Consider the following 70,537-nt stretch of genomic DNA (forward strand, 5'->3'; position numbering starts at 1 on the left):
CCCGGCGCCGCCTCTGATTGGACAGTTCAAAAGACTCGCCCTCTTGTGTCTGAGTGACAGCCCCCTGAGTTTAGGTGTCTGAGCAGAATGCCAGCCAGAACTCGTCCCCTGCAGGGATATTTGCCTTGAAAGGTAGTGCTGGGAGGCGACTCCTAGAATTGTGATCCTTCTTTACAAACACACACAAATGAAAGTCGCCTCACCATAGGCAATGATTACTCTCTCCATTTTGATCTTTGTTGACAAGTGGAGTCTGACATAGTTTTGCAAAATAGGTACACAGTCCTTCCCCACCCTACTTTCATTTGCACCTGTGGGAATTGTACATTTCCACTAGCGGCCCCATCTGGGCAGAAAATGGGGAAGTGCTTCCTGCACTGATGAGTAGATAAATGAATTGTTCTCACAGGTAACACTAGGGACAGACTGGCTCTGTCTTGAAGTCACATCATGGTGCTCTCAAAGGTCCTTTCATCACTGCGGTCAGCAAAATAGACATGATATGTGAAGGTTGTGTTTGGTAAGAGCACGTTGTTCCTGTTTATCTCCATTATGGCAAGCGCATGGGCCAAAACATACTTAGAATGCTCATGCATCCACTTGCACTGAGGAAAGCCCATGAGAACTCAAGAATCTCCTACAAGGTGGTCTTCTAAGCCAAACAAAGAGCTCCCCTTAAGAAGGACAGGGAGTTATTTGTAGGTATAGAGAGAGAGATTTTCCTCATGACCTTGAAAAATGGCCCCAATTGAACGAGTTGTCCAAGATTCAAGTAGCTGCTCTGCTGGAGGAGTCATTGAGAGGATGTGACCACAGGTTAGAGCACTGGTTGTGACCTCCAGCTGCACTTGGGCAATCAGAGGCTTCTTACCCATTTTCCTGTCCTTGGGATATACATTTCTCCCAATGTTCCTAAACTGAGAGCCATTTAAGGATGCGGCCTGGAGAGAATAACATGTTGTGGAGACCATCTGGACTGTAGACATTACTGAACCCCATTAGAGCCTCTATCTAAACTTTTCAGATTCTGCTGGGCAGGTGCGGAGCCCTACCCATCTCGCTCTGCCTAACACAAGCATCATATATAAGTTCCCTTGCTTATTAAAACTGCCACCTATCAATCTGGAGTGACCTGCCTCTTTCTTCAGTCGCTCCTTGCCCTTCATGTATGGGAGCCAGTTTCAAATGTTACCCAGAAAACTCCTGAGGTTGTGAACCAAGATGATCTTAGCTCTGAATGAAAATAAAAGTGCAATTGATCCTTCTTGTGCTGGGAAGCATGAAGTACATTTAAATGACACAACCTCGAGGTATACGTTTGCACCTTCAGAACTATTTTTTCTTCATGTTCTGGCTGAAATATTGACATGGTGTTTGAGGTAGTACTGGGAGGAAGGATTAACCAAATTATTCTATCTAGTGGAGAAGGCATGCATTACCATAACTAGTCATCTTAGCATTTCTTAAGTGAAGATTTCAAAATATGGGAACGTAAGCACACATAAAAGACATCAAAATAGTCAACACAGAACTTTATTAGAAGCACGAGTTCTCAGTAGTCCTACAGGGCAGTTGCAACCTTACATGTCAAGAAACTATTGAGTCTTCTGCAGTGTAGACTGTTGTAGATTCCACTGAGAGAAGTTCTGCTTTCTAAGTTATTATAAAGATGATGACGACAATGAGTGAGAATAGCAACAGGAATGCTGACACTGATAATAAAGGCACTTTAGGGAGGCTTACTAAGTGTCAGGCACTGCACTCAGCACCACAGGTGGGTTGGCTCATGACTTTTCATCTTCACAGACTTCTAACAGGGAAGCACTAATACAATCCCATTTGATAAGAGAGGAATCTGAGACTTAGGGGAGCTAAGTGACTTGTCTAACTTTACACAGGCAGTCAGGAGGGTGCTCAGATTCACCACCAGGCTGCCTGACTCAGACCAAGCTTTGCCACTGAGCACACTTCACCTCTTATTGTGAAATTAGGACAAATGCTTCATTGACTAGGCCTGATTCCTCTGTGTGAATCACAAATAACTCTCTTCTTCCCCACAGGCCTTATTAAAATCCCCACTATGGAAGAGATGCCCTTGCCCTTGGTTGAAATCTGAAGATGGTGCCACAATATTTTTAGTCACCTCTTGGTGCTAAAATCCCCTGGTCACTCTCAGGCACAATGACCGACAGGCCAGCCTAGCACTCAGAGAAGAGTTTTGGGAGCAGAACATGATGAGGAACTGCTATGTGAGAGGCAGCCCATTGAAAGGAGGAGCCAATTCAAACAAAAACCAAAGATGTTTCTTTTCACTCCAAGTATTTATCATTGCTTTCATCTCTAACTTCATGTGAGAAAATGCAATGATCAAACTGACAAATAAGATGAATGAAGCAAATACTGTTATTGGAGATGACAGCATTATTTATTTGAGAAGCTAAAGATAAAATAACTGAAAAATTACTACAACTGATGGAGTCAATTCGCTGAAACTTTTGTAAATACATACCTTACAGATAACAACATATATTATTGAATTAAAATCACATGTCCTTCAACTTACATATGAAATTTGGAGGCTTAGGGCTAATTCCATGTGTGAGATCTATGTGCAAACAAGTCTGAGCGTTTCCCGATGAGGTGACAGAGGCATCAACTCCACGGAAACATAACCAGCTTTGGTGCATGGAAAACTCCTGAAGTCAAAGATGCAGATCTCTACACACAGCCACGTTTTTAAAGACATTTCCCCTCAAATTTGCATCAGGATCTTTTTTCTTTCTCAAAATACAGTAATTCTAAAGTATATCCCTAAAAATAAGTGCAAAGGGTATTCAGGAAATGATTGCAAATAAAGAATGAAGAAGAACAAGTTTTCACCAGATACCTTCATTATAAAAATTAATGAGTTGTGATAATTTAATGGTCTGATGCCATCATAAGAACTGACCAGTTGTCCGTCATAGGGGTGATTTTGCCTCTCAGGGAACATTTGGCACTATCTGGGCGCATTTCTGGCTGTCACGACTGTGGGAGGTGGGGAGCACTGCTACAGACATGTAGGGATCCTCTGATGCACAAAACAGTCCCCTTGACAAATGGTACTATCTTGTCAAAAATGTCAGTAGTGTCAATGTTGAGAAACTGGGGACTAGACAGACGACTCCCTGCCGGTCTATAAACGAACAAAAGGATGTAACAAAATAGGTGATGAATTGTGGCAGTCTATAACTCTCCTGTCTCCTTCATCCAAAAAAATTCTATATGAAGTAACAAGTTAAACAATAAAAAAGATAAAATGAAAATACTGAAAGTAAACATCAGAAAATATTTCTGTATACTTAGGAAGTAGAAGTTATACCATCCCAAGAAAAATTTACATGAAAGTTGAATAGATTCGATAAACTAAAAAATGTAAATGTATCATTGATAATAATAAAAGATATAGAAACACCACTGGGAAAATGTTTTCAATAACAACAGAGAGCGAAAGATCATATCATTAACAGTCTAAATGGCTCTTAATAATCAAAAATGAAATATAAATGTTCCAATAAAAATGGTCAAAGACCACACACAAACCTTATACTAATTAGAAATGCTTAATAAAGTTATGAAAACAGATTAGCTCATTAGGCCCAATATAGAATGAATATAGATGTACTTATTAAGGTGTAAAATACATATGCTGATTTCCTAACACTGTTAGTGAGGCATATTCTGGTGGGAAAGGCCAAGTGGGTGCTTCTTGATCTGTCCCCCAACAAAGACAGTAACCCAGAGAGAACACCTTATCCGCGGAGGAATTGAAGAGATAAGTTCTAGCATCAAAAACTTGAGATATACAGGAGCATTGTTTACCACATTGCTTAATTTGCACGTTTGCTTGCTACAAAACTATGGAGAGTGAGTTTATAATATCATGAACTTAAAGAAGTTGAGATGTTAATTTCACCTGTTTTCCAAATGTGGAATCATTACTGGGGCATATGAACAAGGCTTGTGGCATCTGGTGTGCAACTCCTTACACAACAGAATACATATTCTTCTCAACCACACATGGACCTTTCTCTAGCATAGATCAATCTTCACCATAAAAAACACACCTCATAAATTTTAAATGCTAGGAAATTTAAAATACAAAGTAAGAGGGGCCGGCCCCGTGGCATAGCGCTAGTGTGCACACTCCACTGCTGGCGGCCCAGGTTTGGATCCCGGGCACGCAACTACGCACAACTTGTCAGCCCATGCTGTGGCGGCACCCCACATGAAGTGCAGGAAGATCGGCACGGATGTTAGCTCAGGCCTTATCTTCCTCACACAAAAAAAAATACAAAGTAAGATTTCTGACCACGATGGAATGAAATAAGAAATTAATATCTTGGGGAAACTCACATATATAAGGGAATTAAACAAGACACTCCTAAATAACCAATGGGCTGAAGAAATCAATAAGGAAATTAGAAAATATTTTTAATGAATGGAAAAAAGGACTCAATATAACAACTTTTACAGGCTACATCAAAATTTATACAAAATTTATACAAAATTTATACAAAAAATACAAAAATTATACCCAGAAATGCCTAAACTAACAAAGAAGAAAGATCTCAAATCAATAACCTAACCTTTTACATAACACATTCAAAAGGATGAGAAACCAAATCAAATATATTGAGAAAATGAAATACTAAAAATTAGAGCAGAAATAAGAAAATCGAGAATAGAAAACCTATAAAGAAAATCAATGAACCCAAATGTGGATTTTATGAAAAGATCAACAAGATTGACAATAGAGGATTAATAGACAATTTAACTAGATTGACCTAGAGAAAAAGCAAGAAGACTCGAATTCCCAGAAGCTGAATAAGAGAGAGGAGATCACTACTGAGATTACAGAAATAAAAAAGATTATAAAGGAGTTCAATGAACAATGCATGCAAACAAATTAGATAACTTAGATGAAATGGACAAGTTCCTAGAAATACACAAACTACCAAAAGTCACTCAGGAAGAAACAGAAAACTTGATTTGAATTATAACAAGTGGTTGAATTAGTAAGCAAAAAACTACCCGTAAGGAAAAGCCCAAGCCCAGAGGGTTCGACAGCAGAATTCTCCAAAACATCCAATAAGTTTTAATAGTGTTTCTTCACAAAGTCTCCCCCAAAACAGAATCAACTCAACGCTTCAAACTCGTTTGTGAGGCCAGTGTTATCCTGATAACAAAATCAGACAAAAGAATCACAAAAAACTACAGACCTGTTTCCTTTGTGAATATGAATCCAAAAAACCTCAACTAATAGTAGTACCTAACTCAGCAACAAATTAAAAGAATTCAGACCATGACCAAATGGGATTTATTCCAGGAATGCAGAGTTGGCTTAACCTCTCAAAATCCATTAACATAAAACATCATATTAATAGAGTGAAAAGCAAAAATGGATTGATCATCTCAATAGACTCAGAGGAAGTACTTGACAAAATCCAACATCCTTTCACGATAGAAAGACTCGGGAAACCAGGATTTGAAGGAAATTTCCTGAACCTTGTAATGAGCAAGTGTGGGACACCAACTGCTAATATTATATTTAGTGGTGAAAGGCTGGATATTTTCTCCCAAAAATGAGGAACGAAACAAGAGTGTCTGCTCTGGCCACTTCTATTTGACAAATTTGATTTTAGCCAGAACAGTTTTTCAAGAAAAGGAAATAAATAGCACTCAGACTGGGTACGAAGATGTAAAACTATCTTTACTTGCATATGACTCATCTTGTAAATAGAAAACTCTAAGGAGTCCACTGAAACAATCTATTAGAACGGATAATCAAGTACAGCAAATTTGAATGATACAAGATCAGTATGTAAAAATAAGTTGTATTTTATACAGCGCAATGACCAATCTGATAATAAAATTAACAAATCTATTTATAATAGCATCAAAAAGAATAAAACAGGAATAAATGTGATAAAGTAGTAAATACTCTGAAAACTTCAAAACATCAATACAAAATTAATAAAGATATACAAGTGTGAAATAACAAATGTTGGCAAGGAAGTGAAGAAAAGGGAACACTTCTGTGCTGTCGATGGGAATATAAATTGGTGCAGCCACTATGGAAAACAGCATGGAGGTTCATCAAAATATTAAAATAGACCTACCATATGATTCAGAAATTCTACTTCTGGTTATTTCCCCAAAGAAAACAAAAATCTAACTCAAAAAGATGTATGCACCCGCATGTTCACTGCACCATTATTTACAGTAGCCAAGACATAGAAACAACCGGTGTCTATCAATAAATAAATGGATAAAGAAATTGTGGTATACGTGTACAATGGAATATTTTTCAGCCAAAAAAAAAGGAATGAAATCTTGCCATTTCTCACAACGTGGATTTACCCTGATGGCATTATGCTAAGTGAAATAAGTCAGACTGAGAAAGCGAAATATTATGTGATCCCTCTTATATAGAGAATCTAAAATAAAAACAAAAAACAAACAAACAAAGACACCAAGCCTGTGGATACAGAGAACTGGTGCTTGCCAGAGATGGTGAGTGGGGAATGGGTGAAATCGGTGAAGGGTGTCAAGAGGTAAAATTAAAAAAAAAAACAAAATTAAGGGAGTTGTACTCAAAGTGCATGTTTATGATAATCATATAGTGACAGAAAAATGATTATATACTTTTATATATTTAAAATTTAGAATCTATGCAGTATTGCTATTGGATTGTCATTAACAAATGTAACGGGATATCAGTTTCAGAGCTGCGAGAATTCTGAGTATGTACGGAGAAAAAAACTCTTCTAGCCACATTTTCTCTGAAACTAATTTCTTGTAATAATAACCAGTAACTATTTTTATTGCCAAAAATTTCATTTGCATTTTTGGAAATTAAAAGGAATGGGGTGAGGTTGTCAGGTGATTTGGATATTTAGACATTGCCAATCTTTAATGAAGATGAGCAAAGACCTTAGAGTGATGCCATCTTTTTCCTTGGTCTTTGTTACTCCTTCACCAATAGAGGCCAGAAAAAAGAGAGAACGTGAAAATAAATAAATAAACAAACATATAAAAGAGAAAAAGCTCATATTTATGGATCCTTAGATTTGACAGTGTTAAGATGGCAATACTTCCCAGAATGATCTAGAGTTTCATTGAAATCCCTATCAGAATCTCCAGACTTCTTTATACTGTGGATCTTAATAAAAGAAACCTTAAATAAATTAGAGCAGGCAAGATCTGTAGGGGGAACACCAACGCCCTACCACACATCCTCAATTACACCAAACAGGAAGAGATGATGGCTTTCATCTTTGACAGGAAGTAAAACTACTACTGAAGGAAGATTTCTCTCCTCACCAGGCAATGGCCCAGCCAATGAGAAATGCTGCAGCTCAGCCAATGAGGAGCCGTTGCTGCCCTGAGCTGTTACTTTCCCCCAATGGATTTTCATTTACAACAGCCCCTCCCTACTCCCTTTTTTCTCTATAAAAGCAGCTCCTTTTCTTTGTTTAGTGGATTAGCCTGTGCTTTCCCATAGCATGCACATCACTAATTGCAATTCTATTGGCTATTTGTTTTTTATCTTTGTGAGGAGGACTAGCCCTGATCTAACATCTGATGCTAATCTTCTCCTTTTTTCTTGAGGAAGATTGGCCCTGGGCTAACATGCATGCCCGTCCTCCTCTACTTTACATGGGACGCCGCCACAGCATGGCTTAACAAGCGGTGCGTCGGTGCGTGCCCGGGATCCGAACCTCTGAACCCTGGGCCACCACAGCACAGCGCATGCTCTTAACCGCTGTACCACCGGGCTGGCCCCTCTATTGGCTATACTGGCATAAACTTATTGAAATGAAAGTAGAGAAAAATTTGCTTTTTAAGTTAACAATAGAAATTGGCAAGTAGTTTCATAAGTTATATGGAATTACAGGGGAACCAGAATAGCCAAACCGATCTTCCAAGTAAAACAAAGTAGTAGGATTAACATTTCCTGATTTCAAATCTGACTTCTCAGCACAGTAATCCAGGTACGTGGTAATGACACAAGGACAGAGACACGGATCAGTGGATTCAGTTGAGAGTCTAGATATAAACCCATTCCACTATGGTTAATTGATTTTCAAAAAAGTTGCCAAGAAGGAGGAAAGACTATTCTTTTCAAAAATTGGTGCTGGTACAACTGGATAGAAACACGCAGAAGAATGGAGTTGGACCATTCAATTACACCACATACGATAATTTACCAAAATGGATCAAAGACCTATATCTGAGGTAAAATAATAATACACTTAGAAAAAACTTTGGGGAAAATATGACATTAGATTTGGCAAAGAATTATTACATACGACACTCAAAAACAAAACCTGTAAAAAAAAAAAAAAACCAGGTAATTTGACCTTTGTTGAAATTAATCACTTTTTAGCTTCCAAGGACACCATCAAGAAAGTGAAAGTACCTATGGGAACCCCTGTGCTTTTCTTGTGGGAATGTAAAATCATACCACCATTGTGGAAGACAGTATGGCAGTTTTTCAAAAATTATAGTGTTACCATATGATCCAGCAATTCGAGTATATATCCGAAAGAATTCAAAACATGCACTCAAACAGATATTTGTACACCTGTGTTCTTGAAGCATTGTTTGCAGTAGCCAAAAGGTGGCAGCAACTCAAGTATCCGTCAACAGATGAATGGATCAACAGAATGTGGTACACACATAGAATAGAATATTATTATTCTTTCTCCTGTGTTATCTTTTAGGAGTCTTGCAGTTTTACATTTTACACTATGATCTATGATCCATGTTGAGTTAATTTTTATTAAAAGTATAAAGTCTGTGTCTAGATTCTTTTTGTTTTTCTTTTTTTGGCACGTGCATGCCTAATTTTTCTGGCATTATTTGTTGAAAAGACTGTTTCCCCATTGAATTGCCTTTGCCCCTTTGTCAAAGATGAATTCACTTTATTTCTGTGGATCTATAGGAAAAAATTGCCTTCTGTATAACATTTTTCTATCCTTCAACCTTTCTCTACTTCTTATCAGTTGAAGGGGTTTTCTTTGTTATTGGGAATTCTTTGAGACTTTCTCCATAAACAATCTTGTCATATGCCACAAAGATATTTTTATCTCTTGCTTCCCAATCTGTATTTCCCTTATTTTTGTGTGTGTGTCTAATTGCATTAGCTAAGATTTCATAAAGGGTTGACTAGGAATGGAGAGAGGTGACATCCGTGCCTTCCTCCTGAGGTTACCAGAAAGCATGTAGTTTTTTCAGTATAGTCCACTAACATTAAACAAGAGCCCACTTCATGTTGAGGTAGGTGTGGGCAGAGGGAAGCATTCTCTAGTCCAGTGATGGGTCTCAATCTTTTCACGAGCCTGTGTCCCTGGACTTGACCTTCTGTGATATAATAAGAAAGATATTTGACCTTTGTCCTCAGTTCCTACCAAAAACCAGCTGAAGCCCTTGGAATTACTTGAGTGATAAGGGTGATAGAGTGTCTCGTTTTAATGAGGCAACTCCTGGCCAGCTCCTAGATGGCTTCAGGATAGGGGCTAGATACCAGAAACACCAAGCCTTGATTAGAGCTTTGGAACTTACAGCCCCAGCTCCCAGCCTCTGTGGAGAGGAGACAGGGTGGAGACTGACTTAATCACCAATGGCCAAAGGTTTAATAAATTGTGCCCATGTAATGAAACCTCCATCAGAACCCTTAAATACAGAATTCAGAGTGTCTAGGTTGGTGACCGAGCACACCCAGGTGCTGGAGGGTGGAGTGTCCAGAGAGGATGTGGAATCTCTGTAGCCCCAACCACCTCCACTCCCCTCATCCATACCACCGCCCTACTTTGCCCTGTGCATGTCTGCCTTTTGTCTGTTCCTGAGTGGTATCCTTTATATAAACCAATAATAATAAGTAAAGTGCTTTGCTAAGTTCTCAGAATCTTTTCAGTAAATTACCAAGCCTGATGGGGTGTCAAGGGAATCTGTGAATTTGTAGATGGCTGAGTAGAATGTCAGTAGCCCAGACACCCCATTTTGGATGGCATCTGCAGTAGGGTCAGTGTGTGGGACTGAGCTCTTAACCTGTGGGGCCTGATGCAAACTCTGCATAGTTAGTGTTAGATGTCTAACAGGTCAATTCAATTCTATTTGGTGACATAGAGTTGGAGAAGGGGCATTGGAACAGATACCACATAGTTGGTGTCTGAAGGGGGAAAAAGACCCTTTCATCCTCACAAGTGTCCCACCTTTGAGAGCAGAAAAGACTAGAAGAGACTCAAATTGGCTCTTTCCCTCCCCTAAGTCAGTTAGGCTCTGGGAAAAGCCCCGTCAGTTATGCTCTTGTGAAATGGATTGTTTTGAGGACATGCCTTGTTAAGAACAGAATATTCTGAGCATATTCTAAAATAGCTACTTTTTGGTCTCTCTTTCTAATTTTGGGGACAGCAGTTTACCCCGTGACCTCATTTTTCTGATGGAAGAACTGACTTTAAGTTTCTCGGCTGTTCTCTTCTGAGGACTGGAAGCTGGCTTCTAAGCTCCTCACATGCCCGACCAGAGACCAGAAGTCTGACTCCTTTTTTGATGTTTGATTGCTGACAGCTTTAAACTTTCATCCCCCTTCATTCCCTGTGCCCACATCTGCACATGGTGATGAGAAAGCCTGGGTGCTCGTTCCTTTAGTTCCCACTAATGATTCAATCCACAGAAGGCCCTGCCCCTGTGCCTGAACTCTCAGCCTAGCCCACCCCCTCACCTCAATAAGAACCCAGGCCAGCCTCCTCTCCTTGCTCTCTCAAGGCATTTCCCACCTGCCTGAGAGGCCTGGCCTGCCCTCCCCCGACAGTGTCATTATGGAAGTAATAGACCCTCTCACACCCTCTAGGCATGTGTGTTGTCATCAGCGTAGACACCTGAACCAGGTCTCGGGTGGGGGTCCACCTGCCTCTGCAAGGTGACATAACACTTATAGAATGGGTAACATGCTGCATATTTTGCAGTATTCCTTGCTTTACAGTTCTGTCAATAAATCCTAGAGATCATCCGATATTAGTATACGCCAACGTTGTATGAGTCTCCAAGTGCAAATACACAGTAAATTCTGTCGACATTGTTGAAAATAGCTGGGCTGTGGATAGTCACCAAGTTCAAATTTACAGGAAACAGCAGTGGGGTTTATGACATGACCTTTCCTCCATTCATGCATCATGTATTGACTTATTCACAACGGTCTTCATCGTGGGATTATAGATTAATTGACAAATTTTCATTCTAATCACTGTGAAATGGGATCCACTGAATATTTTATTTTTTGTTGACCTTATTGCCAAGGAGATGGACGTTCCCTCATATACAGTTGGCCCTTCGTATCTGCAGGTTTCACAACCACAGAATCAACCAAGTGCAAATGGAAACCTGCAGATAGACAAGGCCAACTGTATGATCTTCCATCTTCTGTTAAATATGTTTTGCTTTTTCCCCCTTGTTAAACTAGGTGTCTGTTCATTTTTACTCTGGAAACTAACTCTCTCATGTTGCATGTGTTGCTGATATTCTTCTTTCCCTTTAGGTTTATCTTTTAAGAATCTTAATTTTAATATATTTGAATTTGTCAGTCTCTGACTTTATGGTTTACTCTTTTTCTTATATGAGAATATTCTCCCCATTATTGTGTCAAAAATCATTGACCTATGACTTCCAAAGGTGGCCCAGTTTTATCTTTCACATTTAAATCTACAATGAACTGGCTATTGTCCACGGAGTAGAGGGGAATACAGGGCATTTCCCACTTAGATGACAGTTTGTCCCTGCCCCGGGTGTTAGTGTCATGACATTTGCCACTGCTCTACAATGCCCCCTCTGCCCTTGACCACCTTTCCATATTAAATCCCAACCCACAGAAGACGCTTTTCCTTTCCCTTCGTCTGTTTTTCTCTCTGCTACTACTGTGTCATGTGGAACACTATAGCTTAAAAATTCTTGATGGATGTTAGGTAGACCAGGACTTTGTTCTTCAGAAGACTTTGTTCACTTTTTGACATTTGTTCCTTTTATAAGATGTTGAGAAGTAGTTTCTGTTGACTCCTAGAAAGTCTGTTTTGGGGATACATGGAATGTTATAAAGATATCATTTGGGAGAGGTGACATCTGGGTGACTCTGAATTCTACCTAAGAATACTTGCCATCTCTTCACTTCTTACATTCTGCTTTGATAGATCCCAATAAAATTTTACTTTTTTCCCATGAGGATCATTAAATATCCTTTATTAGCCTTGGTTAGTACTGAATGAAATTTGGTCTGGAGGGAACCAGGAGCAAGCTTCCAAATGGTGTCTCACTGTAATCACATAGGCTGGGCTCAGTTCTCCAAGTAACAAGCTGTGAGTACTCATGTGAATTATTGTCCACCAGGGAAACTCAGTAGAGACTCAGTGCCCACAGTGGTTTTTGGGGGCTGGTTATAAAGACATCATCTGCCAAACATGGAAGAAAATTACAGACTCTCAAAAGGAAAACAGGAGTTTCCTATATACCATATTGTTTTCATAAGCACTTTAGGCACACTGAGGCACTCTTATCTATAAAGTTGGCGGGGTCACTTCCAAAATCCCATTTCCCAGATACCACTGAAGGACAAACTTTGTGAGCAAACATTTCTAAGGATAAGGATTCTCCAGCCTGTTAATGTTCACTCTTCTGCACACCAGGTAGTAGGGCTTGTTATGAGCAAGCACTAGAGATCTGATGTAGAAAGAGTAACGAAGGCTGACCCAGGCAGCTCATCCGACTTCCTGGACCCACAACAAGAGAGCTGTTCCTATTTTGCTGTTTCTCTAATGAGTAAGTCAATTGTACCATCAGAATTGCTGGTGGGAGCCTTTTCTCAGTTCCCTGCACATGGGCATCAGTGGGTTACTGATCTCTTTCAGGAACCAGCATTTAGGGGAATTATGCCACTGAGGGATTCCTATCCTGGGATGGGCTGTATGCTGCTGTGCCCCACATGGGAACTCAGAAATGAGAGAAGTTGGGGGTGAGCCTCTAGAGTGGTTGGTAGAGTATCACTTGCTGCTGAAATTAGAGAAAGGGGATTTTGTGGGGTTTTTTTGGAGGAAAGCACCATTGAGCTTTATGTATTTTGTAATCATGTGTAAACTCACCATGACATCATTGTGGATTTTAATGAAGGCCCTTGCAAATTCCAACTGTTAACCTGTTCTTCAAGGTCATTGTGGTCCAGGATACAGTTTTATGATTCTGCCAGAAAGAGCTCTTCCGGGATCTTAGCATTCCAGTATGCATGCCCGTGTGTCCTAAACACTGGTGGGAAGTAACCCTGAGGCTCATGAGTATAGGGATTTGTGGAGGTCTAAGTTGTCATACCGTTTTCCTCAAGCCTGAGCTCTAACTGAATAATTTCCTAGCTCCATGAAATGAGACAGAGAAGAGAAGAGAAAATTGAGTCTGTCATAAATATTATACAAACAAATTATAACTCACTCCTCCACAAGAATATTTTAATTCAGCCAGCTGGATCTGACATGGCCTGGAGTACTTCAGGACAACACGGCCAGTACAATCTTGATACAAGTTGGATTCCATAGGCCTCCTGGACCATCATGTTTGGTGATAGTTACAGTATAAAGAGCTTCCACTCCTTCACAGGAATTTTCATTAAAACTTCATGCAGAGGGGGCTGGCCCGGTGGTGTAGTGGTTAAGTTCAGACACTCTGCTTCAGTGGCCCGGGGTTTGCAGTTTCAGATCCTGCGCACGGACCGATGCACCCCTTGTCAAGCCATGCTGAGGCGGTGTCCCATATAAAGTAGAGGAAGATGGGCATGGATGTTAGCCCAGGGCCAGTCTTCCTCAGCAAAAAGAGGAGGATTGGCATCAGATGTTAGCTCAGGGCTAGTCTTCCTCACACACACACAAAAAACACGCAGATATGATGCTGTGCTTCGTGGGGCGCTGCATCATATGATGGTATTAAAGGAGGAGATGAAAGAGTCTTCTCATAAGGAATTGATCTGCTAATATAGAAGTATTTCTTTCATTTGTACAGCATTTCTCTGAGGTGTTCTGTACCCTGACATTAGAGAGCAATGAAAACTTGAAGGGATCACAATGAAAACGTACCAATAGATTCCATGTTTTCATGATGATGCTAAATTTATGAGGAAGTGAGTGTGGCCAGAGGAACACTTCTGATGACCGAGTCATAGAACAAATGTTGGGAGACCGTGGAGTCATGTGTGAACTTCTTATGAACTGAATATAAATCCCTGGTGCTTGCCCATCTTACCCGTCCTCCTATATACATATGTGTCATGTTTTAGGACTCAGTGGGCTTTGAGGATGGGACTGTGAAGTTCACCATGGAGGAGTGGGCTCTGCTGGATCCATCCCAGAAGAAACTCTACAGGGATGTGAAAAATATCCCCAAGTTAATTGAATTCCTATTTTCACTGATACAAGAAAAACAATAAATCATTGTGTAAAGTAGGGATGCATTTGTGAACAATTTCCCACCAGTTTTATTGAATTGACTAATAAAATTTATTTTAAAATTAGAACATGATCATTTATTATACATATATTGTATAATTGCAATTTGTTAAGAGAGTAGATCTTAAGCATTCTCACCACACACACACACACACACACACACGCTCATGATAACATTGTGAGGTGATGGATGTATTGATTAATCTGCAAACTCATAAGCTTAAAAGGCTGGAGTGCAAAAATCTTTTGCATTACAAAACTCTTAAGGCATTTCTTTATTTGAATAGCTTTATTGAGATGTAATTCACATACTCTACAGTGCACCTCATTAAACTGTAGATTTCAATGGTTTTTTTTTTATTTTATTTATTTATTTTATTTCCCCCCAAAGCCCCAGTACATAGTTGTATGTCATAGCTGCACATCCTTCTAGTTACTGTATGTGGAACGCGGCCTCAGCATGGCCTGAGAAGCCGTGCGTCGGTGCGCGCCCTGGATCCGAACCTGGGCCGCCAGTATCGGAGCGCGCGCACTTAACCACTAAGCCATGGGGCCGGCCCTCAATGGTTTTCAATGTATTTGTAAAAATGTGAAATCATCACTGCAGTCCATTTTTTTTTCTGCTGGGAAGGAGTCACCCTTAGCCAACATCTGTTGCCCATCTTCCTCTCTTTTTTTCTTGCCAAAGCCCCAGTACACACCTGTATATACTAGTTGTAAGTCCTTCTAGTTATTCTATGTGAACCACCACCACAGCATGGCTACTGGCAGACGAGTGGTGTGGTTCTGTGCCCAGAAACTGAACTCAGGCCACCAAAGCAGAGTGTGCCAAACTTTAACCACTAAGCCATCAAGGCTGGCTCATCACAGTCATTTTTTCTACATTTTTGTCATCTCAAAAGGAAACTCTTCTGCCCTTTAGCTATCACTCCCAATCTTCTCATCTTCCTCCTCCAATTCCCAGGCGTAGACAACCACAAATCTACTTTCTGTTTCCATAGATCTCCCTATTTGGGCCTTTCCAATGAATGGAATAATTAAATACAAGGTCTTTGGGATTGACCTCAGTAACTTAGCATAACACTTTTCAAGGTACATCCATGTTGGACCATGTATCAATACTTCATTCATTATTATGGCCAAATAATATTCCATTGGATGGATAAAACATGAGTTTATCTATTCATCCATTCATGGATATTTGGATTGTTTCCACCAATCGGCACCTAGAAATATCATTACTATAAAATTCATGTACTAGTTTAGTTGCAACACGTGTTTTCATTTTTCTTGGGCAGATACTTAGGAAGGAAATAATGGATCATGTGGTAATTCTAGGTTTAATTTTTGAAGAACTCCCAGACTGTTTTCCAGAGTGGATGCACCATTCTATATTCATACCACCCATGTCTGAGGGTTGAAATTTCTCCATGTATCCTCAACAAGATTTGACATTATCTCATTTTTTGATTCTAGCCATCCTAGTGATTGTGAAGTGGTATCTCACTGAGGTCTTGATTTGCATTTCGTTTATGACTAATGGTGTCCAGCATATTTTCCTATGCTCTTGGCCAATTGTCTATCTGTCTTGGAAAAATATGTATGCGTGTCTTTTGCCATTTTTAAATTGAGTTATTTAACTTTTTATTATTAGGTTATAACAGGTCTTTATATATTTTTAATACAATTATGCAAATACCACCAGGTATGGATACTAGCTGGGGAATTCAAATCCTCTAAAATGGGACCAATGGCACAAATGCTTAAAGGCCACCAACCCTGCACGAGTGGTCAACAATATCCTGACCTCTGGGCACTGGCCATTACATATGCAAATTTTAACCCTAATAGCTGATAGGATTATGGAGTTCAACCAATATATACCTTCTCTGGTAACAAAGGTCCAAACAATAAATTGTTGGGAGCATTTAACTAAATTTTCCTTAAACCAAGGCTACATATGCCTCCAACTTTTACTATTTATGGATGGAGAGCTCCTATGCCTCAGAGGAGAGCACAGCCCAATCATCTGCAAGGCAAACCACTGAGGACCCTCAAAGTTTACTGAGAAGTTTTTATACCAGTAGGTGCTCCTGATGGTGCAAGCAAACCTTAATCCGGGTATCCCAAATCTATACATCTCTGTTAGGTCCCTTGGCCCCTCAGTTCCCCTCCTGGGTGGCTACTTGGGAGAGCTATCCCTCTCTGGGTTGGCCCCCTTTACCTGCAACAACGCTGGATATGACAGTCCCCAGCACATGACATGGCGGGACACAGCTCCACCCTGAATGCTGCATAAGCAATTTTGTACTGTAGCAGAGACGACACCAAGGAAGACATGGCGGCTGATGATGGCAAGCACTCCCTGGGACTTGGTTGCTGAACGGAATGCTTGTTTATCTAAATTCCCTGCTGATGACCCAATGAGTGGTGTTTTGCAGAATTAACTATATGTTTACCCCAAAGCCCTCCTGCTTACCACAACGCTTACTGCTCAATGGTGAGGTGGTACTCTGCCTGCCTTGCTGCCCTCCTCTACAAATTTGAGCTTTTTTTTTTTAATTTTATTTATTTATTTATTTTTCCCCCAAAGCCCCAGTAGATAGTTGTCTGTCATAGTTGCACATCCTTCTAGTTGCTGCATATGGGACGCAGCCTCAGGATGGCCGGAGAAGTGGTGCGTCGGTGCGCGCCCGGGACCCGGGCCGCCAGCATTGGAGCGCGAGCACTTAACCGCTAAGCCACGGGGCCAGCCCCCACATTTGAGCTTTGAAAGGCCAAGACATGTGTCGAGTCTCACAACTGTACTCCTTTAAACACTTCACTCAGTTGCTTGCCCTCACCGCACCCTGTACATTTGCCCACCTTATGAGTCCTAGTGGGAGTCAGTGAACTTAATGTCTGAACCCCTCCCCGGCTTCAGACGCTACCACCACCAGAGTATCCCCCCTACACCCTCCAGGACCATATCTGCAGTGTCACCTCCCTACAACAGTTAAAAGGGCCTCTCCCTGTGGTCAGCATTCAAGGATTCACAGTCCTCCCATTCAAGCCCTCCAATAGTCTATATATTTTTATACAATGGGCAGAAATCAGAGCTCATTTTGGGGGCCACCGTAATTGCTACCAGGCTCAACAACGGCTTTTTCCAAAGTTAGTGGCTCACTTTGATGATTTATTGACCCTGCCCCGTTTACCCAAAAAAATCACCCCATGCTCCCTGTGGCGTGCCCAGCTGCTCTCTATGGCTCTCAACTGCAGCCAGCAGGACGCTGTGCAATGCAATATATGGCACCTGGCAGGAGGCCACAAGTGCCTTTATAATCCCCCATATTGGCCCAGGACACACACCACATGGATGAATATGACCTACACCTCCTCCCCAGGAGCACAATCCCCATGGTCTTGGGAATCGAGGCCCAGCCCTCTGGCGGAACCCCGCTCTCCTTCATCTTCCCCAATCAAGCAGTTGGTGTCCAGTGTGGGTCCAGCGTCCTGGGTCCATCACACATACATGTTCTCCATGTGTGCACTTCTCCTTCCCTCCACCTCCTATGCATTTGCCTCCTGCTCGGCCCCCAGGGAGTCCCATCTGTGCATACCAATTTACTTTAGTCTTGTTAAAATAAAAAACCAAGACTAACCTTGAAAATTCCCTGAGCAGATAAAACCAGTTTAGTCAGAGAAGTAAAGCTTAACTTAGCTTATTTTGCAAAACTAACTTGACCTGGGTCATTTCTTGCCCATTCCTCTGAATATCATAAGAAAACTTAAACTGTTTCCCAAGGTTGATGGTAGATAACCACCCACCAATTTTTTACCATTCAAGAAAATTCTAATATTATGACCAATCCCTGGGAAGAATAAACAGTCACTTCTTTCTCTCTCTATAAGTTGCTTTATAACAATGTGCGCCTGGGCCTCCTTCCATGTTTTGATTTGAGTGCTCCCAGTTTGGAAACTGTCTTTGCTGTGTGCACGATCAACATTTATTAATTACTATCTCAGTGACTCATTGGTTGTACTTCTGTTATTTCTGACCTTTTGACAGTCTCCCTGGGACTACCCTTACAAAACACTGAACAGGACCCCCAATTCGTCTTTCTTTCTGCCCCCTCACATCAGAAGCATGCAGTATTCATCCTCATTGTGTTGGGAGTAGGTCTGCTGCTATCCCTCACCTGGACGGGGCTAGGTGCCTCACTGGGCTCACAACGACACATTATTAAAGCACATACAAGCCTGTCAGCTACCTGGCTGAACACACTGGGCTATTACACCAAAGCTGGAATTAATGCAACAGCAACAGGATTCTTTACTGCAGATGGTTTTGCATAACCGTTTAGCTTTAGATTAATTATTGGCCAAGGAAGGAGCGGCATGTTCTATAAAGGGCACGACCTGCTCCACATATATTGAAAATTCTGGACAAATTGAGAGAAATTTACAAAAGATGGTCTAACAGGTACAAGGATTGCATAATCTCATCCATCATTTTCATCAAATACTTAACTTTATTTGTGAATATAGTGAACCATTGAATTGTACACTTTAACAGAGTGCACTGTGTAATAACGTTGAGAAGCTGGAGCCGGTTTATTAAATTCAGGGTAGGCAGATCATGACCTGCTGAATAGGGAGGGATGCGCCACCCACATGGGGTCAGCACGTTGTTCCCTCATCATCTGAGCTCCCAATTTGGGGAGGTGAAAACCATGGGGTCTTTTGCTGAAGACCCTACACAATACACCCACATGAAGTCACAAGATTTGCTACTTATGGATTGTAGAAATGGGGCAAGGGTACAATGAGCCAGGAGAAGGGCAGTCCTCTGTCCCAGGTCACGAGCCACAGGAGACAGAGAACTGGATAACTAGCACCCAAAATTTACAAGGTGGTTGGGGTGGAGGTCACTAATTTTTCACCCGCTCAACTCTAAATGGTTATTTTAAAAGGTGGCCCAGGAAAAGCAAAGCAGGACTTATGGCAAGAAGCCTAAGCTCAGGTCCTTATCTAAATGTCCAGACTTTGGGTGTGAGCAGGGTTGTCATACTCTAAAATTTTTAGGCAATAACTCAAAATTGTTGTTTTTCTCTTCAAAATTGACCCCATGATGCCTAGGCATCAGTCTTTAGGGAAAATCACGGGCACTGTCTGGACAGTGGAGATATTAAAAGCCACTGGCAGAATTTTGATCCATTCAACTGTTGAAGGACACTTGGGTTACTTCCACCTTTTGGCTACCATGGATAACGCTGATGTGAACAGGAATGGACATATACGTGTTTGAGTCTCTGCTTTCAATTCTTTTTGGTCTTTACCCAGAAATAGAATTGCCAGATCAGATGGTAACTCAGTTCTTAATTCTTTGAGGAACTGCTATGTTGTTTTTCATACCATGAACATGATTATATATTCCCAGCAATAGTGCACGAGTTCCAAAAACTGTTTTCACGTTCTTGATGGTGTCTTTTGAAGCACAAAAGTCATTAAACCACCTTTTCCCCCTCAGTTTTGCTCTTAGTGTTATATCTAACAATTCTTTGCCAAATTCAAAGTCAGGAACTTTTTCCTATATTTTATCTAATTGTTATAGTTTTATACGTATGTTTAGGTCTTTGATTCTTCTGGGTAAATTACTGTATGTGGTGTGATCTACGTGTACAACCTCTTTCTTTTCATATGGCCATCCACTTGGTCCACCACCAATTTATGAAAAGAATATTCTTTCCCCATTCCTGGCACTTTTGAAAAAAAATCGGTTGACCATAGATGTGTGGGTTTATTTCTCAAATCATAATCTATTCCACAGCTCTGTATGTCTAACCTCGTGTCAACACCACACTACCCTGACGATCACTGCTTAGTACAAAGTGTTGATATCAGGAAATATTAGTTCAACCAGTTTGTTTTTCTTTATCAAGAATGGTTTGGCTAAGGCCAGCCCTGGTGGCCTAGTGGTTAAGTTCAGTGCACTCTGCTTAGGTGGTCCAGGTCCAGCTCCCGGGTGTGGACCCATACCACTCATCTGTCAGTGGTCATGCTGTGGCAACGCCTCACATGAAAAAAGAGAGGATGACAGGCAACAGATGTTAATTCCAGGTGAATCTTCCTCAGCAAAAAATTAAATGGTTTGGCTATTCTGTTTCCCTGCAATACCATATAAATTTAGGAACCAACTTCCCAATTTTGATAAAGAAATCAGCTGGGATTATGTGTTGTGTTGACTCTTCAGATCATTTTGGGGAGATGTGACATTTCAATGGTAAGTCTTCTGATCCAGGAATTTGGTACATTTTCCCATTTACTAATACCTGTATTAATTTCTTTTGATAATGTTGGTAGTTCTCATAGTATTTGTTTTGTAATTTTTGTGTTAAATATATTCCTAAGTATCTTATTCCTTTCAATGCTATTGTAAATGCATTTATTTTGTTAATTTCGTTATCAGATTGTTCATTGCAAGTATATAGAAATACAATTCATTTTTATATTTTGATCTTGTATCCTACAACAATGCAGAATTCAATTATCAGTTCTAATAGTTTTTTGGTGGACTTCTCAGAGTTTTCTGTATGCAAGTGTAGGGGTGGAAAACTTTTCCCTTCTTCCCTTCTAGGTTCTTTGGCTGGTCTAATAAAGTGACATAAAACAGATTAATAGAAGAAGAACAAATATAATTCCTATGTATGAGAGCCCCCAAAAAGGTGAGACTCAAAGAAGTAACCAGAGCAGGAAGATTTCATGCCTTTTAGACAAAGACAATAAATTGGGGAAGAATTGACAAGGCAGAGGGGTTTGGGCTAGGGGTAATAAACAATGAAGAAATAACAAGGCTTTTTTATCCAGGCTTCTCAGCTCTAAATTCCTTGTCTCTGATGATAAGGTTGCCTTCTGCCCTCCTGGTTAAAGTAGCGTGTTGTTCACATAGGAAATGCATCTCCTGCTTTAAAGGGGACAAAGGAGGGCCAGAGTGTCTTTCTTCTAGTGGCTGTTTATCAAGTACCTTTAATTCAAAATAATCAATATTCCAATGTGCCACATTTTGAGGTGACATAATCTGAACCCCTACACAAGATACCTCATCTGGAGGTAGAGAGAATTTTCCATCTTCCCAACCAACCTGCATGCATTTTACTTCTTTTCTTGCCTACTGGTTCTGGCTAAAATCTCCAGTACATTCTGGAATAGAAGTGGCAAAAGCAGACAGCCTAATTTGGTTCCTTATCTTGAGGGGAAAGAATTCCAGTCTCTCATCATTAAATATAATACTAGCTGTGGGTTTTCCATATAAAACCCCATTCTTTTTATGCTGAATCTTTTAAATCGGAAAGAGTACTGATTTTGTCAATTTACCTTGATTCTATTGAAATGATTTTGCCATTTTTGATTTTTAATATCCTCTATCACATTAATAGATTGTGATATTTTAACCCAAACTCTCACCCTGGAATCATACCCACTTGGTCATGGTGTATAATTCTTTTTTATGTTGCTGGATTAGGCTTGCTAGTATTTGTTGAGGTTTTTTTGCATTCATACTCACAAAAGAAACAGAGGTGTAGTTTTTTGGCAATACACTTCGTTCTAGTATCAGAGTAGTATTGGCCTCACAAAATGAGTGTGAATTGTTGTCTCCAATCTATTATTTAGAAGGGCTTGTGAAGAATATGTAACAATCTTTAAGTGTTTTGGAGAATTCTGGGTTGAAGCCATTTGGGCCTAGGCTTACTTAGAGTATTTTTCATTTATTGATTAAACTACTTCACTTATTATAGTTCTATTCAGATTTCCATTTATTCTAGAATTAGTGTCAGTAGTTTGTCTCTTGAGCAATTTATCCATTTCATCTGATTTATCTAATTTGTTGCCATACAATTGTTTGTTGAATTCTTTTATAATTCTTTTTATTTCTGTAATGTCAGCAGCAATATACCCCTTTTGTCTTAACTGTATTAATTTGAATCTTCTTTCTTTTTCTCTAGATTAATCTAGGTGTAGATTTGTCAATTTTGTTAATCGTTTCTTAGAACCCACTTTTGGTTTCATTGATTTTCTCTGTGGTTTTTCTCTTCCTCATTTCATAGTTTCTGCTCTACTCTGATTATCTCCTTTCCTCCTTGCTATGGGTTTGGTACCTCGTCTTTTCCAGTCTGTTTAGGTGAAAGGTTAGATTATTGATTTGAGATCTCTCTTCTTTGGGGGTATAGGGATTGATGGCTATAAGTCTTTTTCTGTGTTGGGTTTGAGATGCAGCCCACAAATTTGATGCTTTCTGCATGATATAATGCTCCTGAACATCTCCGGTGATATTTTATGTTCTCAAGTCTATTTGGCCAGATATTTGTATTAGCTCTCCAGCTACCTTGTGGGTGCTGTTTACAGATGTTTCTTTCCTGTGCTTTTATCTTCAATCCATTTGTATTTTTGAATCTGAAGTGTGCTTCCTGTAATGGCAATTATTTAAATCATGATTTTAAGTATTTTTACATTTGAGGTGATGATCTCTTCCTCCTGTTTGGATAATGTAATCCATTCACATTTAGTACTAATGACATACTTACATCTGTCAGTTTACTTTTTGCTTTCTATGATTCTCATGGTCTTTTGACTTTCTCTACACTTTATAGCTGTCTATTTCATTAAGTGAATATTTTCTAATGTAACATTTTAATATTTAAATGTTTTTCACTATATTTTTGATGTTGCTTTGGGGGTTGCTCTACAGTTTAACATATACTTCTTAATTTACAGGAATGAACTTCAGATTTATACAACCTTGATCCCAGTGATACTGGGCAACCTTACTCATATATTGCTCTATTCCCTTTTGCCATTTGTGTGGTATTGTTAGGCACATTATATCTATTAATGATGTAACCCAATAATATATTTTCACAGTCATTTCTTTACCATCTGTAGTCATTCCCTTAGCTCAATACAGCTTGGTCCCACCACGTCTTTTCTGCATTTGATGGCAAACATATTACACATATATTACATTTCTATATATTATAGTCCCAACAGCACTTTACATACATAGTATTTTATATAATTCCCTTGATATCAGTTAAGAGAAGGAGAAAACAGGTACTGATTCTGTTTTTCATAATTACATAATTACTTATACTGGTTTTTTTTTTTTAAAGATTTTATTTATTTATTTTTCCCCCCCAAAGCCCCAGTAGATAGTTTTATGTCATAGCTGCACATCCCTCCAGCCCCTGTACGCGGGACGCAGCCCCAGCATGGACGGAGAAGCGGTGCACGCCCGGGGTCCAAACCCGGGCCACCAGCATCGGAGGGCGCGCACTTAACCGCCAAGCCACAGGGCCGGCCCTATACTGGTGTTTAATTTCTTTATACTGAGATGAATTACCACCTGGCGTCACTTGCTTTCAGCCTGAAGACCTCCTCCAGCCATTCTTGCATGGCAGTTGGCTGTAGATATATGCTCTCAGTTTTGTTTATCTGGGAAGGTCTTTATTTTACGTTCATTGTTTACAAAGTAATTTTGGTGAATATAGGATTGTTGGCTGACAGGATTTTTGCTTGTTTGCATATATTATCCTTCTGCCTTCTGACCTCACTTCTTTCTGCTGAGACATCACCTGTGTTAATTTTACTGGGGTTTCCTTGGAAGACTTTGGTTATTTTTTCAACTGCTGTGTTCTCCCCGTGTATGGTTCCTACTTTCTTGCATGTTTGGATCTCTTTTAATTTTCCTGCAAATCAGACATTGTAGGTAATATATTGTAGTAACTCCAGATACTCATCCCCTTCCTTCTGGGAGTTTTTACTGTAATTGGCCTATTTATTTGTTCAGTGACTGCCTGGATTTAAATCTATGTCCCCACACAGAGTGAAACCTCTGACATCCCTTCTAGAATCAGACATAGCTTTGGGAAAGCCCATTCTCCTGGGCTTTCCCAAATATCTCCTGGACGGAGATATTGGGAGGGACCTTTTTCTCCTTCATGAACCACAGCCATTGATTACATTCAATTAATTGCTCGCTGATTGCTCTATTGCCTTCACCAATGTCCTGGGGCACAACTTGCTCTACCAATCAATTCAATAAAATTCTGGCTCTTTTGTAGAAATAGTCTCTGAAGTCAGTGGGTGATATTTGTTCTGAGCCATGTTAGCCTCCTCTCAGCAGTAATTCCACGTCTTTTTTTTTTTTTCCAGAAAAATACTTGCCTTACACTCTAGGCTGTATCTTCAATAAATATATGAATCTATTCTTAATTGCCTTTCACCACTTTCTTGAGAGTGTCCTTTGACTGGAACAGCTCATGATCTTGCGCCAACCAAGTTAATTCTTTGGAAAGTGATTAAGAACTTTGTGTACTATGGTTCACTTCACAGCCATGTTCACACAAAATCTCTATGCCAGGATCCTGAAGCTCTTTTGCGGACAATGAGAAGCTTCTCTCCGAGTGACAATCTCATTGTAGGAGCTGAGGGCTCAGTGCACTAAAGAGACAGCAGTCAGAGGTCCTCTCAATTGTGTCTCCTGGTCCCTCACAAATGACTTATGTTACATTCACCTCATGAGATGGAACAAGTGTGATGAGTGGCCAAGTACTGTCAGCACACCACTCCAAGGCATCACCTCGGTTCCATGTGTAGGGACTGAAACAATGGAGTCCCCATTTTTCAAGCACACTCTCCCAGTACTTATTTACACTCAGCAACAGGTACCTGGGCACAAGGTTTGAGATGTTGATGTCCTGTTCTTCTCAAGAAGATAGCCCTGTTAGTGCGAGCTGGGGTGACAGGATGCCATGTGTTCTGGACTGCAGGAGTCTGGAGTGGGGTCTTCACCAGTGTCACCTGAGAGGGGCTGGGGAGGCAGTGCTCTTGGTTCCAATATCACAGACTCTCAAGATTCTTACAAAACGTCATAGATTTTCTTAAATAAATGTTCATCATTTCCTCTTTGCCTTTAGGACCATTTCCAGAAGCTTTAAATGTTTATTAAAATAATTTTCACCAGTTTTATTGGGGAATAGTTCAGCAGTGCTTCTCTCACTCTTATGCCACCCTAATACATTTAGGAAGAAGCCCATTCCACTCAATACTCACCAGTTTGAAATATGATGCAAGAAGCTCTAATATCACTTGTTATTTTATATGTGAACAAAAGAGAAAATTTATATTTTATGGTTTGCAAAAAGGTAACGAACACTTCATAAAAATTATTGTTTAAAGAATTACACAAACAAAATGGATTCCCATTTAAAATGAATCACGCCTTCAATTTATAAAATATTAAGCATAAAACATGGAGTTAATGTTCACCAGGGAAACAGAACCAACACCATGTGTGTATGTGTGTGTGTTTATACACATATATTATTTTTTCTTTTCTGTTCCTCCTTTAAGGAAGTGACTTGTGTGAATATAAAGACTTGGTTCAGTCCAAAATCAGTAGTCTAGATGAGCAAGTCGGGTACCCAGAGGAAGAATTGTAGTTCAAGTACAAATGCAGCGTACTGGCAGAATTCATTCCTGTTCAGGGAAGGCCAGTCTACGTTCTATCAGACTGGTCTTTAATAGTCCAAGTCTATTGGACTTCATCCAAGTCCAAGCCCCTTGAATGCTCTAGAATTGATTGGATGAGGTGCATCCACATGGGGGTGACTGATCTACTCAAACTCCACCCACTGAAATGGTAATCTCATGAAAAAAAGACACCTGCACAGTTACATCCAGAATGAATGTTTGAACTCACATCTGGGCACTATGGTTGAGCCAAGTTGACACAGAGATATTGGCTTACAGTTTTCTTTTCTTCTAGTGTCTTTGCCTGGCTTGACATCAGGGAAATGCAGGCCTCACAAAATGAATTTGGAAGTATTTCTGCTACTTCCAGTTTTTGGAAGAGTTTAATAACAAGGATCGGTATTAAGTCTTTAAATGTTGTTATTTGGTGTTGGTATGCTCAAGCTTCCTAATGTTTAATTCTTTCTTGGCGGGTTGCATGTTTCTAGGAATTTATCAATTACTTCTAACTTATCCAATTTTTTTCCATATAAATGTTCACAATACTCGTTTTTGATCCTTTTTTATTTTTGAGGCATCCCTTGTAATGTCTTCCCTCATTTCTTATTTCACGTTCTTGAATCTTCTCTATTCTTTTCATTGTTAGTCTACCTAAGGGTTTGTTGATTTTGTTTCTTCTTTCAAGATTGAAACTATTATTTGTCTATTCTCTATTTCTGCTCTAATATTTTTTAGTCCCTAACTTTAGCTAACTTTGGGTCTACCTTTTGTTCCTTTTCTAGCTGCTTAAGGTATAAATTTAGGTTGTTAATTTGATATATTTTTCTTAATATACATGTTTTTCATTACAATTTTCCCTTTTATTACTCCTTATGCTGCATCCCACAAATTTTCTTAAGCTGTCTTTTCACATTTGTTTGCCTGGAGCTCTTTTGTTTTTTTTTTGGTGTGAGATCAGCCCTATGCTAACATCTGCCAATCCTCCTCTTTTTGCTGAGGAAGACTGGCCCGGGGCTAACATCCATGCCCATCTTCCTCCACTTTATATGGGATGCCGCCACAGCATGGCTTAACAAGCTGTGCATCGGTGCACGCCCGGGATCTGAACCGGCGAACCCCGAGGCAGCCGCAGCAGAGCGCGCGCACTTAACCACTTGCGCCACCGGGACGGCCCTGGAGCTATTTCTTAAATTTCCTTTTGGCAGCAGATATAGTAAATTCCCTTTTGATTTTGTCTTTGACTCAATGGTTTGTCCAAGAGTGTGTTAATATCCAATATTTGTGAATTTTCACAGTACTATTTGAGATAGATAGGCCTTTACAGGGAGGTGTTATGATTTCTTGAATCGATGTCAGACTACTTTTGTTTGCTGCAGCTGAATGGAGGGGCAGCTATTTCAAAGTATCTAGAGCCCTCTGTTTCCGACTCCAAGTCAGCAAATTTCTAAGCGTTGTATGAATAAGGAAGCAAGCAGATCCGATAAATATGGGATGTTTGTGGTTGCTGTGGCTGACAGCTGACAGAACGTGCCCGTGACATGGGTTCTACCACAGCTTCTGTCCCCCTTTCAGCTCACAGCTCCTCCTGTTGCCTCAGGGAAATGTTCCAGAAGGGGACACGTGTGGATTTCTAAAGATGGTTTCAAGTAAGCAGGCACAGGGTAGGCTTGATGTGGGAAATGAACAGCTGGAAATGGCCTATGGATGGCAGTGAAAAGAACTGATGCTGATGCACATGAATGAGGATGTTCCCAGGCAGAACCCACTTGGGATAGACTTTTATGTTTTAGAACCATAGTATTTCTAAAGATCTGTCAACAGAACCTGATTTAAACTCAATGACAGATTGTGGAAGCCCTTTCACTTCACTCCTCCTTATGAGTATGAGATGAGGGCAGGTGCAGCTCTAGAGCATGTTATTTTTCAATTAGGACAGGGTTAGAGGAAAGGCCTGTTGAGGACCAAGTCCTTCTTGCCCAGTCCTGCAATCTTCCTCAGAAGGATGCCACAGTGCTGGAAAGAAGAGCTGATCAATATCAAGGTTCAGGAGAGCCTACCATTCTCCTAGCATATGAAATAAATTATATTATTCATATTCTAATAATTATATATATAGCACATATATAAACATATATAAAACAGTTTACATGATTCATGAGTTTTCATAGATGTCTAAAAATACTGGCAATCAAAACATGAAAAGCATCCCATCACTCCAAAAGAACACTCCTGTGGCGCCTATTTCAACAAAACACATCCGATATGTAAGTTAACACTAAAAAAAAAAGGAAAATATTCAATTTCCTTTGCTGTTTTAAACTTCAAAGCTGTTACTGCTGTTTCCCACTTTTCCACACCATATGCTGGACATCTAAGCATATGGAAATGAAACCTGTTAACAGCTTAATGGGCTCCCAGGCTTGGTGGATCATGGAAACTAGACTTCCAGCAACTCCTGTGATGAAAAGATGTTGAAAATTTCCCATTCTCCTTTATACTCAATTAGGATATTATTCAAAATAATATCTCTGCAGCTTCCCTCAATTATTCCTTAGATGATTACCTCTAAACAACGACACCCTCACTCACTCCTACCCTCACAGAAAAGATATGTACACACCTCAGCCTCCCTATTAGCTCGATGTTATGTTTTACTTTCCTTCAAAGCCCTTGTCTCTATCTTATAAACAAAGCTTTACTATTTGTCATCATCTCTCTTTTCCCACAAACACACAAGCACCAGGACTGCAAGAATTTCTTTGTTTCAAGCACTATATCCAAATACTAACATGCCTTGTTTCTGCTAAATTGGGTATAACATGGCATGTGAGGGATGTTGAAACATTAGCATCAAAAGCATAGTCTCTGAGAAAGATAGGCTTGATTGGCACAGTGGTCCTGTCTCTCTCCCTTGCTAGGTTTATATGGTCTCACAATTTAACTAATCTCAAAGGTGTCCACTGAGTCATAAAGGAGATATTAAAAATATTATGTAGTATACTAAGAAGTGAATTTATATAATTTAACTGAGGTACTTCATGGTCAACAATGTATAATACACCACAGGAAATACATCAGTCTTTTGATAATAAGCAAGAAAGGCAAAAGCTGTCCCAGAGGACCACGAGCTGCCTGCAGTCACTGCAAGGCCAAGTCTAATCCTGCTGAAAAGAAAAATCTCACAAACCTCCTTCATCAAAAGTACAGAGTTACCAAGACAAAACTAAAAATATTCTGTAAGATAGCAGTACAAACAGCAAAAGATAAAATTCTAAATCATAAATATGACTAAGTTTCCCTTCTTCTTGCTAAAAAGACTGACTGGAACTTCTTAGAAAATAATTTTTGCTCCACTGCCTTGTTTTGCCTTCTAGAAAAGAATGATTATATTTATCAAGGACAAAACGCTTATGAAGATATAATTATGTTTACCTCCTCACAGCATTCAACAGGGAAAACAACCTTCCTCCTTGAATAGCAATCAAATCAACAACCACATGCCAACATCTTATAAGGAGGACTTCTGAGCACCCTGTCACTGTTATACCTCACAGTCCTTTATGGTCTGTGGTCAATCTTAGAATTTACTGCACCCCTCTCTTTGACTACAGCTGCAGTCTTGCAGGTCACTGGCAAGAGGGGCATTAAAAAATGTGATTTTTACATTTTGCGTTCAGGATAAATTAGAAATTAGTTTGACGACAAAAAATAGTAACTATAAAAGAATAAAAATTAAAGTTGGCCTGAGGAAAAAAATACTTGAATTTGTATGCACATGGCAAAGTTGACTCGTAATGTATAATGATTAAATGAAGAAAATTGCAAAGTATGTCTGAAAATCCATAATTAAAATGAATTTTAATATATTCTGAGGAAATAAAACCACAATAATATTTATTAGCATACACTGGATTAGAACAGTTGATAAAATATATCAAGGAAACAACTACAGAAGTGTTCATTTCACAAGGAAACACACATAGTTTTAATGACATAGAAGCAAACATTATTGAAAACATATTGAGGGAATACACTCAGCTACCAGTAACAGAAACACAATCTTCCTGACATGAGAAAGGGGACTGTTCTCACACGGAAGAATTGGGTCAAGGTGGCCACTGCAGAATGCAGCAGAGAAACAAACTGCCATGTCCTTCTGTTTATGCCCCACTGCAGATGTCACGGTGAATCAGGAAACATGCTCACTAGCACTATTAACAGCATAAGGTGTTTCCTATACACATTAGACCTTATACACTTATCACCTAGGGAAGAGGAGAATCAGAGAATACTCCCAACCACAAAAGTCTGAATTAGTTTCCTGATGGACACAAGAGGCCTTACAGAAAAATCCTAACTCTAATGGATCTTTGATGTGAAACTTGTAGAAATATAAGTGAAAAAATACAACTCTAAGAAAATGGAAGTCCAAACAGTTGGTGGTGCTTTTCAAGATACTCTTGCCTAGAAGAGCAAAGAATTCAGAACATGGGATTGAGGATGGTGTCCTTGAAGCTCCCATGTAACAGTCTCTCTCCTTGTACTGTGGCTCCAAAATCTCACCAATGCCTTGTTTGCTTCTGCCTTCCAAATCTCATGCAAGTGACACTACTGGTGAATTCCAACATGGAAGTACAAAGGGGAGGGGATTCTTCAAGATCCAGTTCTTAATATTACCCAAATTGGCGTAACACAATACAAGTATTCTAGATTTTGTTGCCCCATCACAGGCCTCTACTTAACTCAAAGTCTGTTCACCAAATACCAGTCAGACGGAAGGACCCAATGTGAAAAGAAATTCACAGCAAAGTATAGCCTTTGACAAACTTGCCATTCATAAAACTTTATTCCAACTGTTCTATAGGGTGGAAAATGAAAACAGGCTCCTATACCCACCACCCCAAAAAGGAGCTTTCTCTAAGAGAGGTACAAAACACACAGTGGATAAGGCAAATCTGGGAACTGCAGTACATGGCGAGGAAGAAAATTCCAACAACTACCAACTGTCATTTTTCAATGGCCTTATAACAAAGAACAATTAAAACATTATAAAAAATTAAAGAGAAAATATTATGATGATGATGATGATGATGATTTTATTTTTAGAAAGATTGGCCTGTGCTAACATCTGTTGCCAATATTCCTCTTTTTTTTTTTCTTTTTTCTCCCCCACCCGATACACAGCTATGTATCATTGTTGTAGAGTTGTACCTCTTCACCATGGGATGCCGCCTCAGCATGGCTTGATGAGCGGTGAGTAGGTCTGCACCCGGGATCCAAACTGGCGAACCCTGGGTCACTGGGGTTCACTTCACTTCACACGAAGCAGAACATGTGAACTTAACCACTGCAACACTGGGCCGGCCCCAAGAAAAAATATCATTAACTGATTTAAAAAAAAGCGCCACCTAATAATCTTTAAGCAGTATTGATGAAGGACGACACAGAATTACCTCACCTTAATATTCATTTCTGAAAGTTATTAATAGAAACCCACTGTGCAATGTTGTACTTTCAGTGGCTTGGTAAACACAATATATTTACAACTTTGATAACAACTCTTTCATGTTAAAGTTTTCTAGAACATTATACAGAAATTAATGTCCATCAAGTTTCCCATGTTACTTACATTTTATTTCTATTTCTTTCTGGTTGGGAGTTTCACATGGAAGGATGTAGGCCAATGAAGTCTTTCCCATGCTGTTTACATTCAAGAGGTTTTTATCAAGTGAGTCCTTTCATGCCTTCAGAAAGAACTGGGATGACAAAAGCATTCTCACATTCTTTCCCTTTACATGGTTTTTCCTCTAGTGTGCATTCTTGCATATTCTCAACAGTTTGCATCACAAATACAGGATTAACCACTTTCCTGACATTCACAGGGTTTCTCTCCAACGTGACTTCCTTCATGTCTTCGACTTCTTTCATGTCTTCGAAGTGATCTGAGAGAAGTGAATGCTTTACTGCATTTTTTACATTCATAGGGTTTCTCTCCAGTATGAGTTCTTTCATGAAATCGAAGAGAATTGGAAAAAGTGAATGCTTTACTGCATTTTTTACATTTATAGGGTTTCTCTCCAGTATGAATTCTTTCATGATCTTGAAGAGAACGGGAATAAGCAAATGCTTTACCGCAGTTTTTACATTCATAGGGTTTCTCTCCAGCATGAATTCTTTCATGTAATTTAAGATATCCGAGAAAAGTGAATGCTTTACCACATTGTTTACATTCATAGGGTCTCTCTCCAGTATGAATTCTTGCATGTCTTTGAAGAGAATGGGAAGAAGTGAATGCTTTACTGCATTTTTTACATTCATAGGGTTTCTCTCCAGTGTGAGATCTTTCATGTCTTCGAAGAGAACTGGAAAAAGGGAATGCTTTACTGCATTTATTACATTCATAGGGTTTCTCTCCAGAATGACTTCTTTCATGATCGTGAAGAGAACTGGAAGAAATGAATGCTTTACTGCATTTTTTACATTCATAGGGTTTCTCTCCAGTGTGAGATCTTGCATGTCTTCGAAGAGAACTGGAAAAAGGGAATGCTTTACTGCATTTATTACATTCATAGGGTTTCTCTCCAGAATGAGTTCTTGCATGATCTCGAAGAACACGGGAAGAAGTGAATGCTTTACTACATTTTTGACATTCATAGGGTTTCTCTCCAGTATGAATTATTTCATGTAATCGAAGATATCTGAGCAAAGCAAATGCTTTCCCGCATTTTTTACATTCATAGGGTTTCTCTCCAGTATGAATACTTGCATGTCTTTGAAGGGAAGTGGAAGAAGTGAATGCTTTACTGCATTTTTTACATTCATAGGGTTTCTCTCCAGCATGAATTCTTTCATGTAATTGAAGATATCTGAGGAAAGTGAATGCTTTACTGCATTTTTTACATTCATAGGGTTTCTCTCCAGCATGAATTCTTTCATGTCTTTGAAGAGAACTGGAAGAAGTGAATCTTTGACTGCATTTTTTACATTCATAGGGTTTCTCTCCAGTATGAATTCTTTCATGTCTTCGAAGAGAACGGGAAGAAGTGAATGCTTTACTGCATTTATTACATTCATAGGGTTTCTCTCCAGTGTGAGTTCTTTCAAGTATTTGAAAGGAACTCCAAGAGGTGAATGCTTTACTGCTTTTTTTACATTCATGAGGTTTCTCTCCAGTATGAGTTCTTTCATGTCTTTGAAGAGCATTGGGAAAAGGGAAGGCTTTCCCACATTCCTTACATTTATATGGCTTCTCTCCGTACTTTTGATAGTTATATAGCTTGTGTTCAGTGTGACATCGAATGTGTGTTTTAAGACATGAATGATGCAGGAAGACTTTTCCACATGAGCTGCTTTCACATGGTTTAGCTCCTGCAGTTTTGTTGTTCAGACTCAGATTTGGAGTAAGGCTGAATTTATCTCCATGTTGACTGTGCTCTAAACTTTCACAGAGTCTCCTTGCTATATATGACCACTGTAAGAAATAAGAAGCACATTATTAATGATTTTATGTTTATTATATTTATTATGATTCATAGGAAAAGTTTAGGTTTTCTGTCTTGTCTCAATTCTCAGAAATTAAATATAATGAATACTTTACAAGAGGGTTTCTTTCACCCTTCATGTTATCAAAACAGTGATATTCCTACATAGAGTTTATTAAACCTGTTTCTAAGTGGACTATTTTGCAAAAACTGATTCTCTACATCACATTTCAGAAAGCATATTTGGTGAAAATTTTCTAAGAATAGCTAAATTTGAAGCAAGGGTTATTTCTCTGCTTCTCTTTAAAATTTCGTAACAAAACAGAATTGTTACATCAGACACTGCTTTCTATTGTGAGTGTGACTCACCTCTGTTTTCTCTCCAGGCTTTTGTACTGATCTTCAATATCACGATCTTCCCATGTTTTCCCTAAAATGCAGACCCAGAAAGATGATACAAAAGTACTGGAAATGATAGGAAAAAATTTAGCTTTAAGTCCATGATGAGCTATGACCATTTCTAGTTTATTTACCAACATCCCCTGTTTCCAAATTCTACATACTGGAACCATGTTGATGGGCAAGAAACACTTGTTCTCTACTTGAAGAAGGGAAGGAATGTCCTCATTCTTACCTATAGAGGCCAGGTTCCTGAAGGTTTCCCTCATCACATCTTTGTAGAGTCTCTTCTGTGAAGGATCCAGTAAGGCCCACTCCTCTGGGGTGAAGTTCACAGCTACATCCTCAACTGCCACTGAGTCCTGAAACATCTCAAATATGTGTAGAGTAGGATGCATAAGGTTGACAGCACTGGGGATCTGTACTCCATGTGTAGGAAGGTTGCATATGATTGTGTCATCTCCAAACCTTTATTCTATGTTGTGATCACCAAAAACTCACTCATTTTCTGTACACACTTCCTCATCAATTTGACACTGTTTTGACACATGGAAATTATTTACATAGTTTTACTGTGATCACATGACAGCATATTTCTCTGTAATGGCAGGGTACAGAGGAAATGACATAAATGCTATCCAAATGAAGCAAATATTTTAAGACTGATGATGCCTTGTGAGAAAAATTCTTTCATCTTCTTCCTTTTACCCACCAGTTACAGCACTCTATGAGGCAGAGGGTCAAATCCACATGACGTTTCAATGGATAAAAACACAGTGAAGAAATGGAGACCTTTTTATGTACTTCCATCACCAAAAAGAGTCCTGGAGGCCTCTAGAAATCACACTTATAATGAAGCCCAATTGGCCACACTGTCCTAAATTACTCCAGACCATTACAAGGAATCAGATGCAGCTGGTGAATGTAAACCTTCCTGCGGGGAAGTATCACTTTCAATGTGTAATATTTATCATAGACTCAGTTCTTCCTTTCTCTCTCTGTGTGATTTGGTGGGGCTAGAAAGTTATTTGGAACTTGGAGCTCAGACACAAGGAAGAAGGCATGACAAATTAGACCATAAAATCCCTATACTCAAGTGCCTCAAGGCTACTTCTTGCCAATTTTTACAACACACAGTGAGATAATAATGTGCTAGAACAGCTCCTTCCAGTCAAACTCTTAACAGTGTACCTTGAGCCTTGCTGGCCTTGAGGGTCAGGTTAAGAGCTGCAGATTGCAAGGAAGTTCACTGAACTCCACGAGGGTCTGATAGTCAGTTTGCTGATGATTATACAATACATGAAGGATTTCACAGTGCTTTCCTCCAAAGAACTTTTATAAAATCTCTATTATTCAAGGCAACAGGAAATGTTTCCTGACCGGACACTCTAGACGATGCCTGCCAACTTCTGATCCCACACTTAAGGAACTTAGAAGCAGTCATTCTTGATCTCACAAGAAGAAAATGAAAAAACTTTAAATGAACAACTCTCCTTAGATCCATGAGAGCCTTGAGGTCACCGGGCAAACCACTGTCTTCAAAATTGGGGAAAAGATAAAAATAGTTGGGATTTTGAAATGGAATGCAGATATTCTGTTCTTAACAAAGCCTGTAGTAAACAAAATATCTGTTTGACCAGAGCCCAATGCAAAAATAAAAAGAACAAAAAAAACAAACACAATATCTATGAAGTCTAGAACCACCATCTTTAACAGCAGGTTTAAAATACACATAATGGGAGTATCTGAAAGGAAAAGACAGGCAGAAAGAAACAGAAGAAACAAGCGAAATAATAATCACAAAAATATCCTAAAATTAACGATAGCCAGCAAACCACACATCCAGAAATCTCAGAGAACACTAAACATGATAAATTGCAATAGTGCACACCCCCATGATATCATATTCAAACAAGAGAAAAATAAAAGAGAATATATTGAGAAATGCCAGAGAAGAAATATCTTAGGTATAAAGAAACAAAGATCTGAATTAAACTGGACTTATTTTCAAAAACCACGTGACCAAGAACAGAGTAGAGTAAAAAGTTTTGAAAATAAAGAAAAGCACTCCCCTAGAATTGTCAAGAAAAAAATCTCCTTCAAAAAAAAAAGAGACTGGGGCCGGCCCGGTGGCACAAGCGGTTAAGTGTGCGCGCTCCGCTGCGGCGGCCCGGGGTTCGCTGGTTCGGATCCCGGGCGCGCACCGACGCACTGCTTGGTAAGCCATGCTGTGGCGGCGTCCCATATAAAGTGGAGGAAGATGGGCACCGATGTTAGCCCAGGGCCGTCTTCCTCAGCAAAAAAAAAAGAGGAGGATTGGTGGATGTTAGCTCAGGGCTGATCTCCTCACAAAAAAAAAAAAAAGAGAGAGACAAATAAGGATTTTCTGAGACAAAAATTGAGGAAAGTTGTCGAGTACACCTACTTTGAATAAAATGTTCAAAAATTTATCAGGGGGTCTGCCCAGCGGTGTGGTGGTTAGGTGCATGTGCTCCCTGCGTCAGCCCACAGCTCGTGGGTTCGGATCCTGGACGTGCACCGACGCACCACTTGTCAAGCCGTGCTGTGGCAGCATCCCATATAAAGTAGAGGAAGATGGGCACAGATGTTAGCCCAGGGCCAGTCTTCCTCAGCAAAAAGAGGAGGATTGGCATTGGATGTTAGCTCAGGGCTAATCTTCCTCACAAAAAAAATTTATCAGGAAGAATATAGAGCCGGCCCCGTGGCTTAGCGGTTCGGTGCGCACGCTCTACTGCTGGCGGCCTGGGTTCAGATCCCGGGCGCACACTGAAGCGCCGCTTCTCCGGCCATGCTGAGGCCGCGTCCCACATACAGCAGCTAGAAGGATGTGCAACCATGACACACAACTATCTACTGGGGCTTTGGGGGAAAAAATAAATAAATAAAATTATAAAAAAAAAAAGGAAGAATATAAATGATAAAGGTAGAGGTTTAGAAAAAGAAAAAAAATGAAGGTAAAATATGTTTTATATTTCTTAGAAATAGTATAACAAATGACACTTTGTTTACAATATTAGCAACAATGTATGTGGTAATAAGAAATTTATGGACAACTGAAATAAATGACAACAACATGACAAACAGGAAGGGCAAAGTGGGAAGAGTGTGTTAAGAGGTAGTCGCACAACAGTGAAGTGGTGTAGTGTTATTTGGCAGAGGAGGTGGGTTAGTTGTAAACGTATACTGAAAACTCAAGGGCAACCACTACAAAATGCTTTTCAAAAATGTGTCACTGATATTCTAAGAGACAAGAAGAAAACAATCTGAGAAAATGCTCAATTTCAGCCAGAGAAGACAGATAAAAGGTGGAAGATAAAAAGAAACAAAAGCAAAAAATACAACACCAAGACTTCATAAATACTAATCCAGCTTTATCAATAACAGCTTTAACTATCAATGGTATCAATACAATTGAAACACTCAGTAATATCAGATTTCAAAGAAGACAATTACAAATTCTCTATAAGAAACTCACTTTAAATATACACTGACAGATGAAGGGTAAAGGGATGGAAAAAAATAGACAATGACAACACTAGTAAAAAGAAAGCTGCCATAGGTATATGAATTATAGGCAATGCAGATTTCAAACAAAGGAAAATGCAGAGATAGACAGGGGCATTAGACACTGACAAAGGGGTCTATTCTCCAAGAAGGCACACCAATGCTTCATGTGTACCTGCATAACAACAGAGGGGCAAAGTACACGATGCAAGAACTGATAGAATGCAAGGAGAAATAAATGAATCCAGTATTAAAGCTGCAGAATTCAACTCCCCCTTACCAAGAATTATAAATTCCAGTAGGCAGGATGAGGAATGACAGAGGTGAACTGAAGAGCACCGTGAAACAAGTGGATTTCATTATACTCTATGGAATACTTCATACACAACAGCAGAATATACCTTCTTCTCAAGTTCACATGGAATATTCTCCAAGACAAACCACATTCTGGGACATAAAACACACCTTATCAAATTTGAAAAAACAGAACTCACACAAAATCTGCTCTCACACCACCTAGACATTCATCTAGAAGTGAATAACATCAAGATTGTTGGAAAACCTCAACTATGTGGAGATTCAATAACACACTTCTAATTTGTTTTTATTTTATTATTGTTAATTATTATTATTTTTTGTGCGAGGAGATCAGCCCTGAGCTAACATCCATGCTAATCCTCTTCTTTTTGCTGAGGAGGACCAGCTCTGAGCTAACATCTATTGCCAATCCTCCTCCTTTTTTTTTCCCCAAAGCCCCAGTAGATAGTTGTATGTCATAGTTGCACATCCTTCTAGTTGCTGTATGTGGGATGCGGCCTCAGCATGGCCGGAGAAGCGGCACGTCGGTGCGCGCCGGGCATCTGAACCCAGGCCGCCAGCAGTGGAGCGCGCGCACTTAACCGCTAAGCCATGGGGCACACTTCTAAATAATACATAGGATCAGAGAAGTCTCAAGAGAAATCAAAATTTCTTTTGAACTAAAAGAAATGAAAACACAACATAACAATGGTTCTTGGAAGCAGCAAAAGGAGTGCCTAGAGGGAAATATATGCCATTGAACAAATACACTGGAAAAACAAAAGATCTATAATCAATGTAAGCAACTAACTTAGGAAACAATAAAAAGAAGTGCACATTTAAACTGTAGTAAGCACAATAAAAGAAATAATAAAAATCAGAAAAGAAATCCATCTCATTGTGGAAACCAATGGAGAAAATCAAAACAAGAAAAGGGTTCTTTGACAAGACTAATAAAATTGATAAACATTTAGTCAAGAAAACAAAGAAAAGATGGAAGACAGAAATTACTAATATCAGAAAGGAAAGGAGGGAAAAATGAAAACAAAAAAGGGTTTGATAAAATCCATCATCCATTTACAACAAACTGGTAATAAAGAGGAACTTCCACCTCTTAAGAAAGAACATCTTTATGAATGCTGTAGCTAAATTTATAACATTTTTTCCATATGGCATGACAGTCTGTGAAATGGCTAAAAGAATTCATAACAACAGGAATAACTCATGGAATTAATGAGAGTATAGCAAGGCTGAAGGATACGTGGGTGCACTGCTTTCCTTATAGACCCACGCAAATATAGTCAAGTGATCTTTGACAAAGAAGGAAAGGCAAGTCAAATGAAAAATTAGGTCTTTTAAACAAATTGTGGTGGAAATAACTGATATCCACATGCAAACACACACACACACACACACACACACACACACACACACACACACAAATGGAGACGCAGGCACCATACATTTCACAAAAATTAACTCAAGACACATTACAGATTTGAAAGTAAAATGTGAAAGGAATAAACTCCTAGAAGGTAACATAGAGGAAAATCTAGATGACCTTGGGTTGCAAGATGAACTTTTAGATATGAAATCAAAAATCAAGATCCACAAAAGAAAAAAACAAAAATTTTACTTCATTAAAATGCAAAACTACTGCTCTGAGAAAGATGTTAAGACAATAAAAACAACTCACAGAGTAAGTGAAAATTTTTGTAAAACACTTGACTGGTATCCGAAATATCCAGAGAACACTTAAAACTCAACAGTCGGGCCGGCCCCGGGGCTTAGCGGTTAAGTGCGCGCGCTCCGCTGCTGGCGGCCCGGGTTCAGATCCCGGGCGCGCATCGGCGCGCCGATTCTCCGGCCACGCTGAGGCCGCATCCCACATACGGCAACTAGAGGGATGTGCAGCTATGACATACAACTATTTACTGGGGCTTTGGGGGAAAAATAAATAAATAAATAAATAAATAAAATCTTTAAAAAAGAAAAAAAAAAACTCAACAGTCAGAACACAAACATCCCAATTTAAAAAATGGGCAAAAGATTGGAATAGATATCTCACTGAAGAAGATATATAGATGGGAAATAAGCAACATGAAAACATGCTCCACAGCAAATGTCCTTGGAAAATTGCAAATAAAACAACAAGGATGTATCATTAAACACTTATTAAATGGGTAAATCTCAAAACACTAAGAACATGAAATACTGGTGAAGATGTGAAGCTACAGGTAACCCTCATTCATTGCTGGTAGAAATGGAATTTGGTAACTTACAATGGAAGCAGGAACCTTCTTTCAAAACAAAATTCTGAGTCACTACATAGTGTAAGATCCAGCAATCACACTCCTTGGTATTTTTGCAAATGTATTGAAATCTTATGTTCACACAAATCATACATACAAATGTTCATAGGTGCTATATTCATAATTTATAAGACTTAGATTTTTAAGCAAGATGTCCTTCAAGAGTTAAATAGACAAAAACAATCAATGGTGTATCCATACAGTGAAATACTGCTCAGTGATAAAAGGAGGTATCAAGCCATGAAAACACATGGAGAAATCTTAAATGTATACTGCAAAGGAAGAGAAGACAATGTGACAAGGCTATGTCGTGTATGAGTCCATGTACATGCCATTCTGGAAAAGAGAAAAGCATGAGCCACTAGAAAGATCTTTAGTTGTCAAGGATTTGGGGGTTGCAGGAGGGATGAATCAATAGGTGGAAGACAGAGAAGTTTTAGGGAAGTGAAACTGTACTATATGAAACAGAAACGATGGATACACATCATTATACATTTGCCAAAACCCATACACTGTATAACACAAAGAGTCAATGCTAATGTACACTGAGCACTGTGATGCATCAATATGGGTTTGGAAATTGTAACAAATGGACCACAGCAAGACAAAATTTGAAAAAGAGTGCAAACTGTGTGGATGCAGAGAGAAGGGTTATGTAGAAACTGTAAATTCTGATCAATTTTTCTGAAAACCCAAAACTGATCTAAAGAAAACTGAAGTCTTTCAAAAAAAAAAAAAAAAACATGAAGACAGACTCATTACATTCACCCCTGATGACTGAAACAGGACATCTCTCATCCAACTGGTTTCAATAAGCCAGTATGGTGCTCTACGAGTCTGAGACCCATCAGGGAAGTGAAACTTCCACCAAATGCCTTGTTGGAGAGCAGGGCACTGTATTCTCTGAGAGGTGCCATGGTCACTCTCAGTAGTGTCACAACTCCAAGGTGGAAAATGAGTGTCCAGGTGAGTCCTTGTATTGTGGACTTAGTAACACACAGACAAGTGTTACCTTGATTTCTATTTTGGGTATCTCTGATTTAAGACATTCTCAGTGTTATTTTACCACAAAGGGGCATCTCTTAGACAATCATTCAAGAGTTTGTGAACTTGTGCAGATATGGCCAATTTTTGGCCAGTAGTAGGATGACTGCTTGATGTTTGGTTAGCTTGGGTTTGGTTCATCAGGGGATGTCCCACTTAAGGGATGAAGAGTAGCAACTCTCCACTGAGCTCCATCATGTATGAATGTGTATTGTCATCCTTAAAGTCTATGCACTCCCCAGTGCTGTGCATTCAGTTAATCCCGAGGAACTGCCCAGGGAACCAAGGTATCTGGCAAAAGGACCTCCTCCATCACCCTAGCATCTTTCAATGAACTAAAGAAACAAAAGCCATGCCCTTCCTGCAGGTAGTATAAGCTACAGGGTCAAGGTTAGGCTCCATCATATCACAAGTAAGCGTCAGTAGCTGGTCTGAGCTGGTGGGAAGCTCTTTCCCAGGCCAAAGGCACTATAGGTGTCTTGGTAGAGGATCACATGCTCAGTGTTTGTGAGAGCCTCTATTTTCAAGAGATCTCAGTACCTGGTGATAACAGCAGCTCTAATGGCACATAGTGTGGGGACCAGGGCAGGTTCTTGCATCAGAAGACTAGGGACAACTTAAGACCCTCCTCCTGAGAGCGTGAAATCACTGCCATCAGCATTAGTGGCCTCCTCCATGACAACTAGTTGCTTTACAGGGTTTAAGGACCCCAGGCTTAAGTGCGGTTTGAACTAATACCTTTGCTGTGCCAAGCTCAGACTGTGGGTGTTGTCCGCTATAACCCAGGGGGTCAGGATCTTTACTGCAATAGACGCAGCGGTGGCAGCAGCAGCAGTTACTTAGGGGTCCTGGTGAGACCTCTGGAATCTTGCTACCTTGTGGTTGCATTTTCCTCTCTTCTTTCTCTCTGAAATAATTGCTCTTTAAGGAGTAACCATCTGGTGGGCTCAGATCCTTCACAGGGTATAGTCATCCTTGTAACCCCAGGCCTCCACTAATTTTGAGGCAACTCCAGCCTCAGTCTCACCTTCACATTAAACACACAGATGCCACCCAAGACAAAAAATTGTCTATATTTAAAGATTACAATGTGATCCTTTGATATACGTATACAATTTGTATACTTGAAATTTCCTAAGACAGTGTATTAAGCATTCTCACCACACACACACACACACACACACACACACACACACACACACACACAAGTAAGCACCTAGGATTGGAGTTGATGGGTCATGTGGTAATTTTAGGTTTTATATTGGAGGAACTCCTAGACCTTTTGCCACAGTAACTACACCATTTTATAGTCTCACCACCCACGTACGAGAGTTCAAATTTCTAACCATATCCTCAACAAAACTTGTTATTATCTCGCTTCTTGACTCTGGCCATCCCAGAGGTTGTGAAGTGGTATCTCACTGCGGATTTGATTTGCATTTCCTTGATGACTAACAATGTTCAGCCTCTTTTCACATGCCCTTGGCCATTTATCTTCCTTGGAAAATGGTAAAATCTCCAGTACATTCTACAATATAGTGGAAAGAACAGACATCCTTCTTTGGTTCCTTATCTTCAGGATAAAGCATCCAATATTTACAATTAAATATCATATTAAAGAAATAAAAATATAATATTAGTGGGGGTTTTCCATATATGCTCATTATGTTATGACATTTCCTTCTATTCCTGGTAATCTGAGTGCTTTAATCATGAACGGGTGTTGGATTTTGTCAATTACTGCCCTTGACTCTATTGAAATGATCTGCCACTTTTGATTTTCACTCCATGATATGCTTTATTACATAAATGGATTTTGAGGTGTTAATCCCACCCTTCATCCCTGGAATAAATTTCACTTGGTCACAGTGTATGATTATTTTATATATTGCTGGATTGGGTTTGCTGGCATTTGTTGTACTGGCCTCACAACATTAGTATGAAGTGTTCTCTTAATTTTTTAAAGAAATTGTGAAGAATCAGTATTAAATAATCTTGACTGTTTTGGAGAATTCTGTAATGGAGCCATTGTGTCTAGTCTTAATTTGTGGGTAGTTCTTTGTTTAATGTTTCAACCACCTCCTTATATTTCTAGTCAGATTTTCCATTTATCCTTGATTTAGGTTCAGTAGAGTGTGTCTTTTGAGGAATTTGTCCATTTCATCTGAGTTATACAATTTGTTTCTATACAATTGTTCACTGAATTCTCCTACAATTTTTTTTAGTTCAATAATGTCAGTAGTAATATCACTATTTCCTTGTGATTGTATGAATTTGAATGTCCCCCTGTTTCTCTAGATCAATCTAGCTAAATATCTGTCAGTGTTGTTAATCACTCCATAGAACCCACTTATTGGTTTCATTGATTTTCTCTGTGGTTTTTCTATTTCTCATTTCATTAACTTCTGCTCTAATTTTTATTATTTCCTTTTCCCCTTGCTTTGGGTCTGGTACCTAATCTTTTTAAGTCTGTTAAGGTGAAAGGTTAGGTTACAGACTTGAGATCTCTCTTTGTTAAGTCTAGGCATTAATGGCTATAAATTTCTTTCTTTCTACTGTTTTAGATGCAGGCCATAAATGTTGACACTCTAGTTATCATGTAATATTCTTCATTATCTCTAGGGATTGTTTTATTTATTTATTTTTTGTGTGTGAGGAAGATCAGCCCTGAGCTAACATCCATGCTAATCCTCCTCTTTTTGCTGAGGAAGACCGGCTCTGAGCTAACATCTATTGCCAATCCTCCTCCTTTGTTGTTTCCCCCAAAGCCCCAGTACATACTTGTATGTCATAGTTGCACATCCTTCTAGTTGCTGTATGTGGGACACGGCCTCAGCATGGCCGGAGAAGCAGTGCGTTGGTGCACGCCCGGGATCCAAACCCAGGCCGCCAGTAGCAGAGCACACGCACATAACCGCTAAGCCACGGGGCCGGCCCCCTAGTGATTGTTTTAAAGTCTTATTTTGCTAGAAATTTGTATCATCTCTCCAGTTACCTTGTGTGCTGTAAAGATTTATCTTTCCAGAGATTTTCCTTTTAATCTGTTTATATCTTTGCATCTACAGTGTGTTTGCTGTACATAGTATATATTTAGATCATGCTTTTAGTTTTTTTTACTCAGAGGTGACAATCTATTCCTCCTATGTGGATAATGTATTCCATTCACATTTAGTATTACTGACATAATTGTAATTATTTGCCATTTTACTTTTCATTTTCTACAATTCTCTCTCTCTCTTTTTTTTTAGCTTCTCTTCTCTGTTATGGTTTTCCTTGCAATAATTGAATATGTTCTAATGTACCATTTTAAATTTTAAATGACTTCACTATATTTTTGCAGTTATTTCTTTAGGGGTTACTCTACTATTTAACATATACTTCTTAATTTACAAGAATAAAGATGAATAAAGTTCTAATGTATACTAACTTAACTCCAGGGATACATGGAATTTTTACTCCTATATACCTCTCTCCCATTTGCCACTTTTGTTGCAGTATTGTCATGCACATTATATCTATTATTGATGTACCTCAATAATATCTTGTTACACTTATTTCTTTACCATCTGCAGTCACTTCCTTAGCCCAACATAGCTTCCCTCTCACCCTGGAACTTTGTGCTTTTAACAAGAAACAAATTACACATATATTACATTTCTATATGTAATCAGCACAACAGCATATGAAATATATAGTATTTTATACGATTCCTTGGATAAGAGCTAAGAGAAAAAGGAGGAAATAGGTATTTCTTCTGTCTTTCATATTTACAAAATCACTGATACTGGCATTTTTGTTTCTTTCTATCGATACCAATTACCATTCTGGGTCACTTGCTTTCAACCTGAAGAACTCCTGCAGTAATCTCATAAGATAGTTGGCTGTTAATAAATTTTCTGTTTTTGCTAACCTGGGAAAGTCTTTATTTCAGCTTTATATTTTATGGTAATTTTGGTGAATATAGGATTCTTGGTTGATAGGTTTTTCTTTGTGCACTTGAATATGTTATCCCTCTGCTTTCTGACCTCTCTTTTCTCTGCTGAGATATCACTTGTTAATTTTACTGGGTTTTCCTGTAAGAGTTGGGTAAATTTTCAATTGCTGTTTTTTCCAGTATATAGTTCCTACTTTCATGTATCTTTGCATGTCTCATATTTTTGATGCAAACCAGACATTTTAGGTAATGTATTTTAGCAACTCTGGGTTCTGGTTCCCTTCCTACTTTTAATTTTTATTGTTATTAGCTTAATTACTTGTTCAGTGACTGGGCAGATAATTTTAGTTAAATGTGTATCCTCGACACAGAGCGAAACCTCTGATATATCTCCTGGAATCCAGCATGGCTTTGGGTATGTCTACAGTCATGAGACAGTGGTACTGGTAGGGCTCTCTTCCTCCACCATTGACACACTCCATGGTTAAACTAGATTAATTGCTAGCTTATTGCTCTACTATTTTCACCAATGTACTGGGGGGCATAACTTCCTCTCTCAAATAGTCCAGCCAAGTTCTGGCTCCTTTGTAGAAATGTTTTCTGAAGTCACTGTTTGATATTTGTTCTGGCCCTTGGAAGCACCCTCCCAGCAGTGGAATTCTCTGGTTCTTTCTAGAAACTAGTCAGCCTACAGTCTAAGCAGTATCTTCATTAAATACACAAATTTACTCATTGCCTTTCAGCTCATTCTCCACTTTTTTGAGAGTGTCATTTGGCTTGAGCTTTTCATGATCTTTTGCTGGCCAAGTTAATTCCTTTGGGAAGGAATTAACAGTTTTGTGTTTTACAGCTGGCTTCTCCCGAGTTCAGGAAAAATCTCAGTTCCAGGACTCTGGAGCTGCGACAGGGACAACAGCAAGACTCGCTCTAGGAGACAATCCTAATTTAGGGGCTGAGTGATCAGTGCCGTGGAGAGACAGCAGCCAGAGGTCCTCTTGATTGTCTCATGTTACAGCCACCTCATGAGCAGGGAAAGAGTGACCAGTGTCCTGTATTCTCAGCAAAGCATGAGCACAGCAGAGCCTCTGTACCAGGAGAAGGGGTTGGGTGCAAGAAGAGTGTCCCCAGTTCTCATGTGAACCAATGAAGGACTTAAATTTGGGAATATGTAGCTGAGGGCAAGATGGGTAACGTTGAAGTCCTGCTCATCCTAGGAAAAAGTGCTTGTCCTGGAAGCTTAGGGAGACAGAATCGTGTCTTCTGGTTCAGGGTGCAGCACTCTGGAGAGGAGTGTTCACTTCCTGAGCTGAGAGTGGGGAGAGAGTGAGGATGGTTCAAATCCTACACACTTTCTCCTTTCTCACAGAAAATTTACTGATTTTCTAGAATAAATGTTCCTCATTTGCTGCTTGCCATTAGGACAATTTCCAGAGGATTTAAATTAATTTTTACCAGTTCCACTGAAGAGTGAGGTCACCGGAGCTCCTCATATTAATACACCACCCTAGTGCATTTAATACAGTACCTGATATCAGTAAACCTTCTTGACATCGATATACGATGTCACTACAGGCTGTACTATCACTTGTCATTTTACAGAGAAATAGAATTGAAAAAATTAATTTTTTATGGTTAAAATGTATTGCACACTTCAAAAAAAATGTCCAAAATCAACACAGAATTATTAAAAATTAAACTTATTAATTAAATTAATTAAAAGTTAAAAATATATTAGTCATTTGATTATAAACTGTTTGGTTGTTTTTTAAATAATTTTATTTATTTATTTATTTTCCCCCCAAAGCACCAGTAGATAGTTGTATGTCATAGCTGCACATCCTTCTAGTTGCTGTATGTGGGACGCGGCCTCAGCATGGCCAGAGAAGCGGTGCATCGGTGCGCGCCTGGGATCCGAACCCAGGCCGCCAGCAGGGGAGTGCGCGCACTTAACTGCTAAGCCACGGGGCCGGCCCATATAAACTATTGTTAAAAAGAAAACTACAGGCCCCAGCAGAGTCCCTTTTGCTAAGTACACTTCACCAAACCAGGGTTTGTTACCTAACCTAACTGCAGCTTCAGTCTGATCCAGGAATGTAACCTAACTGGTCAGTCTAGAATTTTCTGGTCTGTACCAATGAGGTAATGGGCCCTCTCCAATCCCCAAAAGAAGATGTGGTAATCTACCTAATAATACCCATTTGTCCCCAAAGGAAGGTAACTTTGCCTGAAATAATCCTTTTATTCTGCTTATGACTTGCTTCTCCTGGCTTTAAAACTTTTCAGTTTCTGTAGCCCGCTGGACCTCCTCTCCGCTTGCCACATGGGATGCGGCCCAATTGATGAATTGCTCAATAAAGGCAGTTAGACCATTTAAAATTTATTCAGTTGAATTTGGTATTCAACACTATTAAAAATAAAATATGGTTAACAGAATTTTCGTTTATCATGAATTGTTTACTGTGAGTATCAATTTTCAAAAACCTAGCCTGAGATTTGAAAGTGCCTGAAGGCTGCCCCTCGCATGTCTTCTAGCACTAGCTTGTATATTCCCCATGCTCATGTACATAACAATGTACTTCATTTCTTGTAAGGCTTTTCAGCATTTGTCTACAAAGAAGCAATTTAAAGCACGTAATTTTTTCTTCCTTTCGAAATGCAAAGGACACATGTTTTAATTTGTGAAATATGTTTTGCTCTCTGGTTCACGTAAATAAAATAAATCCTGCACCTATTTTCACATCAATGGTTGTCACACAATCATCATATGATGGACTCGAACCTGATCAAAGACAGGACCTCAAGGTGAGCAGGATTAGTCAATCTGCAGGCATTCATGCTAAAGGATGTCCTGGCCAACAGTCAACATCATCTTCATAGTTTTAGACTCTTAGTTCAATGGCCATGGCCTAGCTGCCTGGCAACAAGAACATCAGCTACTTATCCAAGGTTACGCTTTAGGAGAAACCACTCTGTGATAATCTTGCTCATACTTACTCAAATACATAAGAAGGTCACAGGTGTCTCTTCATGTCTTAAAAATCAAGCGGCAGGGGCCGGCCCCATGGCTTAGCGGTTAAGTGCGTGCACTCCGCTACTGGCGGCCTGGGTTCGGTTCCAGGGCGTGCACCGACGCACCACTTCTCTGGCCATGCTGAGGCCGCGTCCCACATACAGCAACTAGAAAGGATGTGCTACTATGACATACAACTATCTACTGGGGCTTTGTGGGAAAACAAGGAGGAGGATTGGCAATAGATGTTAGCTCAGAGCCGGTCTTCCTCAGCAAAAAAAAGAGGAGGATTAGCATGGATGTTAGCTCAGGCCTGATCCTCCTCACAAGCAAAAAAAAAAAAAAAAAATCAAATGGCAGAGCCTCACTTCAACCCTCAGCCTGATAAATCAGTTATAATTTCTGAAACACATACTGACACCTCAGTTGCACTCAGAAGCAGAGAAAACAAACCAGGGGTGGCTGAGGCAGGCTTTGGAGTATCAAGACAGTAAGGGGCCCCTATGAGCCTATGGCAGGATGTGAATGGGTTATTTGAGTAACTCTGTGGACAGACATGGTAAAGATGCCCACTATGCTGTAGACTGATAAGACTGTAATGCTATTCTGTAAATGTATAACACTATACTATACACTATAAAACTAATTATATATGTTAATAATATATAATATAGTCTACTTATACATAATATATACTAATTCTGTACAGTGCTATATGCTAACTATACTATATACAGGTAATGCACTACCTATAAAATATATATTTATATATATACACATATACATACTGTATTATAAATTCTCTTTCTATATATACACATATAACACAAAGATACGCACTATAGGTAGCGTTAGATAATTTTATACTACATAGTACATTATAATTTGGTACATAAATATCTCTTTTTAACATAGATGAAAAAGGACTCCACAAAATACTAGTACAGTAAATCTAGCCATATATAAAATGAGCTAAACAGCATGACCACGTGGAATTTAACCCAGGAAAGAAATGTTGGTTTTACACCTCAAAGTGAATTAACATAAGAAACCATTAATAGAATCAACATCAAAAACTACAGGATCATCTCAATAGATACAAACAAGCATTAGACCACGTTCAACACCCCTTCACGAGGAAAACACTCAATAAACTACGATAAACTCCCTCAGTAAACTAGCTCAACCTGAAATAAAGCATCAATGAAAACCCACAGCTGACATCATTCTTGATGGTGAAAGACTGAAGGCTTTCTCTCTAAGATCAGAGAGAAGACACAGATGTGTGCTCTCACCCGTTCTACCCAATGTGGTAGGAAAGACGTTACCAGGGCAATTAGGCAAGAACATGGAAAAAACTTAACAGATTTTAAAGGACATATGTGCATAGCTCCAGACAGACATACAAAATCACAAAGATCTTGTCATAGCACATATAGGACACCCGCGGATGCAGACACACAAACTCACAAACTCTCAGAGTTAAGGTCTCAGAGAGACAGAGATGTTCCCAGACACACAGGGCCCGGGCCCTCTGCACTCCTCCCCACTTTACTTTATAGAGCCAATCACCATCAGACATATGGTATAATTTTATTTATATAACTTCTCACCTTTAAAATGTCAGCTTCAAAGTGAAGGAGGGATATTTGCTCTGCTTTGTCCACCAAAGCACTGACAAGAGATTTTCACATATTGAGGCATATGGGGTAACTATTCAGGTACAAAACTTCTTCAACTTGAACTAAAAAAGCCTGACTTACGACCTATCAGACATACATTGTACATCTGCTGTAACCATGAAAGTAAAGAATGCACTCTCAAGATAAGCATGCATACTTCCCCTCCTGTGCCCTATTAGTAAAGCCCACCAATGTTAATCCATCCCTCTCTCATCATCAGGGCCATGTTGACCCACTAACTGGCAACTGGATACCTCTTTGAAACTTCGATGAATATGTGTTCTGAATGTGTTTAATACATGTCCTTTGTTCTAAAAAGATATAAGCCTGTACTGAACACCATGTTTATCCAGAATGCTTTCTTCCTTTCTGGAAAAGGCCTTCCCTGATTATAATCCTCACTCTGGCTCAAGTAAAACTCAGCTCTCTTATTTATAGAAGGGTTATTGGTTATTTCATGTCAAGAGCAGCTACCGGAAGGCCTGTCACACCAATACTTCCTGCATATCAGGGCTCATAGAGAGACAGACACACACACACACTCACATGGAAGCTTCACACAGACCTCATCACAGGCCCAGATCTTCACACAGTGCACTGTTCTCACTCCCATCCCACCTGGTAGAGGGGTGTCTCCTGGCTCCCAAATCAATCCCCAAAGAGGGTGTCTCCGCTCCTCCACATGGGGAAGGGATTTCACCCTTCCTGACACCACACAGGACAAAAAGTACATCTCTACAAAAAAAACACAAAATGGGAGACTGGATCGTAGAGTCAGAAACTAGAATGGCTGGAGTCATGATGTTCCAGCCCCTCTCACTGCTAAAAAAGCATCCAGAAACTCACTCATCATGAGTTGTCCCTCTGTCACTTTGCTTTTCTACTGTGAGCTCAGTGAGGGGACCAAAGGTGAGTATGTCCCTGCTCAGCACTCAGGTCCTCTGCAGCAGGCTCCCGGGTAGACATCGCCTCTGCTGTGGACTCATATTCCCACAGACCTCACTCAGTCCCCTCACGGTGGCCCCACCATCTTAACTGAACGCTTTCTCCTTAGGATCAGTGTCCAATTTGTACCCTTGAGATTGTAATTTATGTAGGTGACTAAGTGACAAAAAGGACTGGCAAGTGTCATTGAAATATTTTATTACTTGTATTCCCCAAAATAAGGGGGCATGCCATGCCAGGCAGGGTCACAGGCAATGCATCATATTTGCTCAGCAGGCCAAATCAGGAGTGGGACAAAAATCTAGGCCACAGCCTTTATTTCGGTTTCCACAGGAAACACAGGTCAGGGCAGTGTAAGCAGCTTAGGATTGGCTACTTTGAACAATTCCAACAGGATTTGGGGTCTTGTCATTTGGTACCTGACTCTGGGTTGGTTTAGGGCAGAGGAGATATCATCTTGGTGTGTGAGAGGTGGATAAGGAGGTCTGTAGGGACAGGGCACTGGACTGGGTGGTGGGCACATGCAAGCCCTGCTCCAGACAGACTGGCCACTGCCAAGGTGAGTTAGGTCCCCCTGGGAGAGGCAATGTCTCCCTATGTCTGAGAGGCCTCCAAGATGTCAAAACATCTTCAGAGACACAAAATAAAACACATGATTAATACAGTCAGAAAGAAGACAAGGATTTATCTGTTCACACAAGGGCAATTAGGCACCAAATGAAATAAAAGCATTCCAGATTTTAAGGACATACACACAGCACCCCAGACAGACATACAAATTCTCACTGGGCATACATGTGCACACACTCACACACAGACACCCAAAGTCACAAATCCTCAAAGACAGTGGCCCAGAGACACACAGCCCAGGCCCTGAAGAGGGGAGAGTCAGGGCCCACAATGGCTGCAGTGATCATCGTGTTCCAGCCCCTCACGCTGCTATGATCACTTTCAGAACCACGCCCCTCACCACATGCCCCTTCCTCACTCTGCTTTCCCATTGGAACCTCAGTGTGGACAACAAATTTCTGTTCATCATCGCCCAGCCACTGTGTCCCACCTGCACCCAGAACCCATATGGGTCAGCCCCATGAGTCATCCTCACTGAGGTGTTGATCACTACCCTGTCCTGGAACATTCACTGATCCGGGGGAGGAGGCCTCAGTATCTCAGACCCCAGGTCTCCCAGACACAGAGACATCACCTTTGGGACCCAGGAAAGCACTGGAAGTTGTTGCAAGAGCACACTGGGATGTGGCTTGGCTCATTTCTGCCCCTTCCCTTCAGGAAACAGTGAGCGTGGCCTCCCACAAAGGAGGGGGCATCACCTGCACCTGCACATTTCAGGAGGGGTGTAAATCCTCACCATTTCCCCCCACTTCCCTTGGTGTGGTGCCCGTTGCATTCTGGGTGCCATGTGAAGGGAGGGGCCCATGACTGTGGAGGGTCTGGCTGAAATCACCATTTCCCACAGGCCTCAGGGCTGGAACTCTGCACGGTGGGTCCTGTTCCAGAGAAAGTAAGCACTGGCCTTGGTGGGTGGGCTCCAAACTCACTCTGGAAGCAGGTTCTGAGGTGTGGGAGCCAGGTGTGGTCAGCACACGAGCCACTGAAACTGCACGGTGGAATGTGCCAGAGATCTGAGGGAGAGTGATGGAGGTACAGCAGGGCACTTGAGGGACTCCCAGAGGAGGGACAAGGGAGGGCATCTCTTTTTGACATAATTAGTGGTATAGAGACTATTGTGATACTGTGCTTGTTGGAGCAGAGGTGATGTGTATGTGACAGTGGGGAGTATTGTGCTCCAGGGGCCTTTGCCTCATGACATGGGTTCTGGGTTCTGCCACTGCCTCACCTCCTGGTCACCTGGGGTTGCAAATGTCAACAGAAATACAGGAAATCTCATTGAAAGTGGAGCAGGCAAGTCCTGAAGGAGGACCTCCCATGCAGTACTACTCACTGTATTTTTCAGACCCCAAAAAACAAGTGTACCTCCCATTCCTCAACAGGAAGATGCCTACCCTACACACCCCATCTGGAGGTAGGAAGAATTTCTCCTTGCTCAGTAACAGCCCAGCCAATGAGAAAATACCACACACAGCCAGTGAGAAACCACCATAATCAGCCACTGTCAACTTAGCAGGATTCAGTTTAAAGTTGTGACCCAAATAAACTCCCAAATCTATGGACCCTAATCAAGGACACAGAAATCCTGACTTTCATCAGGCTTTCTCAGTGTACACAAATTACCCTCTGTGTGACCCTACACTGTGAAAACTCAAACCTGTATCTAGAAATAGGCCCAAGTGAAGCACTGTTACAACCTCAGAAAGGGCATCACCTCCATCCCCCCCACCTCCTCCAACCAAACAACGCATGGTGCACCCCCAGCTTTCCAGGACTCTGTAGCTTTCCTCAGTATAAAGGCTCCTTTCAAGGTGGGGGAGAGCAGGGAGGACACCTACAAGGGGAAGCTCCCCCGGAAGAATAACTGGCCTTCAAGTACTTCCACTGAAGGCTCAAGGGGGTCGTATCTTGGAGTCATTGGCCTCCAAGTGAGGGAGGGGGCCTCATGACTGTGGAGTGTCTGGTTGAGTTGCTTTGGACCACACTGATATTTTAAAAAACATGAACCCAGTGTTTGAACAATCACACAAAATCACTCAAACCAAGTGTTTATGTGGAAAGGAGGGAAGAAGACTGTAAGGCACTTTGTGAGCTCAACAAGAAAACCTATAAGTATCTAGAGCATGCTGGGAAAAAACAATGTTACTTGTTATTTCCATGGCAAGAAATTGTTTTATAAACTATTAATCATCTTGAGCACTTCAGGTCTGCAAGTCTAACTCCTGGAAAGTTTGAACTTTTGAACCCTCCCAAAATTAAGGACCAGATTTCAGAATATTAGTACCCATGATGGGAGAAATAAAGAGAAAGAAGAATGGAATACATGCAAAGAAATATTAGAATAATTCATTTTTCTGTAATTTACCTTGTAGGGGAGGAAGACAAATCCTCTACCCTCTAGGTCCTTCTGTCTGAGCTACAAATTAAATTGACACGAGACAGGATAACAGGAGAAAATCCAACAAAGCTTTATAACATGTATACATGGGAGAGACCCAGGAAAACTGAGCAACTCGCCAAAATGGCGGACGCTGTGACCTTAAATACTATCTTCAGTTAAAGGCAAAGGAAGATGTAGGGGGAGAGAGGAGTCAGTTGAGAGATTAACAGAAAAGCACAGTCAACAAGAGTAAGGTTATTATGCAGATTCAAGTCCATGCCTTCTGCAATGACAAGAGTTTCTAGAGATAAGGTCATCCCCCCTTCTTCCCAGTACAGAGAGGGAGATATCTTTACAAATGGAGACTTCCCTTAGAAATGTAAATGTCCCTTACAAAGGGTAACTTCTACTCGATTTTCAGAGCTTCTTCCCTGTCTACAGTTTCTTAAAATTAACCAGCCGAAAATAATCCTCATGTCAAATAGACACATTTTAGGGTGGCCAATTCTGATCCCCCACAACCTCTTTGGAAATATTTTATATTGTGTTTCAAATTCTATCGATTAAATCAATTTTTATTCATTGAAAAACTGAGACTAAAATATAAGTGAATAAATCTTTAAAAGGTGGCTAACTTAGGTGGGGACAGTGCTGGCAGGACAGACGGTCCAAAATGTTCTCAAGGGCCGGCCCCATGGCTTAGCGGTTAAGTGCGCGCACTCCGCTGCTGGCGGCCCAGGCGGCCCGGTTCAGATCCCGGGTGCGCACCGAGGCACTGCTTCTCCGGCCATGCTGAGGCCGCGTCCCACACACAGCAACTAAAAGGATGTGCAGCTATGACATACAACTATCTACTGGGGCTCTGGGCGGGCCGGCGGGGGGGGGGGGGGGGGGGGGGGGGGGTGGAGATAAATAGATAAATGTTCTGAAGAGGAAACTCCACCCAAAGGACTTCCCACAGGATGTCTGTGCCCAGAAAGATCCTGGGGGGAGGGGCACCAGGATTTCACACAATGTAGTTCCAGGTGGTTATAGGCTGCTTTTCACTCATGCAAAATATCCACACACACAAAATAAATCTTTTAAAAACAGCCATCCATTGACTGTGAGATAATGGTAAACAATTAAAATATTGGCTCTGTTTCACATCCACAAAGGACGACAAATAGTTAATAATGCTGTGAATCAGAGATGCGAACGTGGCATTCCGGAATTCTGGGAGGGATTCGAAATTTAGGCGTCTGGCGCCAGCACCAGGAAGACCTAGACTGAGGGGACAATGTCGTGGATTTGAGACCCTGCTCCCCAAATATACGGAAAATTCAAAATAAAATAGGTTCCCCCGGGAGGAGAAAGGAGGGACTGGGGACCCCACAGACCACAGCTCCTCCCACGCAGGAGCCCCGGAGACCGAGTCACGATTGTCCCTGATGCCCCTCCCCGTGGTCACCGCACCATCTGGGGACACGCGGGGCTGCGGGCGCAGAGCTGCCCAGAAAGGCTCCGGGGCCCAAGTCGCCGCGCGCAGTGAGCACAGGACGCCCGGGGTCCCGGCTGCCGGCCCCGCCCCCACGCTGCGGCCGGAGGGGACTGAGGTCCGAGCGGCGCCCCCGCGGACTCGGGCCCGCAGACTCGGAGGCGACCGCGGGGAGGCCGGTCCCGCCACGGCCGGTTCCGCCCAGACCCTCCTCTCTCAAACCCCAACGCCCGGGCCAAACTCTCACCATTTCTAAGTTCCCGGGTTCTCTGGCGTCCCTCCTACGACTTCGTAGAGGTCACAACGCGACACCGTCGGCGGCACAGCACCGTGAGGCTTCAATGGCGGAGGACAGGGGATCCCGAGCGCGGAAGGAGCGAGCAGCTACTTCCCGGTAGTTGGGCTCTTTTGTCCCACCCACCTGCCCCGGCGACGCCTCTGATTGGACAGCTCACAAGACCTCGCCCCCTCCTGCCTGAGTGACAGCCCCCTCAAGTTATGTGTCTGAGCCTAATGCCCGCCAGAACTTGTCCTTCCCAGGGAGATTTGCGTTGAAAAGTAGTGCTGGGAGCGCCCTCCTGCAACTGTGATCCTTTTACAAACACAATTAAAAGTCACCTCGCCGTGTGCAATAATTAGTCTCTCTCCATTTTGATCTATGTTGACAACGGGAGTCTGACATAGTTTTGCGAAATAGGTACACAGGCACAGACACCAGGGATGCATTAGGTGGGCATCCTTCCAGAACTTCAGTCAGGTTCAGAAAGAGAGCATTAAAAGCAAGAACAGGGTCAGCCTGAGGCTTAGTGGTTAAGTGTGTGTGCTCTGCCACTGGTGGCCGGGGTTGGGACCCCGGGAGCGGACCAACCCACCGCTTGTCCGGCCATACTGAGGCTGCGTCCCACAAACAGCAACTAGAAGGATGTGCAACTTTGACATATGTGGGAGATCAAGATTTGGCCACCCTGAAATCTATCTCTTTACCTTGGTTGTTTTCTCTAGGGACATTTGACCTCCCCTACTAACTGCCTAAAGAATTTGACATGGTGGCTCTTTCCTGGAAGAGATCTATCATGATGGCTGTAAAGATAATGTAGGATGGAGGTTACAATAGGAAAGGCACCAACAAGCCCCTCTTATCAGAAGTTCTGTCTCTCTGGCCACATTCTCTGGATGGCCCTGCGAGGAGTTACCAGACAATCATTTACATTTATAAGGAAAATCTCCATTTGTAAAGGTATCTCCCTCTCTGATTTGAGAAGAGAGGGGGATGGCCTCATTTCTAGTGGCTTATCAATGTGGAAGTTGAGGCCTTAAAGCTGCATAATAACCTTACTCTTGTTTACTGTGCTTTAGTGGTAATCTCCTGTAACTGACTCCCCCACCCCCAAAATCCTCCTTTGTCGTTGGCTGAACATGGTATTTAAGACGAGAATTTCTGCTATTGTGTTGAGAAACACAGTGTCCCTGCTTTCTCCCATGTATACATGTTATTAAACTTGGTATTATTTTCTCCTGCTAACCTGTCTTGTTAATTATTTGGCCAGCCATAAGAACCTTAAGGAAAAGGGCAGAGGGAGATTCTCCCTCTTCCCCCGACGCATACAACTATCTACTGGGGCTTTGGGGGAAAAAGGAGGAGGATTGGCAATAGATGTTAGCTCAGGGCGTGTCTTCCTTGGCAAAAAGAGTAGAATTAGCACGGATGTTGGCTCAGGGCTGATCGTCATCGCAAAAAATAAATAAATAAATAAATAAATAAATAAAATGAAAAAAAAGAAAGAAAGGGAGTTTTACCCAAAAAACGCATATTGGTGATAATCATATCGTGACAGAAAAGTGCTTATATATTTTAAATTTACAAATTAGGCACCATTTCTATTGGATGGTCATTAGCGAGTGTACATACACGCAAAGAGATGTCAGTTACAGACCTGCAAGAATTCTGAGGGTATGTGGAGAAAATCTCTCTTCTAGGCACATTTTCCCTGAAACCAATTTCTAGTAATAATAACCATTAAACTGTTTTCATTGCCAAAAATTTGATTGACATTTTTGGAAATTAAAAGGAATCGGGTGAGTTTGGGTGGGGCTTTGGACATTTGGACCTCGCAAATCTTTAATAAAGATGAGTGAAGGCCTTGGAGTAATGTCATCCTTTTTCTTGCTCTTTATTCCTCTCTCACCAATACAGGCAAGAAAAAAAGGAGTGAACCCTAAAAATAAATAAATAAAAGTGAAAAAGCCCATCTTCATGGATCCTTAGATTTAACACTGTTGAGATAGCAATACTTCTCAGAATGATGTAGATTTTCAACAAAATCCCTATCAGAAACTCAGTTGACTTCTTTGTACTGATGGTGCTCAGGGCAAGCTGCCCCAGGAAGAACCACTCTGGTATACGGATTATTTTGAGCTGAAGACAATAAGGACTCAGAGAGCTCAGGAAAAATATTGGAGTTTCCCCTCCCAAACTGCCTAAAGAATTTAAAACCAAAAAATCTGTTTTAGGAAGGGGTTATTATCATGACTGCTATAAAAGATAATTTAGGATAGAGGTTACAATAGAAAAGGCACCAACAAGCCCATCTTATCGGGAGTCCTGTCTCTCTGGCCACATTCTTTGGATGGCCCTGCGAGGAGTTGTCAGACAATCATTTACAAGGGAAGTCTCCATTTGTAAAGGTATCTCCCTCTCTGTATTGAGAAAAAGGGGGGGTGAGCTCATTTCTAGTAACTTATCAATGTGGAAGATGAGGCCTTGGGGCTGTATAATAAACCTTACTCTTGTTTACTGTGCTTTAGTGGTAATCTCCTGTAACTGACTCCCCCCACCCCCAAAATCCTCCTTTGTCATTGGCTGAAAATGATATTTAAGACGAGAATTTCTGCTATTGTGTGGAGAAACGCAGTGTCCCTGCTTTCTCCCATGTATACATGTCATTAAACTTGGTATTATTTTCTCCTGCTAACCTGTCTTGTTGATTATTTGGCCAGCCAGAAGAACCTTAAGGGAAAGGGCAGAGGGAGATTCTCCCTCTTCCCCCGACAGTACTCTAGATATTAATAAAAGAAACCTTAACTAAATTAGAGTCAAGAAGGCCTTTAGGCGGAGCTCTCACGCCCTATCACACATCTTCGGTTACACCAAACAGGAAAAGATGATAGTTTTCATCTTCGACAGGAAGTAATACTACTTCCCTACTGAAGGAAAATTTCTCTCTTCACCAGGCAATGGCCCAGCCAATGAGAAATGCTGCAGCTCAGCCAATGAGGAGCCGTTGCTGCCCTGAGCTGTTCCTTTCCCCAATGGATTTTCATTTAGAGCAGCCCCTCCCTACTCCCCCTTTTTCTCTATGAAAGCAGCTCCTTTTCTTTGTTTGCTGGGTTTGCCTATGGGTTGCCATAGCGTGCACATCCCAAATTGCAATTCTTTTGGCTGTTCTTGAAAACACTCATTTTGAGGTAAAATAACAGGCAAATTTGCTTTTTAAGTTGACAATAGAAATTGACAAGCTGTTTCATAAATTATATGGAATTGTTGGGGAACCAGGATAGCCACACCAGCCTTGAAAAGTAAAACAAAGTAGTAGGATTAATATTTCCTGATTTCAAATCTGACGTCTCAGCACAGTAATCCAGGTATGTGGTAATGACACAAGGACAGACACACAGATCAGTGGATTCAGTTGAGATTCCAGATATGAACCCATTCATCTATGGTCATTTGATTTTCAAAAATAGCGTCAAGAATGAAGAAAGAATATTCTTTTTAAAAATTGATGCTGGGACAACAGGATAGCAACATCCAGGAGAATGAAGTTGGACTCTTACATTACATCATATACAATAATTTACCAAAATGGATGGAAGACCTAACTCTGAGATAACACTATCATACTCTTAGAAAAAACAGGGGAAAATATGACCTTGGTTTTGGCAAAGAATTATTAGATATGACACCAAAAGGAAAAACAGTAAAAAAAAAGTTGAATAACTTTTACTTCATTGAACTTAATCCCTTTTGTATTTTAAAGAACACCATCAGGAAACTGAAAACACCCAGGGGAACCCCTGTGCTCTTCTGGTGGGAAGGTAAAATCCTGCCACCATTTTGGAAAACAGTATGGCAGTTTTTCCAAAATTAAAGAGAATGTTACCGTATGATCCAGCAATTTCATTTCTGAGTATATACTCAAAAGAATTCAAAACATGGATTCAAACACATATTTGTACACCTGTGTTTTTGAAGCATTCTTCACAGTAGCCAAATGGTGAAAGCAACCCAAGTATCCATCAACAGATGAGTGGATCAACAAAATGTGGTGTACATATACAACTGAATAGTATTCAGCTTTAAAAACAAACGAAATTCTTTTTTTTTTTTTGTGAGGAAGATCAGCGCTGAGCTAACATCCGTGCTAATTCTCCTCTTTTTGCCGAGGAATACTGGCTCTGAGCTAACATCTATTGCCAATCCTCCTCCTTTTTCTCCCCAAAGCCCCAGTAGATAGTTGTATGTCATAGCTGCACATCCTTCTGGTTGCTGTATGTGGGACGCAGCCTCAGCATGGCCAGAGAGGCGGTGCGTCTGTGCGCGCCCGGGATCCGAACACCGGCCGCCAGCAGCGCAGCGCGCGCACTTAACCGCTAAGCCAGGGGCCCGGCCCTGAACTATATACGCTTAAAAATGGATAAGATGTAACTTGTATGGAATAGATATAGAAGGTGTTCAAAAGCCATACTTCTGTGGTAAAATAAGTAAGTCGTGGGGATGTAATGTACAGCATGGTGACTAGAGTTAATTCTGCTGACTTGTACATTTAAAATTTGCTAAGAGAGTAGATCTTAAAAGGTCTCATCACAAGAAAAAAATTTGTAACTATGTGTGGTGATGGATGTTAACTAGACTTATTGTGGTACACCTGAAACGAATCTAATGTTACATATCAATTATATCTCATTAAAAAAAAAAACAAATGTATTGATCCATGCTACAACATGGAATTCCCTGAAAAAGTTATACCAAGTCAATGAAGTCAAATACAAAGACCACATATTATATAATCCCATTCATATCAAAGTCAACAAATATGGAAATTTATAGAGAAAGGAAATAGATTAGTGGTTGTCTAGTGCTGATGCTTGTAGGATCTAGGGGGGAAGATAGGGCAGTGATAGGTTAAGGGTATAGGGTTTTCTTTTTACATGATGAAAATGTTCTGAAATTGACTGTGGTGATAATTGCACGTATCTGTGAATATACTGAAGACCAGTGATTTGTAGACGTCAAAGGTCTCTATTATATGGTATGTGTGAAGCCTGCCCTGGTATCTGTTCCCCCGAATTGAACCCAGCATATATGGGGTTAAAACCAAAAAGCGCTCATTCCCCCTTCCCCGCTTCTCTAAGTTACATTCACATTCAGAAATTGGTTGTTTTATCCTTTGTGTCCCTGAATGCCAAAAGGCAAGTGGAGGTAATAAATTGTTAAAAGCCCAGGTGGCTACAAACTGAAACTCTGGCTAATTACCAGTTCTTGTGGTTTGTTACAGGGAGACTGATATCTCGAAATTATCAAGAAGCTGAAGCTCCCAACTCCTGGTTCCTGGCGCCGAATCCACCATCCATCACAGGGACAGACAAACAGAGGACACCTGCAGCTTCCCCACCTCAGCTAAACGCAGGCCGTTGGGAGGATGCGGGCTGCAAAGCCACAGCTCCCCTCCCCCGCCTAAAACCTTGTCAACTTTGTAATCGTTAATTGGCGGCAGCTGCCGTCCGCTCCCCAAGGCGAAATTTCGAGTGACGCGAGAAGATTGATTGATGGAGCCCTAAATCTCCTGCAGTAGGTAGAGATAACAGCCGGCTTGGCGCCAGAGGTCTGGGATCCCTCCTCCAACAAATAATCACAGTCACCAAGGAAACATTCTTTCCCACAGGCTTTCCTTTAAAAACCCCAACTCCTAATGCCTCGGAAGGACTGTGGATTTTGGGGCATGAGCCCATTTTGCTGCCTCATCTTGCTGACAAAATTAAACCATTTTTCTTTTCCTCCACCCCTGGTCATTGTGTTCATTGATTCGGCTACAGTGACAGGGTCTCGGGTTTTTCTGGCTACATGTGTATTGTCCCCCCCCACCAAAAAAACTGTTCGAAGAAGTGGATAAATGCATGAAGAGTTTTGCAATGCAAAAGAGCTTTGCATTTCAATCTCTTGAGCATATGAACACTTTCCAGGTACATCCAATATTTACATAACCTTTTCTGGTTTTTTCTGTTATATCAGTCCAAATAGGAATTGAATTACCTTAGGGAAATTATAGACTTTTACAAAGCTCTCTCAGGACACATTAAAAAAATGATCTAAAATAAGTTTCACTCCAGGGTAAAACGTACACCTGATATTGAATGAAAACATCTCATACCTAGTGGTTAGACTGAGAAGAGTCCTTGCGCTCAGCTAGGGCTGCGGCTTCCAACTTCCCGCCATAGCTAAGGGCTTGGGAGGCCATAGGATATTTTCAAGTAGGATTTGAGTAGAGGTGGGGAAGCATTGGGTGGAAAATCAGAGATGATAGTGCAGACAGACTAATTCCTACACAGGTTGAGGTGATATTAAGTGTGTTTGCAAAGAAGGGTCACAGTTCCCCGAGTGGCCTCGGAGCATTGAATTGCAACGGAAAAGTCCCCAGACAGGACAATTTCCAGCTTTGAGTTGGCTCAGACACGTTATCTCCATCCCTCTGTCACTCGGGCCCGAGGGCCTTTCGAACTGTCCAATCAGGGTCGGCTCCGGGGCAGGTGGGCGGGGCGGCGCTCCGCCCCCATCACGACTTCCTGCTCGCGCCACAGTCCTTCCGGTTACGAGCCGCTGCCCTTAAAGGCGTCGCTTTGCTGTGCTGCCGCCTCCGTCGGGCTGTGACCTGTGCCGAATCGCGGGAAGGACGCGGAGGACCCAGGAGACTTAGAGATGGTGAGCGTTCTGGCCGGGGTTTCGGAGACACGTTTGGGGCAGGGGGGGCTGGGCGGAACCGGCCGTGGCGGGACCGGCCTCCCCGCGGTCGCCTCCGAGTCTGCGGACCCGAGTCCGCGGTGGCGCCGCTCGGACCTCAGTCCCCTCCGGCCGCAGCGTGGGGGCGGGGCCGGCAGCCGGGACCGCGGGCGTCCTGTGCTCACTGCGCGCGGCGACTTCGGCCCCGGAGCCTCTCTGGGCAGCTCTGCGCCCGCAGCCCCGCGTGTCCCCAGATGGTGCGGTGACCACGGGGGGGACATCAGGGACCGTCGTGATTCGGTCTCCGGGGCTCCTGCGTGGGAGGAGCTGTGGGCTGTGGGGTCCCCAGTCCCTCCTTTCACCTCAGGGGGACTCGTGTTCTCCTGAGTTTTCTAAATGTCTGGGGAGCAGGGTCTCAAATCCACGACCCTGGCCCCGCTGCTCTCCCTGGGACTGGCAATAAATCCCTACATCTCCAGATCCTTCCTCACGTTCCCAAACGCCAACTGCCAGTCTCAGATTCACAGCATCATAGTCAACTGCAAACACACCCAGTATTTTAATTATCATTTTCCCATAGTCAATGGGTGGCCCTTTTGAAAGGGTTTATTTCTTGTTTGTGGATGTTCTACATGAGGAAAAAGTAGCGAATAGCCTCCTGGAACTACCTTGTATGAAATCCTCTGTCTCTCCTCCCAGGACGTGTCCTGGGCACAGACATTCAGTCGTTAAGTCCTTTGGGTGGAGGTTCCTCTTGGCAAATTTCTGGGTGATCGGTCCTGTCAGCACCGCCCCTCCTGGGTTTGTCACTTTGAAAAGATATATTCACTTTATTTTACTATCAATTTTTCAATGAATAAAAGTTTATTTATTCAGTACAGCCTGAGGACAATATAAAATGTTTCCAAAGCGGGAAAAGGTTAGTTTCAGAAAAAAATAAAACATTCCAGTTTTACATTGCATGATTTAAAAATTGTTTTTCTTTTTTCCTCCCTGAGCATATTTCTAATATTTTGAGGTCTGTTCTTTTATTTTCGCTGAGTTCAAATGGATTTCCGGGGCTTAGACTGGCAGAACTGAAGTGCTCAAATATGATTAATAGTTTGTAAAACAAACTCTTGTCATGGAAATAATTAACGTCTTTATTCCTGGAATGCAGTACATTCCTCTGGGGTTTCTTATTGAGTCAGCAAAATGTCATACAATTTTATTTCCTCATTTCCACATACAAACTGGTTTGAGTGTTTTAGCTGGATTGTTCAAACACTAGGTTTGTGTTATTTAAGGTATCAGTGGCCGTCCAAAAAAACTCCAGTGGGGGCAGAGGCTTGAGGGCACTGTCTCTAAGCTAAGGCCCCCTTGGTCTTCCTGGGGAGCCTCCCCCTGCAGGTGTCCTGCCTTCTGACACCCACCCTGGAAGGAGCCTTTGTACTGAGAGGAGCTGCAGAGCGCTGGAAAGCTGGGGGTGCACGTGCACATGGGGGTGGGAGGAAGGCACCGATTCCCTTTCTGACTTTATAACTGGTTTCCTTGGACTTTCTTCTAGACTTCAGTTTTGTACCACAGTGTAGATGCACTCAGAGAATAATTTGTTTATATTGAGAAAGTCTGTGAAAGTCAGGAGTTCTGTGTCGTGGATTAGGGTCCATTAATTTGGGAGTTCATTTGGGTCAGAACCATAAACTGAATCCAGCGAGTTTTCCTCGTTGTGAGAAGGGAAGCCTGAGAGAGGGAGCATGTGCATTATTCCCTGGGGAGGGGAGGGGGTGTGGAGCTCCCAGAGTTCACTCCTGTGGCTGCTCAGGTGCCCCACCCTCCTCTGTCAGGGACTGACCCACTCCAGGGGTTCTGTCTCAACCAGGAGGGTCAGGAATATGGAAGCTTCTGAGTGTGGCTTTCCTTCTGTCCTGTGGGAAGCAGGCTGCTTATCTGTGCTGATTCCAGTATTTGTGTTTCTTTCCTTTGGATTCCTTTATTGATTGAATAGTGCAGCCCTTTGGCTCTAGTTTCCCTTAGCGCTTGAGCCCTGACACTGTGAGTTGATTGAGAGATAGGATGTGAGGAAAGCAAGAAAATTGTGGAAACAAATATATATATATATATATATTTTTCATTTAGGCAAGAGAAACTCAAGATGTGAGATGAATATATTGAAGTTCTCAGGTACATATTTCATTTTTAGATCAGGCTTCATATGTGCATGTCCCTAGAGATCATAGAAATTTAAAAAGCTAAAGCAATTGAATTCTATTTTAATTGATGTGAGGGACATTTCTGAAAGCTTTTGTAAATCTTTAAAAATCCTGCTATATAGAAGTCGATAAACTCAAACCCCTATTGCATTATAATAGGCTGCTTATTCCTGAAAGTCCCCCAGTGTGAGATAGAGGGGAAGGACAAACAAGGATGCTGCATGTGCTTTTAGTTAGAAAGAGATTTGGAAATTTTCATTTTGAACGGTTTACATTGTTGTAACCAGTAGTGTTTAAAGGATTTAAATCTTAGAATGATTTCCTGTGTACAAAAGTTAAAATTAAATAAAAGACTGTTAAATAGTAAAATATAGTGTACATAAATTTCCTTGTTTATTTGAAATAAATCTGTGATATTTCAAAGTCTCACTCTAGAAGACTCACTGCCAATATATCCTGGTCCCCTCCAGCACCGTTACTCCAGCCACCCCCAAATACAGTTTTGATCATTTCTTGAGCCTCCTGTTAGTGTTTCTTTATATAAATCAGTCAATGAGAATGCATATTTTTCTTAGGCACATTTGTCTTTTTAATGAGCAGTCAGACTCCACATTTTGGATGACTCGCACAGCTTAAGCCTCACTCCTCACTCTTCCTCTTGTGCCCCCACCTGGACAAGCTGATGAGAAAGCCTGGGTGTTCTCTCCTCTAGAGCAGGCAGGAGATTCCACCACACAAGCCCCTGCCTGTGTGCAGAACTCTTGCCCTGGCCCCACCCCCCAGCCCAGTGCACACCCAGGCCAGGCTCGGTTCCTTGCTTTCTGAGCCCTTCCAGAGCTGCTTGAGAGGCTGACCTGCCCTCCCCCTCAGACCTCTATTATGTGAGTCCTCAGCTTTTTCCTACTGTGTGTGTGTGGGTGTGTGAGTGAGTGTGTAAGTCTGCCACACTTGCCTCAGTCTCAACAAGGGACCCACCCCTCTGCAGTGACCATAACAGTTGTGCCCTGAGCAGCATGTCCAGACATGACGCCCCCATGGGTCTGTCATCTCCTGCTCTGACTTGCTCACCTGCTGTGCTGCCTGGTGGCGGCCTGCTCTGTGGGCTGCTGCTTGCTGGGGAGCCTGTGCTGTGAGCTGTGCTGCCCCGTGTTGCATTGTTGACCCACCAAGCCTCGGTTCTAGGTTCAGCTGAGCAGAGTTGGCAGTTTGAACAATTTATAGGCATTTGGGAGCAGGACTATGGGATTGGGGCCTCCTTAAATGAGTCCTGGGTCAGGGTCTTTTTCAGGATTTATCTGCGTGTTAGAGTGAAGCTATGCCACAGGCTGTGATGACCTGACATACCCCAGGGCTGGGGGTAGACAGGGACTATGCCCTTTGCAAGAGGTGGGCCCATCAGAGGGTCACCCCTGTTGGGGGAAGAGGGAGAGTCCCCCTCTGCCCTTTCCCTTAAGGTTCTTATGGCTGGCCAAATAATTAACAAGACAGGTTAGCAGGAGAAAATAATACCAAGTTTAATAACATGTATACATGGGAGAAACCAGGGAGGGACACTGTTTCTCAACACGATAGTCTTAAATACCATCTTCAGCTAAGGACAAAGGAGGATGTTGGGGGTGGGGGGAGTCAGTGACAGGAGATTACCACTAAAGCACAGTAAACAGGAGTAAGGTTATTATGCAGATTTAAGGCCTCACCTTCCACGTTGATAAATTTCTAGAAATGAGGTCATCCCCCTCTTCCCAGTACAGAGAGGGAGATACCTTTACAAATGGAGAGTTCCCTTATAAATGTAAATGTTTGTCTGGCAACTCCTCGCAGGGCCATCCAGAGAATGTGGCCAGAGAGAGGGAACTTCCCATAAGATGGGCTTGTTGGTGCCTTTTCTATTGTAACATCTATTTTACATGATATTACAGCCATCAGATAGAAGATCTGTTCCAGGAAGGAGTTACTCTGTCAAATTCTTTAGGCAGTTAGTGGGGGAGGTCAAATGTCCGGTCAGAGAAAACCATTTCAGGGTAGCCAAATCTTGATCTCCCACACTCCTGAAAGAGCAGTCATTTAAAGAAAGAGAAGAGAGGGGGAAAGGCAGGCAGTGGGTGGCAGGCTGAGTCCACTCTCCTAACACCAGAGGGCTCACCAGGACCCTTAAGTACCTGTGCTGCTGCTGCCCCTGCCTCTACTGCCACCAAGATCCTGACCTTCGGGGTTATAGGGGACAACACCCGTGGCTCCCATGTGGCACAAGGTATTAGTTCAAACCTGACTTACGCCCAGGGTTTAAACCCTGTAAGCCAACCAGTGTTGTCACAGGGGAGGCTCCTAATGCTGATGGCACTGTTTTGAGGCTCTTGGGTGGTAAAAATTTATAAATACCAGGGTGAAGAGGTACTCCCTCCCCTGAAGTGTGTCCCATGATTAAGAAAACAAAACAGGAAAGATCAGGAGGAAGGAAAAATAGATAAAATATGGAAACAGAGGTCCATAATTTGACCCAATTAGAAATCCAAAATATACTGAGGAATTTACACAGCAAAACAGATAAAGGTGCACTGCTGGGCTTTTGGGCCTGTACAACATAGGTTCTGAATTAATTTTGCTATCTGACGTAATGCAGTAATTCAGAAACCTTCAAGCAGTTAATCAATACTAGGTCTCAAATTACAGTTATACCTGGATCCCATTACATTTAAGCAAGTTCCCCCTGATGATCTTAGGGGTGTTAATGAATACAATATAGAGGACAGATAGGACAAATGTTTAATCTTTAGCCTTCAGAGCTATGGTTTGCCTAGAATCTCGGTCGTAGCACTCATTGTCCTAAATCATTCCATAGTGAGCTGGGAAGCTCTGAACCAATGATCAAGAATTATAATTAAATGAAGTCTCTGCCACTTACAAATTGGCTTGACAAATTGTGACCCTAGGGACCTTACCCCACAAATCAAGTCGTTAACATGGCCCAATGTAAATTGCCCAGGGCCTTGAAGGATTGAAAAGTGTATAGGAAACCTAGTTAGTGAAGGGTGGACTGTTTCCAGTGCTTCTTCTAACAGCCCAATTTGTCCTGTTATTAAACCTGGAAAGGAGGAATGACACCTCAGAGTGGTTTACCTCAACTTGAGGCTATGGTTGCATCACACAGACCTCTATACCCAGTCCCAACAGTGTGGAAATTACTGGCTACAACCAATCAGCAAGTGATAAATATCCTGCTCTCATAGATTCGGTTAAGTCTGTTCTGTCAGTGCCTGTGTCAACAGCCTCTGATCTGCACTTGGCCTTCCCCTCTGAAGGGACATGATGCACCTTTACTGGGTTATCCTCGTGGATCTTCAACAGCTGTGCCCTCCCACACAGTCATTGCAGCAGGATCTGAACTGCATCCTGGTTTCTCCAAGAATACAGGTATCATGTTATATTAGTGACACCACCTCTGAGGACATTCAGGACATGCAAATATTGAAAAAAGTAGCTCACAAAAGTGGATGGGACATTGCCATGCATATAATATGAGGCCCTGACAACTTCGTTAAATTTCTGGAAATAATTTGATCATCTGAGACCTGCTCCTTCTCTGACACCATGAAGAAATAGCCATTTTTCCCCTCAGCACCACACATGTACTAGGTTCTCTTTATCTTTGAGGGGCAATATATTCCTTGTTTACAAGTTGTACTTGAGCCCGTTTGTGCTATTACTTGCAAATTTGCCACCTTGAATAGGCACCCCTACCACAAATGTCTGGAGACTCTGTTCAAATTGTCATACAACCAACACGCCTGTTAGTGACCTCAGAGACTCCTTCACTGTAGAGGCCTCAGTGACCTTCTGTCATGATTCCTGGGGTACCCATGATGGCCTTAAGTTGTCCATAGGTTTCTGATGCAAGAACCTGCCCTAGGATCTGGCACGTTCCACCCTGGGGTTTCAGTGGCTCGTGTGCTGACCACCCATGGCTCCCTCACCTCAGAACCTGCCTCCAGAGTAAGTTTGGAGCCCGCCCACCAAGGCCAGTGTTAACTTTTTCTGGAAGAGGACTCACCCTGCAGAGTTCCAGCCTGAGGCCTGAGGGAAGTGCCGCTCTCAGCCAGACCCTCTGCAGTCCTGGGGCCCCTCCCTTCACATGGCTCCCAGAATGCAGTGGGCACCATGCCAGAGGAAGTGGCGGAAATGGCAGCGGTTTCCACCTTTCCAGAAGTGCACAGGCACAGGTGATGCCCCCCTCTCATTTTTCAGAGGCCACACCTACTGTATCTTGAAGGGAAGAGGCAGAAATTAGGCAAGCCTCATCCAAAGGTGCTCTTGCAACAGCTTCCAGTGCTTTTCTGAAGGTGATGTCTCCGTGGCTGGGAGACTTGGCATCTGAGGTCCCAAGGCCTCCACCCCCCATCAATGAATGTTCCAGGTTGGGGTAGTGATCAAGGCCTCGATGAGGACTACCTGTGGGGTTGACTCGCACGAGGTCTGTGTGCAGGTGAGACCTCAGGGGATGATGGATCCCAGACTGTGGAGACCACAGTGGAGGACTTGGCAGCTGGGTGAAGACCCATGGACCTTTTTTTCTCTGCGCTGAGCTTCCAATGGGAAAGCAAAGTGAGGAAGGGGCACGTGGTGAGGGGTGCATTTCTGGAAGTGATCATAGCAGCGTGAGGGGCTGGAACACTTGATCACTGCAGCCATTGTGGGCCCTGAGTCTCCCCTCTTCAAGGCCTGGGCTGTGTGTCTCTGGGCCATTGTCTCTGTGGGTTTGTGACTTTGAGTGTCTGTGTGGGTGTGTACACATGTATGTCCGGGGGAAAGCCTGTGAGATTTTGTATGTCTCTCTGGGGGTGTGTGTGTATGTCCTTAAAATCTGGAATGCTTTTATTTCATGTGGTGCCTGATTGCCCTGGTAGCACCTCCCTCACCATGTTGAGTTTGACTGATGTGAGCAGACACATCCGTGTCTTCTTTTTGATTGTATTAATCATGTGTTTTATTTTCTGTCTCTTAAGATGTTTTGACATCTTGGGGGCCTCTCAGACATAGGGAGACACTGCCCCTCCCAGGGGGACCTAACTCCCCGTTGTTGGTGGGCAGCCTGTCTGGAGCAGGCCTTTCACGTGCACACCACCCAGTCCAGTGCCCTGTCCCTACAGACCTCCTTATCCACCTCTCACACACCAAGACAATATCTCCTCTGCCCTAAACCAACCCAGGGCCAGGTGCAAGATGACTGAGGACCATCCCTGTGCCCCAGAGGCTTCTGAAATTGTTCAAAGTAGCCAATCCTTAGCTGCTTACTCTGACCTGACTTACATTTCCTATGGCACTCCAAATGAAGGCTGTGGCCTAAATTTTTGTCAAACTCCTGAGCAAACCTGATGCATCACCTGTGACCCTACCTGGAATGGCGTGCGTCCCTATCTTGGGAAATGTAGGTAATCAAAATCTTTATATGTCACTAGGCTGTCCATGTTGTCACTTCATCACCTCCATAAATTAAAATCTCAAGGGTATAAATTGGACGCTGCTCCTAAGGAGAAAGTGTTCAGTTAAGACGGTGGAGCCACTGTGGGAGGACTGAGTGAGGTGTGTGGGAATATGAGTCCACAGCAGAGGTGATGTTTACCAAAGAGCCCGCAGCAGAGGACATGGGTGCTGAGCAAGGCCATACTCACCTTTGTCCCCTCACTGAGCTCGCAACAGAAAAGCAAAGTGACAGAGGGACAATTCATGATGAGGGAGTTTCTGGATGCTTTTGTAGCAGTGAGAGGTGCTGGAAATAATGACTTCAGCCTTTTTGGGCCCTGACTCTGCCATCCCGCCTCCCATTTTGTGTTTTTTTGCAGAGATGTACTTTTTTTCCTGTGTGGTGTCAGGAAGGGTGAAATCCCTTCCCCATCTGGAGGAGCTGAGACACCCTCTTTGGGGATTGGTTTGGGAGCTGGGAGACACCCCTCTACCAGGTGGGATGGGAGTGAGAACAATGCACTGTGTGAAGGTCTGGGCCTGTGATGAGGTCTTTGTGAAGCTTCCATGTGAGTGTGTGTGTGTGTGTCTGTCTCTCTGTGAGCCCTGATGTGCAAGAAGGATTGATGTGACAGGCCTTCTGGTAGATGCTTTTGTGAACAAAGCAGAGCGAATAGCCCTGTTCACTTTAAAGCTGACATTTTAAGAGAGAAGAAAGAAGATACATAAATAAATTTGTACCATATGTCTT

At 41.6% G+C, this 70,537-nt stretch overlaps 1 protein-coding gene and 1 long non-coding RNA gene across 7 annotated transcripts; both read right to left on the bottom strand.

Moving 5' to 3' along the window:
* Window positions 1-31,118: 31,118 nt before the first annotated feature.
* LOC131402985 (zinc finger protein 709-like) lies at window positions 31,119-33,492 on the bottom strand (the record flags this gene model as incomplete). Its single annotated transcript, XM_058537427.1, has 1 exon — window positions 31,119-33,492. A coding segment is annotated over one exon (1,605 nt), but the record flags the coding sequence as incomplete, so codon positions are not given.
* Window positions 33,493-33,515: 23 nt separating this feature from the next.
* On the bottom strand, window positions 33,516-55,514 carry LOC131402983 (uncharacterized). 6 transcript variants are annotated; one of them, XR_009219114.1, is made up of 4 exons: window positions 55,391-55,514; window positions 50,261-50,449; window positions 34,146-34,272; window positions 33,516-33,941 (listed from the first exon to the last, which is right to left on the bottom strand). It is a non-coding gene; the product is annotated as an uncharacterized LOC131402983 (long non-coding RNA). The 6 variants fall into 6 exon arrangements; XR_009219111.1 differs by having other exon boundaries at window positions 33,518-33,941; window positions 34,146-34,281; window positions 55,391-55,512; XR_009219116.1 differs by lacking the exons at window positions 50,261-50,449; window positions 55,391-55,514 and adding an exon at window positions 48,017-48,035 and having other exon boundaries at window positions 33,519-33,941.
* Between the last annotated feature and the right edge of the window lie 15,023 nt (window positions 55,515-70,537).

The sequence above is a fragment of the Diceros bicornis genome, unplaced genomic scaffold (assembly GCF_020826845.1).
Source record: "Diceros bicornis minor isolate mBicDic1 unplaced genomic scaffold, mDicBic1.mat.cur scaffold_434_ctg1, whole genome shotgun sequence".
In the NCBI taxonomy this organism is placed as follows: Eukaryota; Metazoa; Chordata; class Mammalia; order Perissodactyla; family Rhinocerotidae; genus Diceros; species Diceros bicornis.